Here is a 72,089-nt window from a genome sequence, read left to right on the forward strand (position 1 = left end):
TGTACTGGAAAGTTGCTTCCTCATGGAAATCTTCTTTAGTTTCCTTTGTTCTCTTCTCTCCTTGATGGGCTGGTTGCTGCTTGTCCCTATTAATGGGACATCCCAAATTAATGGGATGGGCTGTAGTGAGTGTTGTGAAGTGAGAGAGGAGACAGACAGAAGTGCTTGTTCGGAGTCATTCATCCAGTTACTTCACTGAAAGTAGGAAATTAATTTCTCATTGAAGAAAAATGTTTGCCTTTTAACTTAATTGCTCTTACACTCACACCATAAAGTACGTGAATGCTACAGGGAACGCAGAGAACTGGGATGAAACACCACAGTTACTGTGAAAGTAATTCTAGAAATTCCTTCTCTATTGCTGTGAGTTGTTAAAAGAAAAAACATTTTGTGTTCTTTGGTCTGTCAAAATATTGGGAAGCCATAAGAACTAAGTTTTGATTCTGCTTGATAACTAGACAGGAGCAGGAGGGAATAGTTTCCATCCTCTTGCCATGAATGACAAGCAACATATGTCCTGTAGAAAAGACTCTGCAGTATTGGATCATCTAAAAGTTAGCATACTATATATCGTCTTGAATACAAAAGGATATATAGTACACTCATAAATTCCAGCTTTTTCAACATGTTGGCATATTAGTTTTTTAGTAACATAAGCAGGTCTGAATTATCTCTATTTACTTTTATTTATAATTCTCATCCTGGAGGAGGAGATTGAGTATACCCTCATTGAGTAAATGCATGGATGACCCCAATTTGCATGAGACAGTCAGTTTCCTGGAGGGCAGGAAGGCTGTGCTGAGGAATCTGGACAGTCTGGAGAGATGGACTGAGACCACTGGTATGAGGTTCAACAAGGCCAAGTACTGGGTCCCACACTTTGACCACAGCAGGTCCATGCAGCACTACTGTGGCAAGAAGTAGGGGGGAAGAGTTTCTGGAACTCTGCCTGGTGGAAAAGGTCTGGGGGATGCTGGTCAGCAGCTGAACGTGAGCCAGCGTGTGCCTGGGTGACCAAGAAAAGCAATGTCAGCCAGGCTTGTATCAAGGATAGCGTGGCCAACAGGACCAGGGCAGTGACTGTGTGCCTGCACTCAGCACTGGTGAGGCCACACCTGGAGTGCTGTGTTCATTTCTGGGCCCCTCACTACAAGAAGGACATTGAGGTCCTGGAGTGAGTCCAGAGAAGGGCAAAGGAGTTGTTGAAGGGTCTGGAGCACAAGTCCTGTGAGGAGCAGCTGAGGAAGGTGAGGAGAAAAGGAGGCTCAAGGACAACCTTACTGCTCTCTACAATTTACTTAAAAGGAGGTTGTAGCCATCTGGGGTTGGTCTCTTCTCTCAGATAAGCTGTGACAGGATGAGAGAACACAGCCTCCTGATGCATCTGGGGAGGTTCAGGCTTGACATCAGGAGAATTGCTTCATGGAAAGGGTTGTTAAACATTGGAATGGGCTGCCTAGGAAGCTAAAGTCACCATCCCTGCAGGTGACTTTAACAGTTCTTTAACACTAAGTGCCATGGTCTAGTTGACATGGTGGTGTTTGCTCAAGGGTTGGAACGCAATGATCTCAGAGGTATTTTCCAACCTAATTGATTTTGTTCTCTAGTTTTCCATTTGCTTTTGGATAAAATTCAAGATATTAACACTATCTGAAGTCCCAGGCCTTCACTGTTTAGTTTTGGAGGGTTTTGTTGTGGTGGGGTTTTTTAGGACTGTGTGCTGTTTCCTGAGGGCATCAAACCACATTCACATACTTCACACAGTGGTGACATCACAAACTGTAATTACAGTCAATTTCCAAACTCTCTACAATTTTATGGTATTTTCCTTGTTACACACTATTTAGGTCCAAGGTAAGAATTCAAAGACTCATTACCTCTCTGATATGCTGTGAATATTTTAGCATAATTAGGAACTAAAAAATCATCTCTCTGCTCTGAGGACTGGTACACCAGCAGAGTCAATACATGATGAAATAGATTTGTAATAGTGCTGCAAAATTTTTTCTGTTTCTGTTAAATATTTAAAATGCTTATGCTGTCAAAATTATATTTAGAAGACAAGCTGCTGGGGTAGTAAATACAGAGCAAATCTTTCAAGGACAAAGGACCATTGTTGCTGGCAGACTGATGGAAGATGGCATTTTGGCTGTGGACACCACTAGATGTGACTAAGTGTTTCTTAACTAATGCCATAGAGAAAGGTTGTCACTACTGCTATGGCACTTGTTGTATCATAACTGTCCTGAGAGTGGAAGATTATTCAATGCATATGTTTGAATATGTATTTGTAAATATATATTTTATATATGTGATGGCACATTGACACCTACTTACCTATCCATCCATCTGTGGATAAAACTCTTAAAATGCAATCATACAAGTCAGGAAAAAGGAAGAAGGGGATAAAACAGGAAGCTGGATTGATTATTATAGTGTCAGAATTTAAGAATGAATAACAAAGTCCTGCCACATTAAAAATGCTTTGGGGAAGATGAATGGCATTAACTTTTAAAGACTGGAGTATTAATAACTGTAAAGGCAAAGGAAAGGTTATCACTGACAGTAATAGTGCTTCTACAGAGTCAAAAGATTAAAGTTATATTTCTCCTACAAAGAAATTAATTCTTCTTTGGGGAAAAAAAAGGGGATAACACAGGGCTATGTTGTTGAGCACAACCAATCATGCTTTATTCAGCCCTGGATGAAGGAAAGTCTGGAAGAGATGAAGCTGGTGTCCAAGAATACAAAGGTGGCACAGAATTTTACTGTGAATTGAAATGTGCTCTTTGACACAGGAATGTGATAGACTCTATAGGTCCTTTGCTTGGAAGTTCTGGGAGGAGCTGGGACACTAATTTTGGGATTTATTTGCTGTCGGAAAATGGGCAAAGCAAGATCTGATTTCACACATTGGATAAGAATGGCTGTCAAGGTTGCTGAGTAGAAGCTATGTAGGAATGTGGGAGGAGACTGTTGGTATGAGATGTGGCATGAGAACAGATATTATTTCAAGGACTTACTAGAAAATGGCTTGGCAGAGAACATAAAGGCAAGATTAGGAGAAAGTTTCGGTAACATAAAAGGTCCCGGTCTGATAGCGTTATGGAAAACAAAGAGAAGGAGGAGATGCGGTGAAAAGTAGGTCTCTGTAGAGGTTGAGGCCTTTGTGTTTGAAGCATAGGAAGTAGAAAATAAATTGTTACAAATTATAGGAATTTGAAAGTAGGCACTTATCTTCAGCAAATAATCTTTAATGTTTTGGCCTTACCCCTTTGGTTGGGCAAGACTATCTTGGTGGCACTTACTTGATTAGATAGTCTTATGAACAGCTGTAAAAACCAAGTGACGTCTGTTTCTGAGAAACCTTTTTTCCCTGATTTACAGGTCGATATTCCCTAATCCTGTGTGTCCTGAGTGGACAATTTCATCCATGGCAGGTGCACTTGCTCCAGCAGGGTCAAGGCCCTCCAGTCAGTGACTTGTGTCTAACCTCAGCCTTGTGATATTTGGCTTCAGCCTTTTAGTACTGACCAGCCCTGGCTGAAGTGACCACATCTGATCACAGATCAGACTCAATGAGGGTATGAATGGACACTCGCCAGAGGGGGTCTGTTGAGTCTGTCCTGCTCAGTGCAAAGGATCTGCAGGGGGTCTGCAGCTGGAGCCTCTCCCCTTGGATGGGATTCCTGCCCAAGGTAACCCCTTGAGCCTGAGATCTCTGCCTGATTGGGTCTATGGTTGCACATTCTGGGTTATCCCTCTAAAACCTCAAGAATTCTTAAGTCACTCAAGTACTACCAATTCCATTTGACACCACAAATTGACATTCAAGTGCAGATAGAGTTTTATTTGCTTTTATTGATTTACCTGGTTTATTGGTTTAACTGGTTTAGAAAGTAAGCCTAATTTGAATATATTCTATCTCTCAATTTTGTAAGCTTCCCTGACATCAACTTGCAAGTCTATGCAGAAAGAACTATATATTTGGAAAGTGTGAACACTTGTAATAAGCAGTGTAGGAAGTGCGTTCTGCATTCAACATCTGAAAATCAACAAATATCATTGTCATCATCCAAGCTTGGATCCAAAGAAAATAAGGGAGAGACATGGATCTGAAGAAAATAAGGGAAAAGTGACTTCACATTACATATTTGCTTACCCATTCGTTCAGCCTTAACACTCGTTAATCAGTAAGGCAAGATAATCAATATGAGAGCAGATATAAAAACATTTATATCCAAACTAACCTCTTTCCTCCACCCTTATAAGTACTGGGGACAATACAATAATCATATTTCTTTGTCTGATGAGACAGACACATGGCCTATTTTGGTTTTGCTGCAAGTACTACTATGTTTTGTCCCTAGCTCTTAGGGACTACAGCTAAAATGTTCCAAAAGTAATTGGCCTTTGCCTCAAGTTTGGATGAGCAGTTTTTTTTGCCCACACAATTTCACTCAGCAAAACCATTGCACAGCTGCAAAAACAATAACAGCATTAAAACTATAACCTCAGATTAGATCTACTGGGGACTGATCATGTTTAACAGTCATGTGAAAAATAAAATGCTGAATAAATACAACAAACTATTTAGAAAATCTCTTAGAAAATATTAACAAAAACCTTTCATATCAGACAAAAGAAAATACCACAAAATACATTTGAAGCTGCAGGAAAATTAGTATGAATTGTTTCCTTATCATTCTAGAGCAGTCAAATTTTATCACAGTAGTGATCTGAAAAGAAAAGTAATAATACACTGCTATGAAAGCATTGAATAAAATTTGTAATGAAACCTTTGCAGGTTTGGGGTTGCTGGCAAAAGGTTTGGCCTTTGCCATACAAATTCATTAGAGTCAGTGAGTAACCAAGGTCAAGAAATGGGTCGGTCTTGATAAGGAGGAGATACTGCAAAAGAAGAAATAGTTAATCTCTTCTTTCTTCTCTAGGAGGCTCACAAATTGGGCTGCTTTATCTGATAACGTTTTCTGGAAAGAAAAAGACAGTAAAACTGTATACACATGAAGAAAGACATCCTTTCATACACTGTTATGTATCTGGCTACATAGATTTTTCTTGTTTTGAAAGAAAATAGCAGCCCAAAGAAATTTTGGAATAGTCACTGGTGATTTGCACTCCCAGTACCTAATTTGGGTGAACTTTGGTTTTGACATCAATTGATTGTAAACAATTCATTGTAGACTTATCTGTTTATGGAGTAGTCCTATCATGAAGCTCTGACATGTCTTTAGCTTTCTTCTACCTATTCAACATTTATGTCTCTGTGTATCAATTCCACTGGACTTTTTTCGTCTAAGATAAAATCCAGTTTTGCCATGTACATCCAACCTAGTCCTACCAAGTTCTTAATTTGATGTGATGCCAAGCAAGGGTTTAAAATCACAATTAAAAATCCCCTAGTATAAAATATCTTGTAGGCACTGCTCTTTTATTTATATTTACAGATGATGTAGATATATTAAAACCAGTTGATTAACTGGTTTCTATTCACTAGAAGGTCAATGTGTAAAGGTAGGTGTTTTTAGTACTTGCATGTTAACTACCTGTGTTATCTAAAGTACTCATCTTTGGGATTCATAATCTTTTGGGACGTCCCCAAAGGGAGGCCTGAAAATGATCCTATGGTATAAAAATAAAATGAGATAAAATGCAAACACAGCATTAGTTTATTTGTCTTCCTGTTTTAAGAGATTTAGAGAACTGAGCAACTACGTAATAAACAAATCTAGACATGAAATGGGCAGAGCCTTTGCCATGTATCAATTTTACCTATGACAAACTTTTTTTGCTTCTTTCATTTGGGACTGATTTGTTTCAATGGAAAGGTCATCATATACAGCCAGCAGACAGGGAGATGCAACATTTACATTACAATTAATAAGGCTCTTAGAGAATGCAGACTTTCTAAACTCAGCTAATATAACTTGATTGTGTCAAATCAACTTCACTATGGAATGGAATGTCATAAAATGCCTTGTTTTAAAGCAATTCCTCAATATATAAATTTTATTGACGTACCAGTTAGAGAAGTCAAACCCACACATTTTACTCTTTAATCTATTGGCCTCATTTTAATGATTTTAGTTTCTTTTTCTTCCCCAGACTTGAGCTGCTGTGACTTGTTTTTTTCTATAACAGTTTGCTGCTCATTTGGTATGCAGTGAATCTGTGTGGATCTGACATAGTAAGTACAGCCCTCTCGAACAGCAGCTGAATTTTGCATTGTCCTTCTCCCTCAGACAGTGGAGTAGCTGCTGTCCCCCTTGGAAATCCTCTTCTACCATCCTCAGCAGGAGTGTAAGGATGTCTTTGATCCAGCATTATCAATGGTGGGTGCCCCTTGCCTTTAAGGGAAGTGCCACTCCTCCCGACTGTTCCATGACCTACTTGCCCGGGAAGTCTCAGCCTTCCTCTGGTCATGTATTCTTTTGACTCCACCTCCTTCCATCCCCTTTGGTAAAATGGCATTCCCATGTACTGGCAGGCGGCTCTCTGGCTGGCTGGCAGGACCAGTGGCCCCTTCCAGTTTACCCTGAAATACAGCAGAACAAATAGTTCCTGACTACCACATACACCAAAGTCATTATCATGGAAAATGTCATAACCTCACAGGCTTTCATGTGGCAGGTTTGCCATTTTTTGAACGTGTCATTGCCTTGTGATCACAAAGCACCTTCTGACTGGCTGCTTGTTTCCTTTGGGCATGGAAGTGCTGTTATATAACATTTACCTTTACATTTTTTTTCCTCTATTTAGAGAAAGGGGAGTACAAATATGAATAAATATTGGTTTTAATTTATGTATATATTAATATATTAATATATCCAAATATAAACATAAAGATTAAAAAAAATCAAATATATATGCACAAGTGTTTAGGTATATAATGTATCAGACACTCTTTATTTAGAGCAAATGAAACTGTTAATTGAGTTTAAATGAAAATATTATCTAATTAAATAAAAATAAAGCAAGCTTGGGTTCCACCACTTTACAAAGCTACTGAATTAGCCCTAGCTTCTTTAGAGTGGAGAGAGTCTACAGAGGTGTGGGACCATGAGCAAGTTACAACAGGCATGTAGTTAGTCTCTTTCTGACTGGATCAGCTGCTGTTCTCAGGAGCCAGGTAGCTGAAGGACAAGTTGACCTGTCTGGCATGATGGGGCTGGCCAGCTCTGACTGCAGGTTTGAGTCTGGAAGGAGAGAAGAGGTCAACAGTATGGCCCCAGAACCCAGGGAAAACCCATCCCGTATGGCTGTGGTGTCCCTCAGGGCAGAGTCGCATCAATGCGTGTCTTTGGCAGCACAAGAGGATCAGCTGTCATGGTCTAGAAAACAAAGAGATTGGTGGCTAATATTGGCAGTGATACCATGCAGGCATTCAGGACAAATGAGCCTTTCCTTGTCCAGGCTGAACAGTGATTATCCTCTTCTCATATCTAAGATGCTTCAGTCCATCATCTCTTTGGCCCTCTGCTGGACTTGCTCCAGTAAGTCCATATTTTTCTTGCACTGGGGTGATGAAGTGAAATTGGAATAAGTTGCAAGACTGATCCAGGACATAGAATTCACAATGATTTTCACCAGTTGGAGAAATGATCTGAAAAATATTGGGATTAAACGCTACAAGTATGAATGAAAGGATCCATGATTAGGGGGAAAAAGTGTGGTAAGACCTACAGAAGACCTGTGAAAGAGAAAATAGTGCTTATAGGAGATGACAAACTGAAAAAAAGTTAACCATGTCACGTGCTTAAAAAAAGAGACAGCTGTCATCCTTGGACATATGAACAAAACCAAGAGATGTATAAAAAGAAGTTTCAATTACACAAAAGATAAAATTATCTTACCATTCTTCTCAATTTTTAGAGGTCAGAGGACAGAATGTGTTTTTTATTCACCACATCTGGAAAACACAAGGACTTAGAGAGACCAGAGAACCTCTAGAAATTGTTGTGAAGAGATTACTCCTGCCAAGGCTGGCATGAATTTCTGGATTGTATTCTGAGTTCACTGACAAGAGAAAAACCAAGCTATCACTTTTTCCTGCCTTCCTCTTGCAAGACCTTCATCCCATCCCAATTTAAAAGCCTATTGGTCTTGAGAAGAGTGGAAATAAACCCAGAAATAATGACCTGTGAACCTGGCTTAAAAGCAACTGGATAGTCTAAGAAATATGATGGAAGAGAGAAATAATGGCAGTCTTCAAGTTTATAAATCTCTCATAGAGAGAGTGGGATCTGTTCTTTGGATTGCTGTTGGGCAGGATGGGGAGATTAAATTGCAGTAGGAAAGTTCAACTTGAATATTATGGAAACTTTCCAGATAAGTACAGGTCTGATTAGCACTGGCTTTCATGATTTGGGGTGTTGGGGAGGTTCTTGTTACCAAAGGTTTTTAAGAGATGTTCTGATACATGTTTGTGAGAGCTTACATGGGACAGAGGATCCTGGTTGTGTCAGAGAAATGTCTTTTCTCTCCAAATTTTTCCTTCCCAATGTCATTTTCTGTAACTCTCTTACAGCATAATAAAACAGAAATGCTTCAAGGATTTTCTTTTGGAAAGGGTAGAGTTTGGGATGGGCAGAGATCAAAAGAATGCCTTAATATTCAAATGAAATTCAAAATAAGAGATACTTTATGCAAGACCGTTCTTTCTTTCTTTCTTTCTTTCTTTCTTTCTTTCTTTCTTTCTTTCTTTCTTTCTTTCTTTCTTTCTTTCTTTTTTTTGTTTTTTGTTTTACTTGAGCAACTAATGACATTTCTTTCGCTTTTGGCTAACACAAAAGAAGAGAAATATGCTCCTACAGACACAATTTCCTATGCCAGCTCCTCTGGATTTTGAGTTTACAAGGATTATATTATGTCAGCAAACTCAGACACATGTTAAGAAGTGACATTAATAATATATAAAAAGATATTTTCACTGAGACCTGCTAACTCAATTAAAAACCTTGCTGAAATATGTATAAGGGCATTCATTTTAGCATAGGAAGCACAGAAAGTACAGTCAACATAGAAAAATTTATTCAAGAATATTTCCTTAGCCAGAGCTTCTGTTTCAAAGGTGAAGTGATCTTTCCTAAACCAGTCTGGAATGGCAGGATGAGAATGCCAGGTCTGCTGGGGAAGATGAAGATCAGTCTTTGGCCTGTTGCATGTCTCCTAAGGTTTACTTTGGACTTCCTGTTGCCACAAAAAAAGGGTAAAACAACACATCTTTTCCTTTCATAAGTAATTCCTGCAGATAAGGGTAAAGGATTTTGTACATTCATGAAAACTGGAGATTTTTCAACCTAATCTACAGCTTCCTGGTGGCAATATTAACTGTTTATCAACCTGGATGAGTTTCGGGGCTTAGGGAGGGATCCCGAGAGGCAACATAGGTGCCTCCAGTTAAGGTTTGCAAGGCAAAAAAATTGGTTTTCTTTGTCTGCATAAAGTGAAACAAATCATACCACTTCCTCACTCTTCTCATGTGGTCAGTGAGAGATATAATTTCCTCCAGAGATGAGCTACAGATTTTAACAAGCAGCATATAAAGCCACTAACAAAAGCAGAGCTTGGGAGTTCTAAGCTTCTTGCTCCCTCTTCGGAGGAAAGTTTGAGTAATGCGTTCCCCTGGGGAGCCAGAATCACTTCTTGCAACTCCCCTGGCCTCTGGGCCCTGGGCTCCTGCATGTGTCCTGGCTGTGCTTCACACCACGCGAGGCTGAGCATCCCTCCTCATGGGCTGGCTCCAGCTGGCAGGGAGCGACTGGGGACTCTGGGCTGGAACTACTGGGCACTTCTAAAGGACCGTGACATCCGAGTAACTTCTCAAAGCCTTCCTGAAAAGATGAGGGAGTAAAAATGCACCTCACATTCCTTTCCCACAGACAAATGCAACAAATGAGCAACAACAGCCACAACAAAATTCTCAAAGAGCTTGTTTTTGTTGTAGCAGTATGTGAATTTGCTTAATGAACACTTAAGCAGAGAGAATGGAAAGATCTTGATGTGTCTGCTGTTAGGGGCTGTTTTTCCAGGTATTTAGTGACAGAACAGATGACTCTCTAATCCCACGTGAGGTATTGTTTATGCTTATACTTGGAACCTGACCCTTCGATTAAAACTGGAATTAGGTAACTCATATGACTGTATCTCACACTGATTATATTTTACTGACTGGAAGGGTATCTAGATACTGCAGCTTTGTTACTTAGGCTTACTGCAATTCAAGCCATTAAAGACAAGTGCTAAAAATGTAAACTAGTTTCCATGTTTTAAAGAAATATTTTTATAAATATTGTGAAATAAAAGCCAGAGTTAATGGTATTTTTTCAATAGTTGATGTTTAATTGTTTATCAACCACAGAAAGTGCCATCCTTTCTTTCATGTCTCAAAAGTTAAAAGATTTTATAACCGACCTTCCATTAATCTACTTATGTTGTACTGTCTTACAGAAGCAAGCTGTTTTGTCTATATTTGTCTTATTCCAGCAGATGATAATGTAAGATAAGACAGTTAGTTATACAAGAATCCCGTTTTTAAAAATTCTGCTAAATAGAGCCAAATGTTTTTGGGTTGGCTTGTTTTTGAGGTCAAGATGGAAGGAGAATCTATTTGTACTTTTTTATTTATCAGTCTCACACCTATTTCCACAAGCAATAATGTATACTAATAGGACGTGAAAAATAAATGCAAGATAATTAAGATTGCATAATAATGTTTTCTATGCTAAATTATAAACCAAACAATTCCTTAATTTTTTCTGTTCCCTGCAGAGGTTTCCACTGACTTAAATATGATAGCTGGAAGCATAGAAGACATCATGAAGCAAACAAGTAAACTAGTCTAGTGCTAACCTAACTAGTTCTTGGTCCAGTTTTGGAGGTGACAAGGTCCATAGGAAGACCACATGCCGCAGATGTTCTCCAGAGCTGTAGATCTGGAGTTACAGGAAGTACAGGCAGTTCAGATGCCCCATGGTTGTTGTGTAGCCATGGTCAGGATTTTCTCCTATATTTTACAGTTTCCTTAAAGACATTTATTTATTTATCAGAATTGCCTTGAAAACTTTAGAGTGCCGGTTGATCACTCCATGATCAGAACGAAACAAGGCTGTTCCAACAGGCTGTTTCAGCTATTATTTAAATACTTTGGGAGGGCTAAGAAAAGCCTTAGGAATCAAAATTACCAACTTGTGAGCAGAAAAAAAAAAAAACCAAAGAAAATACAGGGGAAAAGGAATTGAAGCCACAAATAGCTGAGGACGAAAGAGAGCACAACCAACTGAGCTGACCTTAAGAACACATAGCAGTAGATATGCAAAGGGTTAACTGGAAAGTCATGTAGTGATAATGAAATATCTACAACATTTGCCTAAAAGAAAATTTAAGCTACAGGCATATCATTTCTCAATTAAAGAGTTGAAGAAGTTAATCCCTTTGCAGTTCTGTTTTTAAAGGAGAAATATCCTAAGAGAAGCTTTGCATAAAAGTAGGGTTTAGAAGCCTGTCTGATATACCAACTTAAGGCACCTCTGGAATCAATAATTTCCAGATAGAAGAAGGTTATTAGAACTTCTAAGGACCTAACATGGATAAAATCCCATCTCATCTCAGCAGGGAATACTTATGGATGAGTAATGGCATTCCCATGCAGCCATGACCTGGCTGTGCAAATAGGGAGGGAATTCCTGAATTTTTGTGTACTAGGTACAGGGAAATTTACCCACTTTCCCATTAACTGTTGGTCAGATTCCTTAGTGCAAGAAGTTTTAAGTTTTCTTTCTGTTTTGTTCTGCTGGGGCACGCAAAGTTGTAAGCACTCCAGAGAGGTCATTATATAAAAATCCTTCATCAGTATTGACCTCATTATCAGATAAAAATAATAGAGAGGTTGAAATTGAAGTGTGGGGGATTTCCTGCCATTTTCTCTACTTTGTTGAGGTGGGTTCCATTCCAGCTGCTCTCGGCAGCCACAATAAGCATGTGTTCATATCTGTTACCTTTGACTTTCTTGGCTGGGCTATGTAATTCTGTAATTAATTCTCTGTTCTGCTTTATATTTCCAGACAGATTCAGCGTTCAGGATGAATTTCCAGATTTCACTGCTATTAATGTCCTTTCTGGCCATTGCAGATGTTCCTGTACCTGACACACGTAGATTGGTTTCCTTAGGCAGAATTCACTGAGACAAGAAACAGATTTTCATGGATCCCAAGAGGTTGGCAACATGCATATAAATCTTCACACTTAATTACTGCATTGTGCTGTGATGATAGAATTAAGTCTTCTTTACAAAAGATTTTTCCCCCCCCTGGTTTTAATTAGCACCTAGATTATCTAAAGGAAAAATATTAAACAAGAAGAGGCCTTATGGTATACTGTATAATTTTACTGAGAACTGAATTAATTTAAGCATAATTAGTGACAGCTGAAAACCATGCAAAATATTGAATCTCATTGTGGGAAAAATAAGTTTATTGTGGGAGATTTCCTTTTCCTAGAGCCTGTAAGGACTGGAATACTAGTAATTTTTTTTCAATAATACTACAGTACTTTGGAATTTGCTTTCAAAAAGCTGTAGATTGATGGCAAATTTGTATAGTTTTCCACCATTCCAAATGCTCCCTGGTTTTGATAGCAATTTGGAAGATTAAACTAGTTTCATTGCATGAGACAATAGCTAACTAATATGAAATTTCTACATACCTATGCTTACAGCTCGTCAGTCTTCCTTAAATTATCTTGATTTATCTTTGAAACTTAGCAATGCAGATGACAGTGATACAAGCAGATGTTAGCTCATTCAGTGGAAGCTAAATGTACAGAAGTTTAAATTTATCTTACAGGTGCAATTTGTTTAAACTTTTGCAACTTTTCTAATAAACTGAATGTTTAAGATTCATGTTTTTGGAATCTAGACTAATTCACTCAGCCATGTTGTGTGGGAAGAGAATTCTCTCCAACAACACATTGTGGAGGAATAACCTGTTATTGTATTACTCTATTCAATAATGGTTTGTGAAAATTACCTGGTATAATAAAATGGGAAAAAAATGAGAATAGAGGAGAAAGTTCAGCAAAGGCATTTCAGCAAAGGCATTTCCACTGAAAAGTTTTCAGCTTTTGGTGTCCAGTCAGAGCAATGCAGAACTGGAGTTGGGTCTTAAGCTCCCCTTGCATTTTATCTGACAGAGTGATCCTCAGAAACCTCCTCTCCAATAAATTTCTAGGCTATGTTGAGGTGAAATGCAGAGGTAAAGAGTGACTTTTGGCCACCTCACATTGAGCCACACAAGAGAGCTGGATGGGGACTGGACACAGATCTTCTGTCTGAATCCTCAGCTCTGAACCTTCATTTGGAATGCAATGCCAAAGGAAAGGGATGATTATATTGAATGTCACTCAGGTCTGTGTTATGAAAAGTTAAGGTCTAATTCCCTGCTTGAAGGACAGTTTTGAAGTTGTGTCTGTCATATTGGAGGCGAGCAGACACACTGAACTTTGGGTCTTGTTTGCTAACTTCATTGTTTTCAGAGACTGGTAATTTTGCTTTGTAGTATCTTGGGATGTGGATCAAATATGAGCTCCTGCCAGCTGAAAAACCCTTCTCTTCCCAATATCTGTGTAACTTCCATGCATTTCTTTACAGAAATTCAGGCATTTAAAGGTTTTAGCAATTAGGCAGCTGGTCTGGAACTGTCAATGACACTGAACTGAAAGATTTGGACAGACTTGGCCTAGGTCAGAGGTGGTTTGTTTGAACTCTTTTCTTACTTAATTTTCAAAGTTTCTCTCACAGTTCATTGCAAAAGAAGAAGCTTTTTGTAAAAAACCAACCCAAACCAAAGCAAACAAACCTCAAACAAAAAGTCAGGCTTGATTAGCTTTCCACTTCAAGATCATTCTATAAACCTGACACATTATTATGTGCTTTTTTCCCCCCCCTCTGGCTCAAAAAGACATGTCAAAAACTTAGGAAATAACAAGCTCACAGAGATTTTGTTGTTGTCAAGGAACACATAAAACTCAGAGTGAGATAAGAATTGAACAAACAGCTGTCATTTCCTAGAGAACCTTTTGTCACAATTATTCAAACAGAGAAAATGGAAGACTGAAATACAAGATTAAAGAAAATATTTGAACAGTTCTAGTACATGTCAAAGTTACTGTTACAATTAAATAGAAAAATAAAACAACATAACAGTTTAATCAAAACAAAAACATCAGCAAATCTATAGGTTGTAGTGTTGTGGGGCTGTTTCTGTTAGAATCATAGAATATGCTGTGTTGGAAGGGACCGACAAAGATCATCAAGTCCAGCTCCTGGCCCTGCACAGGACTGCACATCCCCAAGAGTCACACCATCTGCCTGAGAGCATTGTCCAAATGCTTCTTGAACTCTGTCAGGCTTGGTGCTGGGAGCCCTTCCCTGGGGAGCCTGTTCCAGTGCCAAATCACCCTCTGGGTGAAGAACCTTTCTCTAATATCAAACCCAAACCTCCCCTGACAGGGCTTCAGGCCATTCCCTTGGTCCTGTCTCTGGTCACCACAGAGCAGAGATCAGAGCCTGCCCTTTCTTGTCCCCTCACGAGGAAGCTGTAACTGCAGTGAGGTCTCCCCTCAGTCTCCTCCAGGCTGAACAGACCCAGTGCCCTCAGCCCCTCCTCACACAACTTCCCTTCAAGGCCCTTCACCATCTTTTTTGCCCTCCTTGGACACTCTTTAATAGTTTAATGTCTTTCTTACATTGTGTCACCCAGAACTGCCCCCAGCACTCGAGGTGAGGCTGCCCCAGTGCAGAGCAGAGCAGGACAATCCTCTCCCTTGCCCGGCTGGAGATGCTGTGCCTGATGCCCCCAGGACAGGGTTGGCCCTCCTGGCTGTCAGGGCACTGCTGGCTCATGTTCAAATTGCCATTGACCAGATCCCTTTCCCTGGCACTGCTTTCCAATATCTCATTCCCTGTTCTGTCTGTACAACCAGGGTTGCCCATGCCAGGGGCAGAATCCAGCACTTTCCCTTGTTGAAATTCATATGGCTGGTGGTTGCCCAGCCTTTCATTTGTCAAGGTCTCTGCAGTGTCTCCCTGCCCTGGAGGCTGTCAGCAGCTCCTCCCAGTTTTGTATCATCTGTGAACTTGCTCAGTATCTCTTCCAGTCCTGCCTCCAAGTCATTTATGAAGATGTTGAAGAGAACAGGGCTGAGGAGCACTGTGGAACAACCCCAGTAAATGACAGGTCACCAGTCTGATGTCACCCCCTTCCCTATCACCCTTTGTGTCCAACTTATGGGTCAGTTGCTCACCCATCCCATGATGTGTTTATACATCTGTGTGCTGGACATTTTGTCTAGAAGGATCCTGTGAGAAGTGGTATCAAAAACTGTGCTGAAATCCAAAAAGATTTTGTTAACTGGCTTCCCTTGGTCAGCTAGGTGGGTTACCTTGTCATCAAAGGAAATTGGGTTTGATAAGCAGGACTTTCCCTCATGAAACCATCCTGGCTGTGAGTAATGACTGCATTGTCTGTCAGGTGTTTTTCAACACATCCCAGAATAATCTTCTTCACAACTTTACCAGGCACAGAAGTGACACTGACACACCTGTAGTTTCCAGGGTTCTCCTTCTTGTCCTTCTTGAAAACTGGGACAATGTTCATCAGTAGCTGGGACCTCTCTGAATTTCCAGGACTGCTCAAAAATCGTCAAGGGAGGCTTTGGGATCACATCAGCCAGCTCTTTGAGGATTCTCAGATGAATCCCACCAGGCCCCTTAGCTTTGTAGGGATCCAGCTGGAGCAGCAGATCCTGCACAGTTTCAGGGTTGGCTGGGAGTGGATCATTCTCACAGTCATGGTCCTCCAGCTTGGGGCACTGAGACCCCTTTGTTGAAGACAGAGGCAAAGAATGTGTTAAACACCTGTGCCTTTTCTTTGTTCCTGTTTGTGAAGTGACCATCCTCACCCTGTGTTAAATCTACACTTCCTATTGCCATTAATATAATTGAAAAAAAAATTTATTGTCCCCCATGTTTCTGGCCAGCTTCAACTCCAGCTTTGGCCACATAAATTTTCTCCCTTCAGAGGCAAGCAGCATCTCTGTATTCTTCCCATGTCGCCTGACATTACTTGCACTGGGTATACACCTTCCTTTTTTTCTTTTGTTTCCAAGAGAAGATTCCTGTTCCGCTAAGCCAGCCTTTTTCCTCATCTGATTGACTTCCAGTAGCTGGGAATTCTCTGTTCCTGTGCCCATAAAGGGTAATGTTTGAAAAGTGACCAGCACTGCAAAACATTTTCTCACGGGCCTTTACTTGCTAACTCCCTGAGAAACCTGAAGCCTGCTTTCTTCTTGTTCAGAGTTGAAGTTTTGCTCTCAGTTTTTCTCCTGTCAACAGAGATTTTGAACTTGATTGCTTTGTGGTCACTGTGCCCAGGATGGCCACCATTCTCCACTTTGCTCATGAGATGCCCTCTTGACAAGCAGCAGATCAAGTTAAGATTAAGCAGGTCAAGTCAAGATACTCTTATTTGTGTGCAAATTCACAAAGCCAAATTGTGTCTAATACTACTCAGTACAGGACTGATTTAATTTCTGCCTAATCTGAGAGCAATTCTCCCATTAGACATTTTCAGATATCCAGATTGAGGTACTTTTGTATGGGTTTCAGCGTAGTAAAAGTCAAGGGAACTATTTCTGTCAAACAAGTTTTGGATCTGTGTCCTCCTGGCAGAATACTTGTTATGCAAGACAGTGCTGTTGTTTCTGCTGTATTTAATGTGGCAGACTTTCTCTTGAACACATGAAAAGGCCCAGAAATTAAAAAATTTACTTATATAAATGCAGTTGAAATTGGTACAAAAATCTTGTGCTATGACTGGCAAATGCCTGATAAAAAAAAATCCATCATGCAAAACCAAAAATAGATCTCAACTGGTGTCTTTCTGGTGACAGCAATATCTTGGTGCTCTATTGTAGCCAGCATTGTCCTTGGAGTTTGAAAATGGCTTTGTGAAATTATGGGATTTATGTTTAAAATGGTTTCATTACTGATATTTGAACTTTGAGTAACACAAGTAAACACAAACATTGCCTATTTAATAAGAAATAGTCTGTGTGTCTGTGTGTAAAGTTCAAGATAAATCAATAATGCACCTTCATAAGTTAATTCACCTTACATCTAAATAAACATGGATACACTTATTTGACTAGAGTAAAAGCTGGGGAGTATTTTAGCCTTTTAAAAACCTAACTTTTACAGAACTGTCATTACTGTAGGCATTTTTAAATACATAAGCTGCAGAAAAGAACTGGGCAAAACCACTAGCTCTGAGAGATTTATGTCAAGGGGTTTTTTTTCCTTTTTTTTTTGTTTGTTTGTTTGTTTATTCTTCCTATTTCTTCCTAGTGGGATTTTCCTAGGAAAAAAGAAGAATCAGAAAACTTGAAAAGAGTTCTTTGCACTCATTTAGGCAGAATTAATCAACATTCACATTCACAGGTATACAGCTGATATTGTGATCACAGAACTTTGGTATTTTTACTTAGTTTTCATAAGCTGTACCCTAAACCAGACACAAATATAAAACCATTCACAGATATTATACTTTAGCCCATGTTATTGTCTCATAAATCTGTGGATAACAAATATTTTGCTCATTCTTTTTTTTTGGGTTTCAAAATATTTTTGTTTTTCTACTCACCCTAGGTTTGGATTGTAATCCATGTAATCCATGTAAGGACTGCATTTTCTGTCTATGCTGATGTCAAAAGCCAGAAATTCAAATAAAACCTTCAGTCAAAATCACCAAATTTCACCTAATCTTGTGAAAAATCCAGAGATTTTGCATGGTGTCCATTCAAAACCACAAATCAGGACAGCTTTCCTCAGTACTATGTTTCATAATACAAGAATGCTTGTGAAGTTCAGGAAAACTTTCGAAGAACTTGGGCTAAGTTTTGAATTTTAACAGAATTAAAAACCAGATGTTACATACAATTTGGAGTTTGACACTGAAAGCTTTGCCCAGCTCTTATTCACAGCTAAATGAGACAACATTCACTAAGACAACAGTATTTTATAAAGACTTTTTTCCCATTTCTCTTAATAAGGTGGACATTGAAGAATCGTTATGAGAAAGTTGATTTTTCTGAGCCCCTAAAATGAAGAAAAAATTACAGAGGCTGACTGGTCTCATGTACTCTCAGTTTTATGACACTCTGAATGCACAGTATGTTGAAAGAGAAACAGAAGATTGCTGTGGAGATACGTCCTGGCATTCAGTAGTTTGCAGAAGACTTTCTAGCCTCCTACCTAACTCCAGACTGACCACATTCCATTGCACCTTCTTCTTTTTTTATTATCTGAGTTGCTCATTGTCTCTCCTTTCAAATGTGTGATTTACAAATACTATTGCCACATTCAGCTTATGTAACTCTGCATGTGGCTGCCTAAATAGAACAAAAGACAATTTTTATGTAGCTGGCACATAGTCTTTGAGCATTCACATCACAGACAACTGTTGGCACTACTAACTCATAACACCTCCCACAATACAAACTGCAACATGGTGAGTTCCTTAATATATCCTGTGGATTGTGTTGTGTTAAGGGAAACACTCCAGAAAATATTTTTCCAAAGGCATGTATCACATTGTTGAAGCAGAGCTCACAATTTATTTTAATGTTTGTAGGGTGGAATGGGTTGAGAGTGTCTCTATTTTATATGTGGGCTAAGGTACTCTAGATAGAAAAAGGCAAACCTCACTTACTTTATAGTTACTTTGAAGTTCAGTTTTCACATGTTGCCATTTATTTTTGTCCAGTCTCCCCAGGAATTTGCCATCTAGGCCCTGAAAATTTGATTCCTACAATCCAAACAATCCAAAGAACAAAATTAGGGGAAAAAGAAAGATCTGTAGAGGCAGCAATGTTTCAGTGATAGAACAAGGGACTTTTAGGTCACATTCTTGATGCTGGGCATGGTAGTTGTAGATATACACCAGAATGTTCACAGAGCTTTTAAAATATAATAGGCAGACTACAAGGGGAAGAGGTGTGGGGAGAAAATGGAAAATTCTCTGAGAGTTTTAGAGAAAGTATAACTTGAATCCCTGAAACTGAGACTTAGATAAGACTATCTCCAAAATTATTCTGACACCTTGAGACTCTAGATAACTGAAATAAATTTTAAAAAGAATTAAAGAACAATATGAAGCTCAAAGAGACTACAGCAACCTGGTAATCCATACCTTTTAAGACACCAGAAACAAGCGTATACCTAAGAGGAAAAATACAGGTTTGGCTGGAAACAGAAGACAGAGGAACTTAGAAAAGCTTTTCAGGTGGCACATAGCTATTGTTTTCAGCACAGCATATGAAATTTAAATGACACAATAAGCAATAAGAGTTAAAGGAACATTAATCCTGAAACACTACATCAGTTCCTTTAGCATTTAACATTTGTGGACTTAAATGCCAGAAAACATTTAGGTAAGTCCCATTTTGAATATACTGATCCTTTCACTGCAAGGACAGATAAAAATAAGAAGCTGTCCCATGGAAAAAGTAAAGGCAAAAAGATATTTTTCAGCATTGCCCAAGTAAATTTAATAGTTATGAAAGGTACACAGAACATCCATGATCTCATAGTAAAAATATATGTTTTTTGCACTGAGCAATGGAGTTACATAAAAAACATCTGCCAGCCAAGAGCTCTCTACCAGACACTTATGCCAGCCCTTTTCAGGAGAGAAAGTGTGAAAAAAACCTGAAACCCCACCCCAAAAAATCAAAAAGAAAACAAAATTATGCAGTTAATACAAGGGGTTCAAGATAGAAGCCCTTCACAGAAAATCTCTACTCAACAAATACATAAGCTCATCTGACCAGCTTTGCTCAAAAAGAGGTTTTTTTTTTCACCTGATCTGAAAGGAAAATAACTACTTGGCAACCTTTTAACATATGGCTTATGGTTAAATGTCCTCACATAAAGGCAAACAGAAAGAAGCTTTTGGTAACAGCTGCAGCTCTATTTTTTAATGATGTGACCGACTCTTCTAAAGTACTTTGTTTGTCATTTTCTAAAGCTACATTTTAAAAATATAATCTTGGAAATTCTGTGATTTCAATACTGGTCTTAAACTATAGACAATATATGTATTTTGTCTTTAGGGCAATGCCCACAGGATGAAAGTATTTTTCCAAAATAAAAGTTGTGGAGGGAGTTGTTTGATCTTTTTGTTTTGGGTTTTTTTTGTTTGTTTGTTTTGCTTTGTTGTCTGTTTTTGTTTATTTGTTTCTTTGTTTCCAGAAAGCAAGTTTTTCTCTGTGAAGGAAGAAATGGGAAAAACAAGTATTGCTTTAGAAAACATAATTTTGTGTTTTGTGTACTTTGTGTGATATTGTACTGTCTGCTTTTCTGTTCATATGGCTTCTCCTCATTTTTTTTCATAACAAATTAGTTTGATTTATGGTTTTGAGTCTTTTTCCTTAAAGTGCTTAGGGATGTGCTTTCCTAAGTGTTTAGGGATGCCTAAGCTTTAAAGGCAAGTTACCAACAACTAGGCTTTACAAGCAAGACACCAACATGAAAAAAATGAATGCCATCATTATGAAAATGTTGCTATTGTTGAAAAATCTATTTTATACAAATTTATCTCCAAAAAATAGAGTATTATTAAGATTTATTGTTTAGTGATCATAAGGATGATGTGAGTTACTATTGTCTCTATGGGTTCTGTTGAGTTTTAATGAACTTTGGCACTGGAGATGCAGATTTTGTAATTTTAAATCCATTAGCAAATTTGTGTAGGAATTTTCCAAACACTCTTTGAAGGGAGTTTCTGTGCAGGCTCAGAGAGATTCTGAACAAGAATTTATTGTTTCTTATTCTAACAGTTCAGTTGTTGCAACAGCTATTTAAAATACAAACTCAGCTACTAGAGCTTAATGATGGCAATTATAGGGTTAATTTGTTATGGGTAAGAGTTTGGGGAAAGCCAACAAGGCAGATGTCATGGAGCAAATCTGTACTAGATCTCCTAACCAGGATTAAGAGGCAGATTCTACAAGCAGCTGGGAGAAGTCTCACAATTGTGATGACACTCGATCCTCTACTCCATAACCTTCCCCAGCACCAAGGTCACACTGACTGATCTTGCTTTTAGAGACTAGTCTTGCTACTAAAGACTTCTCCCAGAACACTAAAGGGATTAGGCCCAGCCAGCATGGGTATGTGAAAGGCAGATCTTGCTTGACCAACTTGATCTTCTACTTAGACAAGTTAAAGGGTTAGTGGATGAAGAAAAAGCTGTGGATGTTGCCTACTTGGACTTTAATAAAGCCTTTGACACCATTTCTCATAGCATTCTGCTGGAAAAACTGTATTCTTGTGGTTTGGATAGGTGGTGGGTGGACTTGGCAGTGCTGGGTTAATAGTTGGAATTCATTATATTAAAGGTCTTTTCCAATAGAAAATGATTCTATGATTCCATTCTTTTTGCCTGAGTAGATCTGACCTCTTAGTCAGAGTATGGCTCAGAATCAAGCCAGACTAAAAGTCTGTACCTGCTGTCTTCACTTTGTGTAATTAAGGAAGTGCTTTCTGGATCAGGGATTGGAAGCCAGGAGTCACACCTCCCTGGCAATGTCCCAGCCTTTAGGGTAACAGCCAGATTGGGTTTATGGACTGAAAGTGGATCAATTCCAGGTAGAAAATTTCATGTAAGGACATTTACCCATGAAAATGAGAATCTTGGGTTCATTCTCCTAAAAACCATGAATTTGACTTAAATGTGCCCTCCATTCCTTCATGTAAATCATTGTATTTTGCGTAAATTTCTGAGTATTTTGTGTAAAAAAAGAAAAATCTGTATTTTGTGTAAAATTGAATAAATGACCTGAATAAAGATTTGGCAAGCTCAGTGCTGAAGAGATGGGATACCTGAGCTCAGACACAAGGCAGGTTGATAGCAATGGCAAATAACAAAAGAACCACAGTCCAGAATTTTAAGGAGTTTTAAGGGTTTTACATCAGTAGGTATTCATTTCAGGGGGTGGGGAGGAGGGGGAAATCAAAGCATTTAAAACAGAAGACTAGAAACAAAGAACTTCAGAGAGGTTCTTTTCAGCTGTTCAAACTACAAGCCTGCCATACTTCCTCTTTTATAAATACCAATATCACAGTTCTCTCAATTAGGAGAGTGAAAAGTGTGTTGTATAACTAATCATTTCACAATCCATTCCTGGTATCAATTGACCCTCCTGACCACGGAAACATCTTGGCACCTTTCACAGATGTGGTGTTTGTGTGAGACCAAGAACTTATTGTTGCACCTGGTCTGAGCTCAGTGACTGAAAGCACTTGGAGCAAGCTCCTCTCGGCTGTGGCTCTGGCCAGGTTATGTGCTGCAGCTAATGTTGCTGACATGGCTGTGCAAGCAACCTTTATCACCTGGTGTTTTGTTAGAAGAAGAAAATGCTGTTTCTGTTATATACGTATCTTTCTGTAACTAGACAAGGTTTCATTATGAGTCTAATAATTTTTAATTGGTTTTTTTTTTTCCCCTCTTCTAGCCTGTCTCAATGATTACTTTTGTGAGTAAACAGAAGTCCTACCAGCTAATGCACTGGCCACAGATATAAATATTTCTAGGTATTTAACAAGAGATTGGGTAAGAATCGGCTAAAAATATGATGATTGTACTACAGGACTGCTTCCAGCCTTCTTCAACAAATCTGCATTGCAAACAACTAGTTTTAGATTGGATCAGGAGGATTTCAGGGAAATACAAGGTGATAGTTTGCTAAAGTTGAAGGGTTGTACTCTTACTGTTCATTAATGTTCAGTAATATAGGAAAGGCTTTTAGGGAGCTCTTCTTGATTGCTCTCCTTGCTCCCCCAGCTCCCAGGCTGCCAAAGAAACAATGACTCCGGACCCCAGCACTACTTGAGAGGTCAGTCATTTAGGGATCTGCTTCCAAGGGTACACCAAACTCATAACTTCAAATGAAGTTATGGGAAACTCAAGGTGTTTGAGTATCAGGCTCAAAGTAGAATAGCCCATCTTGAAAATTGCTTTGATTTGCTCAGAATCCCATTAATTTTTAGCAGCGCTGAAACAAGTGTAAGATAGGATGTGGAATAAGTACTTATCATGTATTTGGAAAACTGTTCCACACAGCTTTTGCATTTAAGAAATACTTCAGCAAGTCTTTTGGGATACACTGGAGAATCAATCAGTGGAAGGTTCAAGTGGTGTGATCACCTTTTCATGCAGGTATTAGAAAGAAATCCTGACTAAACGACTGACATATTCCCCGGAAAGACACTTTTTACAAGGCATGTGGAAATTGGCTCACCCTAGAATGTGGTAGCTGTTAAAATTAGGTAATTATCCAAGAAGTTTTAACAATTGCTCTTACACAATGAGTCACTTAACTGTGTCTTGTGAGCCCCCAAAGACTCAAAAGTGACCACAGGGATTTAATGTCTTTGCTAGCAGTCAGCAGCTCAGCTCTTCTGGCAGGGAAGGCCTCAAAAACAGCTGAAGGGATCCCATTAGGAAGAGAAAATCTGCTGTTAAGTGCTTGTAATGGCTCGCAGCAGCTCGGTCCCTCCAGGGCTGGAAGTGACTGCTTGCACCTGCGGCCAGAATGTGCAGCTGCTCCTCCCTCACCCAGCCTGGGGAACTGAGCTGCTGCTGGATGAGCTCTGGATGAAGACAGATGTGTCTAAACAGCGCTGGTTTTGACACGGTTCAAAAATGCTAAAGGTCCTAATATGGACCTTCGGTAGCTCTGGCTGTGGGTTCCTAAATTCTCTGTCCAGTCTGGAAATCAGTAATTCCCAAAGTAAATAGTTGTGAGTGGGCTTTGCAGCTAGCTGGAAATGCAGCTTCAGTAGGGCAACCTTTTAGTGGGACTGGTCTGAAAGTGAGATTGCCAGAAGCTTGCAGCTTGACTCCTTAGCTAGGAGCAGCAGTCCTTGAAGGAACTGAGAGCTCACACAGTTGGGAGTTTTTTCTGATATCTTTTAATGATTAGGGTTAAATACTTTTGTTTGGGTGGTGGTTTTTTTTTTTTTATTTTTTTTTTTATTTTTTTTTTTTAACCCCATCCAAATTACTACTATTTCAAAAAGCTTAACTTCCTTCTCAGCAGTTCTCAGGAAAGTCTTCAGCCTGGATGCCCTTCGCATAAAATGACACAGCCCTGTAGATGCTTGAGGTGAAATTTTCTGAATATGTTTATCTGTGCACAAACACTCCCTCCCTGCCCCCAGCCCCTGACTTCAGTAAGTATTAACTTTAATTTTAGCCTGAGAGAAAAAGGCAGTCTAGTGCTTCCCCAGAGAGCACGTGTCTGTTTTTCTGCTTTCCAACAGTTTGCAGTGAAGAGTATCTGGATATCTTCATTTCTGTTCTAGTTCTTTTTCCCAGCTGCTTGTGTTTGATGACAACAGTACTTTCAGAAGTAGAGGTGCAATTCACAGAAAACTAAAACACAGCAGTTTTGTAGATACACATATAAACACAGTATTTTTTTGATGGACTAAAAAAAGAAATGAGACCGTTTTCATCATCTGAGCTAAAAACCAAAGTAAATGGTCCTGTGAGGACGTAAAATAATTGAAAAACTCTATCTGTTTCTTAAGTTCTATTTTTGCTAGAAAGATAAGTTGAAGTAAATGAAGTAAATATCAAGGGATTTTTTTGGCTGAATTACTTCTCATTCATTTACTGCCTCAAATTAGCTAATTTAAATAGGATTGGCAAGAGTGGAGATTTCATTCTGCTTCAATTCTCAAGGTCCTCATGCAGTACTTGCATTAATTTGTGGTGGACCCTGTAGAAAAGAAATACTGCCAAGAGGGCAGAAACTAAAGGGTTGAACTCACTTGTCAGGAAAAGTGTTTTTCCTTCAGACAGAGTGGTTTCTCCTGCTTGAGCAGAAGAGTCCATACCAAAGAGCTATGAAAATTGTTATAAATGAAAATTGCGAGTCAGCCAATTTTAATAAAAATATGAAAAATAAAATTTATTTCGCGACCGTAATAACAGTCCGACAGCCACCACCAAAAACGGACAGCGTATCACTCCCAGACAGTGATGAGGGTGAACGTGGGAAATGGCCTCGGTAGTACCAGATCCACCCCATCCACATGAACTGCTTCGAAGACGCAGTTCTTATACTGTTTAATTTGCCCGCGGCTAGTAGTCCTTTGTTTCTTTCAAAGTTCCCCATATTCAACTCGGTTTCTTTTCTGTCTCGGGCTGCACAAAAACCTCTTGTCCGAGAGTAGGATGGTCGTCTTCCTGGGTTCCCGTAACCTGGCATTCAGGTCCGAGGTGCCAATGGTCCCCAGATAGGCATCATCCTGGTTTCCGGGACTTGAGTATTCAGAGTCAGGGTGTCAATGGTCCCCAGATAGGCATCTTATCTGGTGCCATCACTTGGGCGTAGGGTCGTTGGCCACTTCCACCTTTTGCATCTGCAGCTCCCTTCTGATGTAAATGTCCATCTGCCTCCGTTTCGACGTGTGTCTCCAGGCTGGATTTTCTAACCTGAAGGAAATGAGAGGAATTCCCTCCCTCCCCTCTTTTCTTCCCTGGTTTATTTTGTCTATATCCATTTAATACACCATATATTCCCATGAATTACTACCCGTATTCCTAACAAAAATGATGGCCAGTGCAGAAAGAGAAAAACAGCTCTTGGTACAGGAGTTGCAACTTGGAAATTGAATTATGGGATTTTGTCTTCTGAAGTCCAGGGGACTGAGTCTGAATATATTCATGGTGAAGTTGTGTCACTAAGTCACGGCTTCCATTAGAACTTGCAGGGCCCTCTGAAGTCAGCTGGACATTCAGAATAACATGAAATGTTAAGATAGAACATTGCATGGAGTCAACAACCACCAAGGCAACAAAGAGACACTTAGAGGTAAGGAATGCCAGAGGAGGGCACACCTGGTGGAATGAAGCTGGAGCTGTGACAGCCCAACCAGAGAGGTCTTAAACCGAGCTCCTGGCACACCCCAGGGAGCTGACCCAGCCCTGCTAGTGGAGATACTGCTTCCTTCAGGCCCTGGGAACATCAGTAACCACTGAACAGAATTCAGAAAGGTCTCTCACTCAGTGAGTCTGGCTTTTGGATAAAGTCCAGTTCTCTTTAAAGATAAGGACAGCTTTGTAATCTACTTTACAGAGGCTTTCAATTGTATGTGATAAGTAAAAGATAAACTTTAAACAATAAGCACGATTTGAGTGCGTTATCCTATCGTGATTTTGTGCAGGAAGGGAACAGATATTTAGGAGTCATGTTGTGTGGTCTTCATGTCTTCTGGAAGCATCAAACTCTTTATTGCCTCTTTGTCTTTGCTTCTGGTTCAGTGATCCCCAATATGCTTCATTTTACAAATTAAATCCTCTGTTGTGTGCATTATTGCAAGAAAACCATTTATTCCAAGGTGTCATTTTTGAACTTTTAAGTTTCCAAATAATAATAATCCCAGCACAGTCTGTAGTCACAAATTGAGAAATCATTTTCATTGACACATCTTGGCTTCACAATAAGGCTGTTCAGCTTTTCAAAGGGAGCTGTTTCTGGCACTGACTATTGTTTAAGGAAGTGAAAAGTTACTCTTTGTGGAGATTGTTGATGTGACTTGGCTGGTTTTCTATGAATTCAAAGCCGACTTGTTTAACAGATATTTTATTTCTGAATACTGGATTTTGAATGTCAATATAGTACCAAATGAACTATTTTTAAAAAGATCCATGGTAGGTGCTATCCCACTTGAAATTATTTTTATTATTTGCATGTTAATACCTGCTGTATGTGAAACTACAGTTACTGATAAACCACAGGACTGCATGGTAAACGTGACATCAATTTTTTAGTGGCACTACGCCCTTCTTAATTCTCCAAACTAACTTCACAATGTGCACACTAAGGTGCTGTGAAGAGGTCTGATGGCACATACACAAGGGAACGATCCCAATTTTATACAGTGGTTGTCACCAATGCCCATCTGTAGGCAGGTGGAGATATTATATCTCTAACTGTGGACTGCTGCTTATACAGTGTTTTTGAACAACCATATTCACAGGAAAAAGGGGAGCCATTCATGGTCAGGAACCAAGCATAGTCACTTCAGTACTTACATGGGCAGTGTGCTGTGGTAACTTACTGTCTAGGAAGTGAGTGGTGGATGGGTATGCATGTCCCATCATGAAAGCATATGGCGGTCACTAACAAGCTATAAAGAAACCAGCTCTGGGCATGTCTGCTGAAAGGGAAGTCACAATGTTCTTTTGATGGTTTTCTGGTTTTCAGGATTGCTTTAGTCACCTGCAGAGCAGAAAAATCTGTGAAAAAGATCATAGAAATGTATATTTGTATATTATCACGTTTACTGATATTTCTGTTCTGGAGCTAAAGCATGTGTCAAGGAAAGGAAACACCGATCCAGCCTAAGATATTCAGTGTCAGTGAACAACTGAAAGGCTAAGTGGACAAGAAGAAATTGACCACTTCTTGCTGGGACACAGGCTTGATATGGAGCAGCAGCTGTCATTTTCTTACAAAGTTAGTTTTGGATATTTCTTGCACTCCTACTGGTATATTTGCTGAAGTGCTTTATTAATGAACAATGTGGGAAGTTTGTCTAAGGTTTTATCTGAGTGTTGTTAAATGTGCAATGAAACCCACCCTGAGAAATAATCAATCAGAACATTTGTGTACTGAATAAATACTCTTTCAAAAGGTGCAGGGAAAACTGTGGTGATTTTTCCTCATTAGCAATAGCCTTGCATCAGAGAGCCTGGTCAAACATCCAGCCCAAAAAAACTGCAGGCTCCTTTTGTGTTAGGCAGAGAGTAAAGACTTCTGGATTCAAAACCAGCCTACTCCTTGGTCTGAGTGGAGCAAAACCATCCCATTATCAAGTCCCTGTTCCTGAGCTCATGTGAGAAGAAAATGTCCAGGTCTAACCAGTTGCATCCCATCCCTTGTTTCATAATCCATAAGGGCAATGCTGGATATATAGAGAGCGCTGATCCCTGCTCTGCAGGTGGGCTGTAGGAAATGAATCATTCTCAGATGTGGAAAGACTAAATGTCAGTTACAGCCATAAGAATCTGAAAGGGAAAATGAGTATGCTGAAACTATTGGTATGATGCTATTAAGAAATGAAAAGCAGGAATAAAGGTAAACCTACTATGATGCTGCATGCCATGTCTGTGGATAAGCTGTTGTATTAGATGGTGGTGTGACAGTTCTGACTTTTTGGACAAAGATAAAATATTTGCCACTCTTTGCAGACTGGTACAGGAGCAAAATCTCCATTTCCATGACATTGACAAGAGAAGAACTAAAGAGTGAACTGCCACAAGTCTGTGTGCACTGCTCAGCACACAGTGGAACACTGGTGACATCAGTGAGAAGGCTGGCCAGGAGCAGTGGGAAGGCTGGTGGGCTCAACAAGGAGAGCTGAAGAGGTGCACAAATGTCAGCTGCACCCTTGTACCTGCTTAGCAACCCAGCACGGCCCCGTGAGGAGTGGGTCAATCCTTTTAGAAAGGCAAACTAGCTTTCCTCCATGCAAGTATTTCTTACTCCAATCTGTGCTGAGCCAGTGAGAACATTTTCTTCTTTATGTGATTAAAAACATTATTTTTCCTGTGTAAACACAAGAACAGCAAACCATGGGGTAAGAAATCTCTTTAGACAACAAAGCTGAGATTCCTGCATTGAGCATTCTGAATTGTCTTCCTTACGTGGCAACATAGAAAAAATGCTCCTGACAGGAAGAAATGAGATCAAAACATGAACATTTTTCTAGTTTAATATTTATACATATTTTTTTTAAGCTTTCTCATATTTAGTTTTAATTTTCTGCAAGAAAAAGGCCCTGCCTTGCAGGATCCTCTATGTTGCAGTAAATAAATTCAGTTAAAATATCTTTTCATATTTGTAACTATGATTTTAGTGAGGTGCTGCTGGAAGACATTCATCCAGTTTAGACCTGCTCAAGTATTTTTGCCTGACACTTTCTATTTCAACCTAGCAATTATCTTTTTCTACATTATTGTACCTTTCCACTGTAATGTTTTAATACCTGTGCTATCTTTTGGCACATGCATGAGCTGGGTACTCTTGTGTAAAACACTGTATAGAAATTATGTTAGCTACTAGAAATATTTGCATCACTTCAAGTTTCCTCACGTGAACCAAACTGAACTGCTTCATTTGAGCTTTCCAACCTCAGGCTTCAAGCCTGAGTCTGGTGCTGGTCTTGTCTGGTTGTTTCTGTTTTCTGCCTCCTTCATCAGGAACTCCAAGCATAGCTAATACTCAACCACAGTGTTATAAAAGACATCTGAACAAGCTGCCATGCCAGAAACACACAAGTTGTTGAGAACATGGAGCTCAGCATGGGCTAGTTAACCTTTTAAAGTAACAACAGACACATTTCTCTGATTGTTACATATTTCCTCTTTGCCTGCTGAAGGGGAATTCAGTATGGAACAACTTAATTCTTTGGAACCAATTCTAATAAAATGTAGATTGTTTGTAAGATAGTTTTCAAAGTGAATAGAAGACTAATCACAAATGAAAATAAGGCATGTGTGGTCAGGGTTGTCAAAATAAATCCAGACCACTGCTAAAACTTTAACACAACCAAGTATGGTAAAAAAGAGCATGTGGCACAGAAGGAGGCACAATTGCTTAGGGCAGAATTTTTCCACCCTAACTTAAGCGTCTTAAGAGATGGATGCCTGAGTCTAAGTAGGATGTGTGAGAAAATACTGAACTAACAGAAAAAACCAGGTGCTTCCTGGTGGTAATTCAGATAATCCTGAGCTCAAGATGGTATGATGACTTGCCCTCTGGAAATGCCTGTTTTCCCCTTGAACACAGGGGTTGATTTAGCTATGAAATCTTTAGGCAGTAAAAGTGGGAAAGGTGAGAAAAAGAGATGCTATGAACAAGGGATATTTGATAGTGTGTAACCTGGACATCCTGACAATACAAGAGAAAGTGTGCTACAAGTGTGGCAACTCTCCTACCTTTTTAAAATGTGTATTACTGCTGTGAAAATGTGCAGCAGAAAGAATATTAACACACTGAAACCAGAGTGCTGATTTCAGAGCACCTAGCATTTCAGCATTTCAGCAATTGCTGTTGTAATCTGAAGCTGGATGAACTATGCCCCATCAAGATCTCTCCCTGTAATGCAGAAGTTGCCTTCATAGAAATGGGTGACTTTAACAACAGGCAAAACTGGAAAAAAAAGTCTGTGAGGTCAACCAACTTTGTGGAGCTTTAGGAGGACTTCAGGGTATTTACATACTTGATGCCCTTTGATTTAAATGTCGCATAATGTCTCTGGCTTTACAAAACCAAGTCTTGACTTTCAGTGAAAGTCAAACATCAAGGTCCTTTTTAAAATAGCTCGGGTATCTTTAATTTAGGTGGTATTTACATTTTAAACTATCAATTTAAATTGCTCTGATCAAAGAAAAGGTTACAGATACCCACTCTGGATATGACCACCTGCAAGGATGAGATGGAAAAGGGACATAGGATGTGAATCTCTGGATTGTGTTGTTTGGAGCACCTGCTTCTCCATTTCTCCAGCCTGACACATAGCACATCACATCTGCTCAGGATGAAATTAGGTGTGCAGATCCTGGTGGTATAAGTCAGGTCTTCACCTGACTTGGAGCAAGGCTGATACTTCTATGGCATGCTTTAGGACCTTGATGATAGCATTCTGGGGGAGGAGAAGAGCAAAAAATCACAGGGTGTGTTTTATGTCTCTCTTTATTTAAAATTTTTCAAACCTTAAAAAGGAATTAACTTAGGAAATGCCAGATCTGGAGTATAATAGTATTTCTTTAAACTCTTATGATTAAAAAAAATACTTCAGTCTTTATTAAAAAATTCATTACAATAGACAGCTACACAAGGGTAGAAGTTTCTCTGTTAATCCCTTGATTACTCCACTCAGCAAATATGCAAATACCTCTTCTGTTCATTTCTATCTGGTACATTTTGTGTCTAAAGGAGAAAAGAAAATAATCCTGGGCAGTTGAAGAAAACATCTCAGTGATTTTTGGTTATCATATGGAGGACTCATAACTTCTCCCTGAGTCATTTTAATGTAATTGCCTAGATGTGATGAATCTTCACCACCACTTGTCAATTGTGCTCTGCACAGGCTGGCTGTAATCACTTTTATTCTTTACAGGTACTTTTTCTTCCCTCAGGAAATATGTGCCCTTACAGTTCCAAAATAAAAGATACTGCATCTGTTATACATAGTTATCTTTTATCACCTGTTACTTCTATGGAAAATGTCAACACTGGCACCTTTTCAGCAAGGAAGCAATTTCATGCTAACAAGCCTTGCTTGCTTCAACAGCTATCTTTAATATGTCAATTAGTCTCAGAAATGATGTAAGCATAGGTGGTTGCAAAGGTATTTATTTTATCTTTTTTTTTTTGGGGGCAAATTCATCATCATTAAATTACGTTCTATTTCAGAACTCAGTTTGTTTTCCTGAATACATACCGATAAAAGATATATGATTTTAGATACTCTTTAATACAGGTGGTAGAAATGCTGATCTTGTGGGTAGTGTAGGGCAGTTGCAGAAACTTTAAATACTTCCCTCATAGAGTCCCTGATGCAATACTAAAAATCACTGAGCTGTGCTAATTTACACTACATTATGATCTTGACAGTGTGTGCACTACTATCTAATCCTGAATAATAATGTAAAAACCTTCAATCTAGGGTTTCTTTTTTCAAAACATGTAAGACACTTTATCAGTAACTAGAATTACTGCGTGATTGACCAGGGCACAGTAACACTGACCAGTCTGAGTAGCCAGAACCTGACTGTAGCCATCTCTTGAATGCTACCAGGGATCTGGGAGAATTTTGTGTCTGGCTCTCCACTCAGCAATCCAGGACCTAATTCTGCCAAGCCTCACATCTCTTCATCCATCTGGCAGAAGAACCTGAAAGAGGAAGCAAGAGCAAGGGGTTATGTAGGAGACAGCCCTACCATTTTCAAGTCTAAGAACCAACTAGTAGATCTCATGTTAATTTTATTTGGAAAAATAAAATGATAAATTATAAAACCCCCCAGATTTAGAAAGAAACTAATAATTTGAAATTGTAGGTTTTGTAAAATAAAAGAGGCTTTTCTGTCACCATTAAACAAGAAATATTCCTTTTCTTTTACAAATGGTGTCATTGTGTGCTAATACATTTTTAAGCATTTCTGATTCATCCTTTCTCAGAGCATATCCTGGTAATATATCACACTCAGAGAGAGATTAATCTAACTGGCAAACAGTTACTGCATTCACTCTTCCTGTGGGCCATCCCTTTTCCTGGGGATAATAATTTTTGTCAAACCATTCTGCCTTGGTAACACAGAGGTTTTTAGTTCTCATTCCCAAGATAGATTTTCCAAGATAATTTAATATGCATTCTATAAAGTCAAAGGTCATATATTTAGTTGTTGGAAATACTTCAGTTGAACATTGCTAACCAGTAGAAAAAATCTCATCTCAAAAGGATATTAATTCCCCAAACTATGCATTTCTCAAAAGGATGTTATGATTGTTGTTGTTTACAGAGTTAAAATAGGTCCAAATATTTTTAAATCTATTTTACTTTTAATCTTTTGGAGTTCCCAAAATAGTTGCATTTTACAGATTCTCCACCAGATTCCACTCATTGGTCTACCTTGAAATGTGTTTGCAGTCTCTGAGAGATTTCTTTTTGTTGCCATACATCGAGAACAAATTCTTTGTTGGAAGTGGATGACAGATAAGGACAATGAAGGAAGGAATCTCAGGGAGATTTTTCCATTCTTCACCTACCTGTATAAAGTAAGATACTTTTATCCCTTCAACAAAGGAAAATAGCACAGTTGCACCTAACTCATCCTTTTAATACCTACTGATGTCAGTGGGATGGACCACACTGCACTTGGAAAATAAATTAATTCCAGCAGTTAAGGGGGGGTTAAAGCACACATGCTGCCTCAAACTAGCTATTTCTACTATCTTTTGGTGGCCAGTTTCCACATATTCAAATGAACATTGAACAGGAGAGTATAATGAATAATTAGTTTCTAATGTAATTTCTGTCTTGCTTGAGTTCTAGTTGAGAGAGAAGATCTGTGGGAGGCTTCAAATATCCATGTCAGTGTAGTCAGCATATTTCCAAGATGCAAGCTTCAAAAAGCCCCTACGAAAAGCTACCTAGTTATTGATGCAGGTGAGATTCCAATGTCTCAGTGGCCACTGTTCAAATTCTTGAGACATTTGGAGAGTTTTGGGTAAGCTTTTTAAAATGCCTTAACTGCAGATAAAGTTAGGCTCATCTCAGCCCTAACTCATTTTCAGTTTCAAAGAAGGATTTCTCCATCTCTTTTTGTCTGTTTTCTGTAGTGAACATACAAGTTTTCACCGTTTCAAATGGTGGCTGGATTTCTGGTGTTTTATTTCTTCCTGTAGTAAAGTATTCTTTTTCATGTAAGTATGCAGTCTTTCTAGATGACAACTTTGAAGCCTGTGGCCCTGTGAAGGAAATATAAAACTGACCTGAAAATAACTGTGGGGAATACGTGCTAGAAATCAATTTGATCCTGGCAAAAAGAGCAGATCAGATAATTTAGCATCTTTTCAACTCTGCGTTCTGTTATCCAGTACTGACTCAGTTGGTCTGCTGTCAGATTCCTCTGCCATGTGTATGTTGGAGAGAAAAAAGAATAAAGAAAATGGATGTTTGCTTTGTATCAAGTTTTCACAAGATGACTGTCAGTGTTGAATAAAGTTTGACATTTCCATCTGATAGACAAACAGCTTCTAAAAAAATTGAGCGAGGTTTTTTTAATGTTAGTGACTTCAGAAAGTTTCTAGATCTATTCTTTCACATTAAAACAGCAAAAAATTAAATGAAAAGAGAGGAAGATATTGATTTTTGAAAAAGAGATTGTTTTGGTTGTGGTTTTTTTGTTTGTTTTGATTTCGTTTTTAATGTTAATGCTGCTTTTAAGTCAGTGTACAAGCCCCACAGCATCCTTCATCACACCAGAAATATACTTGCCTTGAAATGTTCATTCAGCAATTTCCTCCACATTCAGACTTTGTGAAGCCACACATCAAAATATATTGTTTCATTACTTCAACCTTTGCATCACCATTTCTCTGTTTTGTTCTTTCTTCATTATTTTCCAAAGAAAGTGAAAAGAGAAGTAACATAAAGACACAACTTTGAAAAAACTGTCTTCAAGAAATCATTGTAAATGAGTTCCCGTACTCTAAGCACTAGGCAGAAAATCTGAGGGAGGTCACACTGGATTGTTATCAGCCCTGTCATCCTCTTTCAAAGCTTCCATGCACTGCCAGAAAAGGCACTGTAATATTTGGTATTCTAGGATTAAATTAGAAACCAATTATATCAATTAGAAACCAATCCTTAAAAACATATTTTTCAATCTGTTCTGTACTATTCAGCTTTAATTCTCTTTGTTTGATCATAGATTTCTTAATTTCTTTTTACAAAAGTCCTAGTTATTAATTGAGCATATTACAATAATCCACTATTTCAATATCAATGTGTTAGCAACACACAGTACCCCAGGAGAATTCGAAACACTGCTGGAAACCAGGTGCCAGCTAGCGCTCACCTCTACGTCAGCAATGTTACAATTTTTGGGGTAGAATTCAGAATAGTTTGGAAGTTCTCGAAACCTGAAAACCTTACCCAAATGCTATGGCAGCACGTACAGGATGGAGGTGCCTGTGAGGGGAGATACTACTGGATTTAGGTTTGTGTTAGGTCCTTAATGCCTTTAATAGATCTACTCCAGTGCCCCCACTGGCTCCAGTCTGCAGCTACTACCAAAGCAAAGACGAAAAGGTGCTGCAAAGTTACTTTAAAGTTAGCACTTATTTGTGAGGCAATACTGGTCACGAATTATTACAAACAACAATCTAGTTAATAGTTTCCTTAGGCTATTTTAGTGGATCTTTTCCTGTTGCCATTGCATTGCATGTGCAGTGATGTGGTTTCATCTTTGTTACAGAAAGCATGAGCCAGAGTTGTCAACTAAACATTATAGAGGTTTAATAGGAGCAATATGTCAAAAACATCTTTCTGCAACATGGTAAACTTTGTAACCTTCGTTTTTTCATACAACTTTTCATTTTATTTCTGGTTTCAAGATTTTTTAAAATTACCAGCATATGTTCATTATTCTCGATAAGTGTATAAAACTCACAAAGCCATATGTTTTTCTCTAGAAAGTTGGCAGAACCCTATGCTATCTATACACAGGCCAAAAAAAGACAGGCTACTGTTATTGACTGTCCTATATATTTTTCTCTCTAATTATGCCATTTCTGACAGAGAAATTTTGAAAAAATTATCATCTAGTATAGACTCTTGCCCACTCTTGTTTTTTACACAAAGTTGATAAACCTAAGAGGAAGACAAAGTGCCTACATGATGGACTTGTGAAAAAGATTAGTATACTGCCAAAAGATGACATTGTAATGTCATCATCATAAACAGATAAAATAAACAGTTATCTTCCGAATTCATACAGATCTTTTTGTGGTGCTTAAAAGTAACAAGATGTGGAGATAGGGGTGTAGGTGGAAGATGAAAAGATGGCCTCACAGAAAATGAAGCATTCAAATATGCCATATAGTTCTTGTCACAAATCGTTCCTGAAGAATATCAGGGATTGTGAAAAGTGGCTGCATCTGAGCAAACATAATTCAATCCAGTACTTCATAACTCCTTGTTCATTTCTTACTTTCCCTAGTTCTTTGAAAATATTCCAAACTATTGATGTAAAGGAGGTATTTTTCAAAGTTGCTCTCCCTCTAAAGCTTCAGCTCAGTGAAGTATCTGGTAAAACTCAGTCTTTCTTTTTCTCTGTGACCAATCAGCTGGAACCCAGCAGTCTGGCTGTATTAGCAGTCTATGACAACATTGTTCCTTATTTTAGTAATTCAGCATGATAAAGGGAGATGCTTTGACTGAGTTTTCAAATATATAAAAAATTACTTGTTAAATCAAAATTTTGCTGAACTGTGACTGTGGAAGGTATGGCTGCTACCCCAGAATCACAGGGGTTGTGCTAATTCTGTAGAAGCAGTGATGTACACAGGTCTGGGTTCCCCTTGAAACAAAATGGCAAAAGGGGATTCACATTTTCATGTATGGACAACCTACGTTAGATGTACAGTCACGCATCTTGTATTCTGTAATCCTGGGTTGTCTGGGTGTTTGGTTGCTTATTTCTGTGGGTTCTCTCATTATTCTCTATATCCCTGCTGCTGTTTCAGACAGGTGTCAGCAATGTGCATGCAGTACTAGGTAGAAAATCTCAGTGACCCTGTACTCAGCCCCACCCTCATCTCTGAGGGCAGTATTTTATGGAGGAGAAAAGGAACTGCCAGGATACCACCACCCATGGATGCAAACTGGTACTGTCACCGTGTCCCTTTCTAGGCAGCAGGGACCATGTACTTTCCCTAGATCACCTGGTCCCCACGTACATGGAGCCTGTTTCAGCAGTTTGAAGTCAAAATGATGGTAGGGACTTACTGAGTCTTCACTGACACTGTGGAAGGGTATGTTATCTCTGCATGCATGTATCTGACTATTAGGAACCAAATCCTATTTTTAAAAGCCTTTGTTCCCTGCAAAAAGCAGTGCAGTGAATGTTTCCTGAAAACATTTGTTCCATAGAATCCTGGTCAGACTTGAGTCACCATGTTTACTGTCCACATGCTGTGCACTACCTCTGGATCTTCCTGTGTCAGGACCCTCTTCTTTCCATATAAACATGGAGACAGAGATTAACTTTACTTTTGTGAAAGAGGTATTGAATGATACAGCTTAAATAGCATTAATGACTGACTCAGTACTGAGTTTAGCCATTCACTGGGTTTGGTTAGTGATGATGGCTGTAGTTCTCTGTGAATCCCAGATATCCCAGATCATGCCATCATATTTCCCCTCTTTTCGTGGCTCAGGAGCAATCTGTCCAAGAGTGTCAGCAAGTAGGGAAACAAGACATTTTTGTCTTCAGCATTACATCAAGCAAAATGGTGCTCATGGCCTATGCTGTTACTAGAAAATAAGGACTTGAAAAGAAAGAAATGCTTCAAATAGACACAAAGAACTTCAGAAAGCTGCTTAGTTCCAAAAATTGACCAAAAATAGTCATTGTGATACCATGAATAACACTACAGAACTGAGTTCTAAAAGTGAAGAATTTACAAAACAAGAATTTACAAAAATAGTGAATTTCAACTAATTTTGTTAAGAGTTAGTCTACATTCAAGAGAACTTGTCATTGATGAGTGACAGGGGTAATAACTTTTTAAATGTATTTTCTTAGTTTGCTTGTGTATTTTTTATAAACACTTCATTTCATGGACTTTATTCTAGGCCTTGCACAGTTCCATGGAAATTATTGACTCATAAATCAAACTTGGCTCAGAAACAGCTATGCTAAAATAACTCATCATTTGAATCTCAGCACAGTAATTTATTTAAGCTCATGCTTTACTTGAAGTGAGGCAGCACAGTATTTAGATGCTACAATGTTGTAAGGGAGCTTGCTGTTCACAGTGCTGACAGGAAGGAAAAGGTCATTGGTCTCTCACTGTACTCAGGCAGGCAAACTAAAATATGAATTTTAAAAAGCCCTTGCAGAATGAAATGCTCCTGTCATTTCACCATGTAGAAGTTGAGTTTGGGGAAAATAAAGTAAAAAAAATGCAACTAAATCTTTTAACGTACATTTATTTTCAGAAAGAATATGAGTGTGTGGCAGACATTGAATTGAAGAATATATGTGTGGCAGACATTGAATTTTGCTGATTTGAATCTGCACATGGCTTGCAGTGCTGGGTTATGAGAGCTGCTTGTCATGGCACATCATAGCAGGACAAGTAGAAAATACACTCCAAAATAAAACCATGAATAAAAAATGGAAAACAAACTAGATTTAGATTCCTAAGGTATTTCAGTGGCCAGAGTTTCAGAGCATCCATTCATCAGGAGCTGAACTCTAGAAAATTCCAGAATATGCTTTATTATCTCAGCCTTGGAGTTGTTTTAGCATCTAAGCTTCTCCTGCTTGGCACAGAAGGAGTCAGTGCCTAAACCTCTGTTGATGTGACAGCTATGATGAGACAAGATACCTCACTCATGTGCCTCTTGCTTGCACCCCTGAATCCAATTTAGCAGGTCAAGTCTTGCATGCAGCTGGACCATGAAAAACCAGGAGAATTTCTTGGGCTATCAGCCTATTCCTTTTCAAGACCTCTAAACTACATTGGTGCTGACAGCTTATTTCAAAGGTACACCAGTAGTCTCTAGACATAATGTAACTCATCTCTCGAATTTCTCATGAGAGCTATCATAAGTAGAGAATATACTCATAATAATGGAGTTCTATTTATTCATTACACTAAAAGCATAATTTTTCCAATAAGAAAAATTATCTAAACATAACTGGCTTTAATGAAAGATTTTTTCCCCCTAGTAGAAACTTACCCTCAGACCATTTTCAGTCAATATTTTCTTTTGGCATTCTTCTATTGGCCCAAAGCTTGCTGAAAAGAGCCAAGAGATATTTTAGATAGAGAGAAAATACGGTAAGTCTAAACTTTTATATAAATCAGTTATTGATGTTTACTTGATACAGTGAAAAATGTATGCTTGTTGAAAGTAGGAAAGAAAATGAAAATCACCAGACATCAAACCCTCAATGTTCTCTCATTGTTGAGGAAGTTAAAATACAACTATAAGTTCTAACTGAGAGATGGGAAGGAAAAATATGAAAAGGCATTGCCAAGTATTTTGATTTACTTTCTATTTTCAAGACCAGCAAGGGTTTTTTTTTCCTTGAAATTCCAAAGGTAAATTTCTCATTGCACTCCAGATGGCAGATTTTTAGTCCAATATTCTTTCTTCACCCACACAGAATTCTTCACAGCTTTTCTTCTTTCTAAAGTTAGCATATTGAGATCAAAATTTATCAAGTATTTGTAAAATGTGACACCCCTCAAGCTGAAAACATGGTGTCTGTCCTTTTTCAGTGGCATCAATTCAATGGTAACAAACTTCAAATTAATCAGAACAAAGAAGAAAAAATGCAGACCATTTTACATACCAAGGTATAAGTACAATTAACAAGGACAATTTGAGGTTTGTCCAGTTGTTGATTTGTGCTATCTGCATGACTGAAGTCTCAGGCGCTGAGGTTTGAAGGCCAGTCTTTTATTTTTCCTTGGTACCTCTTCCTCTCCTATTTCAATTTCAGCTAGAAAATTTTCTTCGTGAAAAAATTGCTTTTTTTTTGTTTTATGGCAGCTCTAAACTATGAACTCTGAATTGTCAGAGTTACAACAGTGATGTTATATCATGGCATCTGAATAATATGAACATAGATATATGCAGACTTCATAAAATGTGGAGTATTTCTATAAGCACATAGAAATCTGTACATAAAAGACAGAGATACTTTCTCTTTTATCAAAACTCATCCACCTACTTAGCAGTTCTCTACTAACCAGGGACCTAGCATTTCAATGTTATTAATATTTACAATATCTCTGTAAATGACTAATTGCTCATTAGACACTGAAAAACCACAATTCCCAAAGACCTAGAATCAGGATGAATTTATTTTTTTGCTTGTTTCCACAGTTCCCAATTCTTTTTTTCAAGAAGCCAGTAATAAGGCAGAGAGCAGCCAGCTCAGACAAAAAGCTTAGACAATTTTATCTTGTCACCCACAAATAAAGCCCAATCTCCTTTCAAAGTACTTCACATGGATACAAAGTGTTTTTTCTGCCATACTCTCACTAGTCCCCAGCTAAGGTGGATAAGTAACAACAGTATGAGGGAATTGTAGCTGTGTACTGATGGATAACGCTATCTTATAAAACTTTCCTGTGCCATGGGGGAGATTATACCACATAAGGTTTTTGCAACTGGTTATTTTGCACCTAAAAGTCTGATCAATGTAAAAGTAAAAAAAAAATCCTGACAGGCACAGAAGAAAATCCAGAAACTGAGGTGGCATAAACATGCACTGCATAATGATTAAAAATAAAAAAGTTAAAAAAAGAGAAAAACAAAGAAAATAGAAGACCACCATTGGGTTTGACAGGCACTATCAACTTTTGAACAAATATTGTAATAATTTACCAAGACAACAATTTCCTCTTGGTAGTTTCTGTTGTACATTATAGATTGGAGCCTATATACTTTCTTTCTTTTTCTTTGTTCTATCTGCTCTGTGGATGTTCAGTCTCTTAGGAGGATAAGATTTCATAATGCATTAGCTGGCATTTGAAAGAAGCTGAATAGCACAGAAGCAGACAAGAATTGTAGTGAACCAGAAACAGAACAGCAGATGAAATTATTTATATGTTGCCTCCATTTATGATTAATATTTTTCTTACTTAAACTGATCAGATAGACTTATTTTCTGTAGTAACAGAAAACTAGGAACAAATGTGGGGTTTATTTATTTACTAATCATTCGAGAAATTGTGTATTTGATGATTCAGTTTTTTTTCTATGATCTTGTTAATACAATAAAAAGAACTTTAGAATTAACAATAACTGCAATTACTGACTGTTTATGTAAAATCAGAATTAATTTCACACAGATGTCTGAAAATATGCATATATTTCAAGCATCTATTTGTTTTGGTTTACATATTGGCCTGTTTCACCATGACCTGCTAAGATGATCCTTATGAGAAACAAATTATTATCTTCAAGTATTTTCCATACTTTTAGAACAGATTTTACCACTTAAGATTTTCAAGAAGGCTCTGTATGGAACCATGTGCTGCACAGTGCACACATATATATACATACACACGGAGTTTTGGTAAGACCTAAGCTAAGTAAGATCTCCCAACAGAGAGATCAGATCCCCTTTTGAGAGCCTGAGTTTCACAGACTGTTATTAAGCAGAGTTAAAAGAGTGTGAAGCTGGTCCAGAAGCATGAGCTCTTTCCCTTCCCTGGGGTATGAGTCCCTTCCACGAACTAAAAATTAAACCTGCCCATCCATTTGGGGTCCAGAAGATTTAGCTGATTTCTGAGGACTCATGCCTGGGGAAATGTCTCTTTGTCAAATAACTTTGGCTATTTGGATGCTCACTAGGCAGGATCCTTGAAGATGTGCAGCTTCAGATTTTCTACTGCTGCAGACACCAGGGTGGGGCAGTCTCAGAGACTCTCTGCTTCCTTCCTACTGAACAGCAATGGTGTTGCAAGGGATACCTGAATCCTGGTGCTAAGAAGGTCCTTAATTTTATCCTCATGGTTTGGGCATGAAGGTGGGAGAGTTTATTCTAGAAAATCTTATGGTTTTTTAGATTAGTCATAAGGAACAGACTCCCAACGACTTTGAGGCAAGTACTCTCTTTTGTTTGTATCTTTTTAAACAATCATGGTAAAACAAAGATCTTGCTTCAATAGAAAATGGGAGAATGTGCCCATCCAGAATATCTGACTACGTAATGTTTAAAGAACATTTGGGCCCTGGTTGTCCAGTGCTGGGATGGACAGAGCATCCATTGAGAGCCCAGGGTTACAATGTCCTGGGTAGGACCTCTGGCAAAAGGTGCTTGTTCCCTGCCATGCAGGGTTTTTTTTTAATATCACTGTCACCAACTGCAAATGAACTCAGCCCTCATCCTGGAAGATGGGGACAATCATCTTCCTGTACTGGGGGCTTTTAAACTGTTTCATAATGAAGTTTAGACATTTACAGCAATTTTAACAGCAACCTGAAAAAATTTTAAATTACCAAATATTTGGCCAGTGTTGAAGAGTAAACAGGCTGGCTGATAGGAGAGGACTTTGGCATCAAAGGAGTGGCTGAATATGAGATAATATGGTTGCTTTCCCTAATTACTGCAGGATTATGATTTAGTTTGTTTCATCATTTTCATCACAACATCTTCTCTGTATGCATTGTAATCACCATAGGTTTGAGGCATTGTTTTTTCATGTTTATCAAAGGCCAGAGTAATATGTCTTCTAAAGACCTCTACAGACATTTTTCTTCTGTTAAGTTGTAGTTTTAATTCAATACACCATCCACAATCTCCCACTGAAATTTTTGTCAGCATTTGAAAATGTAAAAAGATCTCTTCTGGCATTCACAGATACTGTTTTGTCAGCCCTGACTGATTCCTGGAGCAATGTTTTGCTGATATTATCAACAGTTGAAGAAATGTAACCTCAGAGGATGCTTCAGAAGTTTGTTCATAGTAGTCATAGAAGGTGATCTGAACTGATTTGTAAAGCAGTACGAAAAACAGAAGATACAATATCACTGACAACAAGCTGGCCACTTCAGCATCTCCTTCAGTGTCAAGATAAGGTAGTAGTAAAATACTTATTGTAGTAGATCTTTAAATGTATACTTTAGCTCCTGAGTAGAATCTGTAAAAGAAAGACTGGTGGGAGATTGCTAGGTGATGTTCAAACATGATTTTGTAAAGTATCCTTTATGGCTGGTACCATATTTAGGAACTAAAATAAAAAATTGTATCCCTATCCAGAACATATCACACAGACTTTCTTAGTCACTAGGAGTTTGCATTTCTTTCCCACAGGCTGTTGGAGCCATCTATGTCCACAGCAAGAGGCTGATCTCTAAACTTCCCTACAGTCTTCAGATTTACAGGTCTGAATTTGTGGTTAATATGGGTTTAGTAAAGTGGAATGAGCCCTCATAGTGCTTGAACTCCATCCTACATGCTTCTTTTCAGCACCCTGAAGTTCCCTGCTTCTCAGAGAAGAAAAAGAAAAGTCTGGCAAGGTAATGTTTGACAGATGAATAAAAAGAACTCACTGAGGAACTCGATTACTTTTCCAGTAATTATCAGACTAAAACTATAGTTAAAATTTATCTTTCTGTCTTTAGTCAACTGCTGAATGTTTGGCTTAGGTTTGATTGTTTTGCCTGAAGATAAAAACATCAGGTAATAAGCATGATGCAATCCAAAGAACTTTCTGAGGAGTGATGTTAGGAAAGAAAAGTGATTACCAAACCACAGGAAATCAGTACAAATGGTGAGCTATTGCCTAAACTGTAATACTAATCTGTAAAATCTGACTGATAGGGAACTGATAGAAATGTTATCAAAATACAAGAGTGGGAAAGAAAGAGGCTTACATTGTTATTGCATTATATTCCTATATTAAAAATTATAAGGAATTAATCATACAAAATACAGTTTTATTAAACGGAGATAAGGTGTTTTCTTAGTACCTTATCATTCAACCATTCCCATCAAATTATTCTTTTAGGCACTCAAAAAAATCAGTGCAGCTGTAGCTCGTTTTCCCTATACCTACCCGTGTGCTAACAGCTTCCTGCACCACAATCTGTCAGATTCAATCAGGTTTTAATATATGTCTAAAGCATACATGAAAATAAGTGGAAACATCATTAAGTTGCTTTTGTTTCAGCATTCCTTATTATTTCCACTGGTCATTACTTGGGTGATATTTATTCCCAAATCTTTGGAAGCCTTTGATATTACTGTTTTTGCAACTCTTCGTCCTCAGTGGCCCAGCGTCCAGTAGAGTTTTTAACCTTGAATCAAACATTTAGTTTGTCATTAGTGGGGAGAACACTTTAGCAATAGACCACCTGGGCAGGAATCACCTAAACCATCTTGCAATGAAATCACCAGGAAGGACATGAAAGCAAGCAGTGCAGCTTAGACAGCTGTGCTTAGAGCCCTGATGCCTGTGGAGTGTGCAGAACCTTTCCTCCTTGCTTCCAAATTCATCCTGTTTACTCATTAACTGCAGATCAGAAGGGAGGGACAGATACCACTCTTATCATGTCATTAATTCAGACAAACTAAAAGTGGATCTGAACCTTTTTTCTTTTTCATCTGTAAGAGAGATTGTGATTGAAGGTGAGTCATCTCATGCTTAACAATCAAAGTAAAGCACAAATTCATTTCTATGACAATTTTCAATGCAATACCAGGGTGATTCTTTTGCAGTATGTAGTTGCTGAGTCCTTGGAGGATTAACACCCCGTATCTGAAGAATACCTTTTCTTAGCGTATGATAAGCAGCTCATGTGCTAAGCTTGCAGATTGACACTTTGTCTTTCTTTCCTTCCCCTTTTTCTGCTGAGAGATCCATACTGAGAAATGGTTCTTTTGCCATTGATGTGCTAATGCAACTCTAGATATAAATTTTAAGTGGCACTGTATCGGACTAGAACAATTATAACTGAGAAACCATAGGAATTCCTTTTTATTGCTTTGGCCTTGCCTGCTGTCCTGGTTAATTTTTGGAGTAGCAGTGAGGGGGCAGGGCCAAGACCCAAGTGATATTGATGCCATCTTGTGCCATTGTCAGGACTGGGGAAAAGGGACTCTTTCTCCCTTCTGAGAAGGAGCAATGTTCCGTTCTGGTCCTGGGAAATCATGGTAGGCAGAGGATGGATTCATCATTGTTTTTCATTGTCCCAGGCATGGTAGCATTTCACATGTAAATCACCCCCTCTGGGTGACACTTCGGTGATTGGTATTTTTGCTATTTGTTTTCTATCTCATTGCTGTTTCCAGTAAATTCTTCTTGTCTCAACCCATGATCTCTGCCTTTTGTCTCCCTCAGAGTTTTTTTTTTTTAAGGGGGAATACTAAATTGAGGAATACCCATGAAAGCACCACACCCACCAAGAGGTCATCTGTGCCAAATTTTCCACTTGTGTTTTGAGATGAGGCAACTTAAAAGTCAGCAGTTTGCTTTTATCTGGTGCCTGTCACTGATTCCTAGGAAGAAATGAGATTTCAATAAACCAGATTGTGCAAACACTTTGATTATCCCTGAAAATGCTAGATGCTGTCCCATCTAGCTTCTTCCAGTCTAGTGAAGAAATAATATTTATTAAGAAATCAAAGAGAATGCACAAACCCAAATTTTTGGACTTTGTAAACAGATTATAAACTCTCCCTAAGTTTATTAACATTAAAATATGAAACTTCTTTCCAAATAACTGGCTCCTGAAAAATAAGCAAAAGTGGTTCACTGAAGAATATAAATAACCTAAATCTCAGCCTATTAAACAGTTACAAGGGTTGTGAATCTGTCTCTTAAAGAGGAGCAATCCTCAGAATCCACTGATCATGTCTATTTGATAACATTTTTATTCTGTCTGTGTGGTAGAATATTTTTTTGAGCTTCCTATTTCAATGAACTTTCCCACCTGCAAAATTGTTTGCTATAGTATTTACAGGACTTCAAAAGAGGTTGTCCAGAAAAAGTGAACCCAAGTTATATTTCTCTTAGTAAAAAAGCAGGACAAAGGCTTTCCCCTGGCATGTGTTCACTCGGCTGAGATGTCTTAGCCCCCAGCACTGCATGTTGAATCTGAGCTAGTTATTGATCAACAGTATTTAACACATGTTCCTGACCAAGCACTGTCTCTGCTCCTGCTATATCTCTTGGACCAAAACCATGCCAGGCAGTATGGGAGCAGTTAAGGTACAGGTGCCAGACCTCAGCCTGGCTCCTTCTGCTTAGTTTGCTAGCATAGGCACAGTCTATATCTTTATTTAACTTGGTTTTATTGCAAATTTTACCAAATAACAACAGGGAGTGTAATTTTTTTTTTCTCTTAAATCAAATTTGCATTACATTTTAATATTAGGTTTCCTCCGAAGCCTTGCACTTTTTATGTAAAGAAAAGTTTTTCCCATAATATTAAAAACACATTTCTTTTTCTGTGTTTCTCAGCTACACTGTACTGATGTTAGTAATGATAGTGTCAGGAACAGTAGTAATGAAGCAATTACTGTGGTGCTTAAAAAAGAATTTGCTTTTAATAAAATGGATTAGTTTTCACATAAACGTTACAAGTGGAATTAATTCAGATAAATTTAACCTATCATTGATAGTTTAACTGTGACAGAGAGTTATATAGATTATAAGTATAGTTCACATATAAGTGCATTTGGCAATAATGGGAAAAACAGGAGCTGTGCAGCAGAGAATTAAAGAATAAGAGGTGTTCAAGAGGAACATGGTGAATTGAAAAGAGAAGGTCAATTCTAATGCTAAAAGAATTTAATTTCAGATAGCTTTGCTGAAGTTTGGATGAGGTAGAGGACAATAAAGGAATCATGGCTGCATTTCCCTTTTTAGAAAAAAATTAAAGGAACATTGCATTTATTTTTCCTAGTACAGTTTAAGAAGTAGAGTCTATGCTATTCTGACCCTCTAAAAAAGATAAATTTCTAAAGCTTTTCAATTTTTTACCCTGCTTTTTAATTTTTTTTTTCCTTTTATTCCTTTGGACAATGAACATTGTGAAAAGCTATTTTATATGTTAGAGTCTCCAGTCACCATGACAACACCTATACTGTGGGACTCAGGAATTCTCCCAGTTTCTGGTACCATGTGTCTCAGCTGTATTTTATTCCTTTGTCAAGGTGAAAAATGGGCATATGTGTCTGCCCAAGGCCAGAGATTACTTGGCTTAAGAACAGAGAAAACCCAGACAACATGGGCCAAAAAAGCAGACAAGTCTGAAAGGCACATCACTGCAGGTCAGCTCTCCTGAGGCACACACAAAACTCTTCACTGAAGGAGAGAAAGATTCCAAAGAAAGATAATTATGTTGGTATCGGTCTGGTAAAAAAAAATTAAAGTCCGTGGTATTATTTACATTTCATTTTATTGCAAACAAAACTGTAGGTAGGATTCCCAGTATTTCATAGTTCACAAGGGTCTTTTGTCTATTAAATATTGCAATTTACAAAAATACAATAAATAATTTAATTTTCATCTCAAAAGACTACCAAATAGTTGTGATTTTAGACACAAACAGAAAATTTAGATTTTTTTTTTTTTTCTGAAGACAAAAGAACACCTACATTCTTACCATGTTTACAGGAAGGTTTTAGTTTTTAAAAAAGAAATTCAGCAGAAGGTGTTACATATTACAATTAGCTTTACCTTTTATTCTGACACTCTCACAATACGATTTCCAAGTGGGTACTTCAGAATATCTTAGAGTGGCATTTGTGTAGCACTTTAGCATTCTTGTTAGGAAAAGAAAAGGAAGAATGTGAAAGAAGCAAGTTTTCCACTCATTCAAAACTCCTATTTCGCACAGCTGGCTTTGCTCACTTCATTTTCCCTGCACAAGGGCAAGACCTAGATGCCTACACAAACTGTGCCTAGATGCCAGTGGAACACCAAGAAACATTGACTGAACAAATCACTGAAGGTGCAAGGTCAGAGGTCCTGTGTATAACATTCAGAAAGTTTCTGTCATGGAATTTGTATGTCACCTGTTCACACAGCACTACTTTTCGTAAAAGTTAATCCTTTCATAAATGTCTCTGAGTAGTTTTTAAGGTAAAATTGTCCCTTTTTAATTCACTTTACTTTTACTTTTTCTGTTGCATCTCCACACAGAACAGCTTTTTTATTTTTTTGGCTGTTTATTTTCTAAGATATTTTTATGTTGATTTCTGGTTTTGTCTTTCTTGGTCATTTGGGGTTTTAGAAGGTTATTTCAATAACTCTAGAACAATTGGAAAGCATTTACAATTCATGAAATGGTCAAGCAACACATCATCATGAATTGCAAGTTTTATCCAAAATCATAAAATGCTTTCTAATGTCTAAGCTGTCCTCATCCAAGAAGAAGTGAAATGCTTTCTCTAAATCCTGGACATCTTTTCAAACTGCTACTTATACTGATCCCTGATGCATTCTAAGTAGTTAGATAGATAGACGGATATACATCCCAGTGTTTTCCATTCTGTCTTCTCTTGTGAATCTATTAATGTCATATAAGATCAAAAATTTGGGGGGAAAATTTGGTTTGTTGCTTAACATGAGTGACTGAAGTAACACTGTGGAGAGCGACAGATGCACTCACTCACAAGTAATTCTGATTGTCTCTCCTCTGTGTACAGCTCCAGCTGCAGGCAGGTTCTGCTGGCACTATGAAACATTTTGGTTTAAGAAGCTAGATCTGCAATCAGAGTGGGATTAACCCAGAGGTAGAGGCAGGTGTTCTGGAGAGCTTGAGTCACGATTTATGACTGTCGTTGAAAGGCTTATGGGTGCAGACATTTTCCATTACCTCAATGAAAACTGATCGTGGAGCTAACAGAACTTGACAGATGTGGCAGTCCATAGACTTGTGGAGCCACCAGCAACAGGTGCAGGGAACACACTCAAAATAAATGAAGCAACTAACTGTAGGGCAGAAAGCAGTGTAGCTCTTGGGTAAGGTATGGAGGACAATGTGGTATGGGTACAAGGAGAGATGCATGAAGTCGAGTAAAAACCAACAAAACCAGTTAGTTTAATAAGTATCTACTGTCTGTCTTATAAAAAGGATGTATTTCCAGAGCTTATGAAAGATTTAAATGCCACTCCTTCTTACAAGAGTTGGACCCCTAAGGACACAGACACATTTATGTGTGCCTAGTACTAGCGGCTGTATGAAAGTCACCAAGATCTCTTCAGCGCTTTAATGAAGCCCTCCGCCAAGTAATGGTTTGCAGAGGCTTCAATCACAATTTGAATTATGAAAATTGCAAATATTTTGTAACATGGATTTTTTTTCTATAAACTTATAACTTGTGGAATGATTTCTCTTTTCTTTAATTCATGTAGGTCTGAAGTTGCAGTTCTTAGGCAAGGGAGTCTCTCAAATGTGTCTCTCAAGTTTAATGTGTGTCTTTCTACAATAAAAATATTGGCTGTGACATGAAATTTGTTTGTCTTGGTGTTAACATACCGCCCTGATCAAGTCTTCAACTCAGATGGTCAGAGAACATGGGCTTAGAAAGGACTGCAGTGTCCACTCTGGCTTTTATTGTGACCAGAATTTAAGGACTTCAGCTGTCTGACCTGGATATCTTTCATCACTAGCATTAATTCCTTGAACTTTAAATGTCTTACCATTTTTATATATGCCTGAACAGCATCCTAAGCATGCACTTTTCCACATATTTTTTCTTTGTTGCTATTTAAGACATAGATGTGCTGGATGATCCCAGTCACAGAAAAGACTGAAATTTCTTCTTTTGCACATTAAATATACGTAAGTCTCTGACAGTCCACCATTACTGCCTAGAGGCAACTATCCTTCCTATTTCTATTCCTAAATTCTGTCCTACTTGTGACTTATGACAACATTCAGCTAAATCCTTTTTATACCTGTAATGGAAGCACGATCCTTTATGTAGCTTACACTATTTATGCAGAACATAATAAGGGAAGAAGAATTTATATTTCAAAGGTGTGTTCTTGATCTAATAACTAGGAAGGTTTGGGCTGTTACTTTGTGTACTTTCTGGTCAGCAAAGAAGGCAGGGTTGGCCCCACCTGGGTTTTTCCCCGGCATGGTGGCTCAGGGAAATCACGAGGCAAACCCAGGATGCATATGATATTTTATTATTGTTTGGTTGCCATATGACTTGGGCTAGAAAAACAATGCACCAGCTAGTTTGTTTTTGTTTTTTTTTTCTAATCTATTGGCCTTAAACTTAAGCAGCAGTGAGCTAACTGGGAGCACAGTTGAGAAAGACAGTGACAAGGGTGACAGGCACAGAAGCAGGATAAGGTGAGAAGGGCAGAAGCACTGGGGTTGCTATGAAGTGTCTGCTAAGGGAGAAGCAATAGGAGGAATGAAGGGCTTGCTAGCACGAGGGAACTTAGACTGCAGCCAGCAATACAATGACACATCAGTATTGTTTTGTCCTTGCTGCTGAAACTGCTGATATCACTTTCAGCTCCTGCTGTTCGAAAACGTATCATCAAAACCCAGCGGAAAAAAAAATCAGAATTTTGACCAAAATTATTATTTTTTCCAGATACATTTTTTTTTTTTTTTTTAAGAAAACATTGCATAGTCACTGAGAGTCTCCCTGCTGTTAGCTCCCATGTCTTTGGGCCACCCTCACGGCTTCCTACGCTCTTGCTCTTCCATGGACCACACAGTTAGTTAATGGGAGATTGGGGCTAAAGAACTCTGCCTGAGGAGGCTGGTCCTTCCACAGTGTACTCGTCCCTCATTTCGACAGTAAAGTAACAACTCAGAGAGTTCTTGAAATCTGGTGATTGAGAAAAATAAAAAAAAACCAAAAAGGCCTGACTGTTCAGATTTTTAACGTGAATTGTGATAAGAGTATGGATGTTAAAAATGCTGTCCACATGGCACAACATCGTCCTGTCTTTTGGTCAGAAACGGGAAAGTTAAAAGCTCCTTCAAAGTGGGAGATTGGTATTAGGGCTGCTGAACTACTGTCCACAAATTGCTGTTTTAATTAATGATCAAAGATGAACAAAAGCCAAAAGAAAACAGCAACAAATATTTTCAGCATATATTGAGGATAGGGTTTTTTAAACCTTTAGTTGCATATGTGTATAATGAATATTTAAGCTGAGCTGTGTTTTGAAACTGCTCTGTTTCAAGCACTCATGTGCAGAAGGCATTTCTCTGCCTCTAAATAGTTAATTCTCCATATGAACTATGGATTAATATGTCAAAACTATAACATAAATTATGGGTTTTTTGCATGGAGAGTCTCTTTGTCAATCCAGAAGTGACACATGTGATAACTAGATAATGCTGACGATGCACTGATCCTTTGGCACAGCACTGTGCACAGGAATATCCTCAGGAACTTAACTAAGTTGCAGTTGCTGAGTTTAATTTGATTGATGCAATTTTGTGGCAGAAGAAAATGTCCAAACCTGGGGTCAAGGACCTGACCCTGCATCTTTTGAGAGAGTTTGCACAGCACCACTGGCAAATGTAGCCTTAGACCCAGGCAGGGCAGGTAGAGCACCCATTCTTTAGCACATTTCTAATACAAAAATACAGAGCCATATCATGAAATTGTGTCAGAACACAAACCTCCAGCAGTCACTTTGCCCATGGTAAATCATGTCCCAAGGTTCTGAACGCTTCAAAGACTGAACAGCACCAACTCCCTTGTGTGGCTGTATATCCAAATTTTTTTAGTATCTAACTGTTTTAAGTAAGACTATAAAATATCCCCTTCAACTAATTTACTTTAGTGGAATTACTCTAAGCTTATAGTTGTATGATAAGTCAAAATCAGGTTCTACATAAGCAGCTATTCAGACCATAAGACTTGGAAATATACTGTCAGAAGAAGAACTTGCCAGAATGCTGCAGCAGTCCCTAATGAAATGCATCTCCTTTACAGATGTGACAGTTGCAGCCAATGGGCCTGCTGTCATGTTTGAAACCCTCCAAATATTTCCAGAAGATTGAAAAGCAAAAAAAGAAAAAAATTATTGAATATAAAAACAAAAGATCATGTAAATTTTTATTTACAGAGACAGATGAGCTTATGCAAAGTTAAAATTGTATCTTGGGTTTGCATTGCCAGATTTTGATAGCAGGGGGGATACAGGGGTGGCTTCTGTGAGAAGCTGCCAAAATATTTCCCCTTGTCCAACACAGCCAGTGCCACACGGCTCCAGCATGGACCCACGCCTGGCCAAGGCTAAGTCCATCAGCAACTGTGGTAGCACCTCTGGGATAACAGATCTGGGAAGAAAGAGAAAAAACTCTGCACAACTTCAGTCAAAGAGAGGAGTGAGAATATGTGAGGTACAGCCCTGAGGACCCCCAAGTCACTGGAGAAGGAGAGGGAGGAGGTGTTCCCAGCCCCAGAGCAGAGATTCCTGCAGCCCATGGAGGGCCATAGTGGGGCAGAGATCCACCTGGAGGAACCCACACCAGAGCGGGTGGGTGCAGCCAGAGGAGGCTGTGATCCCATGGGAACACCATGCTGGAGGAGACTCCTTGTGGACCTGTGGCACTGTGGAGAGAAATCCCACCCTGAAGCAGGTTTGCTGGCAGGACTTGTGACCCTGTGGGGGCCTGTGGGAAGGACCCAAGTTGTAGAAGTTCAGAAATGACCCCACTCTGGAGCAGGTGAAGAGTGGGAGTAGCTCTCCCTGTTAGGAGTCAGGAGCAGTTAGGAGGCAGGGAAATTGGGAATACTGTTGAGTCTAGGAAGAAGGGATGGGTAAGACAGAAGGTGCTTTAAAGGTTTCATTTTCTTTTTCATATACCCCACTCTGATTAGATTGGTTGTAAATTCAAACTAATTTCCCCAAGTTGAGTCTGTTCTGCCAATGACAGAAACTGATGAGTGATCTCTTCCTGCCCTTATCTCACCAACGCATGACCCTTTTGTTATATATAATCTCCTCTGCCCAGCTGAAGAGGGAGGGATAGAGAAGCTTTGGTGAGAACCTGGCATCCAGCCAGGATCAACCCATCATAAATGTGCACAGTTTTCTACCTTAATATTTAACATCTTCACTACGCTCAGATTTAGATTTAACCACTATTATAAGATAAATTTTCAACAATCAGGTAAAACCAGTCTACTTCCACCCTGTATGTGTGCAGCTCAGAGGTCTCGTACATACTTACTTATTTTTTCCTAATCATAGTATGAAAGCAAGCAGAAGAAATATGATCTTTCAGGAGCTGAGACTTGGGTGAAAATTGGCCAGTAATAATAAACAAGTTTTCAGCTGTAATGATGATACATTTCCTCAGGACTGAAACACAGTGATATTATGATATTAAGGAAAATTGTTCTAGAAAATCGTGTTTCAAACTATATATGGATTAATTGCAGGTTTAAGTTATTGTTGCTGACATTGGAGAATTTAGGATGAAAACACTGCTGTTTTAAAACCTGAATGAAACAAAGGATATGTTATACCTAAACAGACTAATTTCCACCTAATAAAAGAAATGCGTAGCTACTCACTTCACTGAATTTACATTTTATTTGCACTTCAGAGGCTTTGAACTCCCTGTGGAGCAGCACATCTGGGAAGTGTCTTGCATAGAAGGTTAGACAAATGAAGAGGCTTTAATGTTTTATGGCAGTCATGTTAAGGAAAATACTTTCATTAGCTCTACAGACAGATTATGTATTTCAGAGTTGTTTTGTTTTATATTTTTAAGTATCATAGTTCATGACTTCCTCGAGAAAAGTTCTGAAAATACAGATTAAATGCCTCAGATGAAACAATACAAATGAGAACACTTTGTATCAGTGGAGAAGATGATGAGTATGTCCTCAGGTAAAATGCCATGTGAATTTATATTTCCCATGGAATTCCTTTCACTGTTCCAGGATAATATTGCTCCATTTGCATTACAGTCTGTGCTGCATGTGGAAAGTATGAAATAGTTGTTCTTTCCACCTGCACCACAAACTAGACATTTTGCTGCTTCTGTTCCCTACATCATGAGCACCCCCTCACACCTTTTTTAAAAAATTCAATTAGTTGTGACACAAAAATGCTATTGAGTACATTAGCCTTTAATAAAGTTGATCTCTCGAGTAATCCCTCTTGCAAAAGTGTATTTTCAACCATTTTAATCTTCTGTTTATTTAGAAAACCAGACATTTTGAACAGCCACTGCACATTCTTGAGTCTTGCTGTGCTAAATATGTGGATAAGAGAATTAACATGCATGGCTGTTAAGAAAATGAAAACTGTTTAGGAATTTCTTCAAAAGATGGCAGTATGTCATTTCAAGCATAGAAGTTTGGAGGTTTGGACTCCTCTCAACATTTACAGCAACAGGCAGCACTTAAGGCAAAGGTTAACAAAGATCAGAGGAAAATGACCATAAGGGTGTCATCAGGTTGTAGAAGACAGGAGGAAGGTGTCAGATCTTTATCATGATATTGAAATGTAGGTGTCTGTATGAAGATCTTTATGTTCTCATTAGTCAGTGAAGCTCTACTCAGTACAGGCTGGTGTTAGCCAGGCAGCCAGTCACCAGATACCAGCTTCAGAACAAGTAACAAGTTGATTCTCTTTCAGGCACTTAAGAAAAAAAACAAACAAGAACAAAACAAAACAAACAAAAAAAAAAAAAAAAAAAACATTAATCCCCCAAGATTTTTTTTTTTTTTTTTTTTGAGAGTCTGTTATATGCAGGTCACAAGCTGACATGGGAAAGCTCCATCTGTATTAGAAAACTGCATTTATCTTTGATTTTTCTCTGATACTGAAGCATGAAATGATCTTGTTTGTCTTGTATTGAACAGTCCTACCCTGCCTAATACAATGGATACATCTAGACTGATGTTGTGAGTGGCTTCTGGTGTCTGCTAGCTGACAAACTATGCCCAGGAATTACTTGTGAAGGTGCTAATTAGATTAAGCCAAAACTGTACGAGGACAGCTGAATAAGTACAAACTTCAGATCCAGTGATGGGGAACACTCCCTGGTGCTTTTTAATTTCCTAGCATGAACAGGACTATTAAGTGTGAGCATTCAGAAAAGCACTAATTTCCAATCTGAGCTATCTTCCTGTTTGTTTTAGGAACCAATGACCACTCTGCAATACTGTTATCACAGTTTTTATCCTTTCTGTACATTCAGTGGTCTTCTCTGGTCCATGTTTCTTAGTGAGCAGAAAAAAAAGTCAGCCTTTGAATGTCATCAATATGTAGTGCAAACAAAGTTTTTGGTTGCATCTCCAGCTGACTGGGAACAGTTGAACCCACTGAGGCTGAAGGTTAATGCCTGTATGGCTGTTCATTAGTCATGCTCTGCAAATGGTCTGGCCATGAATCTGTTACTGGACTCTGACCAGTAGCCTCCTAGGGTGACACAGATGTTTTTTGTCCTCTGTGATCAAACCAGGCTATAGACAAGACTCGCCACATCACGTCCTTCTTGTCAGTGGCAGAAGGAAAGATTGTGGTAGCCAAGTTTGAGACCTTTGATTTCCCTTCCCCCTTGCCCACCCCCCAAAGATTTTAAAACTATAGAGGTGGAAAGCCAACAAGGCATTGCAAATCAATTTGGCCATAAACATATTCCAAAACCGAAAATAATTTTAGAAAGTGGGAATTCTTGTTTAAATAAAAATCATCTAAGGCACAATTTAAAATATTGCTTTCTTAGCTTAAAATAATCCTCATCATACCAAAGCTGCAGTGACTGTTGAGTACTGAGATTTGTCAAGCTGATTTTCTTCAAGCTCATCACAATCCCACAAGAAGAGAACATCAAACACTTTGTTCACATTACAAGAACCTAACCTTTGTGGCACTAATGCAAGATGCATTTGCTTTATGTGCATTCAGTTGTTCCCAGGCTTTGTTGCACCTCAAGGAACAAACCCATTTATGCACCTTATAAATGCCTTAAATATTTGGGACATGCATACTAAGATAACGAAATGGTTTTTAAATTGTGGAACTTGTTTCCAAAAGGTTCTGTGACTGTAAAAACTGACAATGTATTAAAAAAAGATTAAATATAATCTCAACAGATAGCCATTGAGGGATAGTAAACATGATGCTCTAGATAAAGTTTTGGCTCATAAGGTTCTGAACCCGATTTAGTATCTGGATTTTTGTACATGCGCCAGTGAAAAGGTCATAAGGTGTTTTGGTGTTCCCAGCAAAAACTACTGGCCTCTGTTGAAGTCAGCCTTTAGACTGTTGATATATGACCATGCTTACCTTATTCCCTAAGCAAAACAGTATTGCCTTTATCCACAGACCCCCTTTCCTCACACTTTTAACAGTTGAGTAGTCCCACTAGCCTATAACAAAATTCTATTACATCAGTATGTATTTGTACATTACAGTATATCAGAACATATTCTTTCATAGTATAGAGATAGGAGGAAAATGTTATTGGAAGAATTCTGAGTCACATCTGAGTGTTTCAAGTTGCTTAACTTGGAAGAGAGTAAGTAGAAGTTTTTTAAAATAGTTTTGATGACTTGACAGCTCAGGAAGTTAATACTGTTCAGCTAACTCCACCTGGGACCAAAGCTTCCGTGGTGTACCTCTAAGTCATGCACACACCATTTGCTCTTGCTGCCATCATCCCAATGAATGTTTCTAAAGTACAGCATGTTCTAGGAATAACAGTAACTGCTTCTGGGGGAGCTCCGTAAGGTCTCTGTGTGAGCCACACATGATCTCTCTGCCAGAGCCCTGAGGAAGAGCTGGTAATTTCTTTATTTTTTGTAGTCTTCTAGCAAGGCTAAGGAAATGTCCATTTTTCAAAAATATATCCATAGTTCTTGAAAACATCATGACAAAGTCTGTTGTAATTTCACATAATGTGATCAGCTGGAGACTTCAAGAGCTCTTCTGGCTTAACCCCAGGGTTATGTTATTCCACTGCTGATTATGGAAAGCCAAAACAAATATGTAAACTGAACAGCTTTTGTCATTGATTTCATTATTGTAATCCCTACTCCAGTTGCTCTGGTAAAATAATGAATCATCACCATCTTACTGTAAAAGAATATGTTCTTTCAGCACCAACATGATTTTCATGGCAAGGGCCCTATTCATTCTGAATTGTGAGTATAATCTTCTGCACATTTTTATGATTACATGCTTTTTTTCAGAAGGTTTTATGCTGAATCTTAACAGCAGTCAAGAAGTAATGTAATGAAGAAAGGCTAGAGATGTAATGAAGAAAGGCTAGAGATGTTATGAAGAAAGGTTAGAGATGTTTTCAAACCCCAGATTTTTATAGTATGTTTGTGACTAATGCCACTGTTTTTGTGGGGTAAACATATGGATTTACCCACTGCTGCTTTTGTCATCAATGGGGAAGTGGGAGATTGAAATTGCTGGTGAGACATCTCATAGATGGAAGTGTCACATGTAAAAGTAACTCTTGCATGTTTTGTATAGCTTGTATAATTTATCTCAATATAAACCAATGCATGAGAACGTCTCACAGGTTTTTGTGCAAAGTCCCAATCTTTTTTACATGACTTCCTCATTTTCTCCAGTGTTATCAACTTATATTCTAGAATATATTTGAACTATTTAGGCATTTAAGGCATAATAACTCTCAAGGAGCCATAAGAGCAAAGCAGGCAGAAGTCACTGCTGAGAGAGACAAACTGGGTTGATAAAGCCCTTAGAATATTTTGAAAATGCAAGTTTTACCTCTGTGGTTTACTGTTATTCTAATCATTTGTCACTTGTTTTAAAACCTGAGGTGAAATAGATCTGCATGTCACTGCAGTCACCTATATCTAAATGGTCAGAAAAATAGGTGCTATTCAGGTACTTTTTATTTAGTTTTGATCTCTACTATAAGATTTCATTAATTAGGTCTTACAAAACATACAAACCTTTTCTAAATTAGAAGGAGAAATAAGAGCGACTAGGTCAGATATAGTTGACTAAAACTTTCACCCTTACATTCCACCACACTTTTGAACTGTGCAATCATATTTAACAGCCCTTTGAGAATTTCATCAGACAAATATTATGAAAACATCCCATAATTCAGAAGTAAAGGACCAGGCCAAGATTAGAAGGAAAGTCACTAACATGAATGAAAAGGAAAGGTCAAACGAAGTTTCCTGTGCAATGAATCTGCTGACAATCCCACCACTCTGAAATGGGATTCTGAGGTATTCTGCTCAAACCAAGATATCCCAAACAACTGAGGTCTAGGCACTGCAGTAAGTGCAAATTAAAGAATGTGAGAAGCTGTTTCATCTAACATCCAGCTCCAAAACCATGAGGTTAACATTGGGTTGATCAAGCACTTGAATTTTCATTTCATAGGGACATGGTGACTTTTCAGTGGTGGGAAAGGGAGGTATGAAAAATAATTAAAAATATATTCCATTCATATACAGAGCTTTCAGAGAAGAAATTTGTTCAAAGGTTTTCAGTAGTATTTTATCACCTGACACAGGATATTATTTTCAAAAATATAGTCCTTGTGATTTTTGGTCCTCAACCTTCAAAACAATTACAACATAAAACTTTGGCAAGTGAGTTTAAATCCTAAAATGTCTATAGCTACAAAATCTGCTGAATGGAATAGAAAAGAATCTGCAGTTCGGGTACAGCTAACTCGGTTCTCTTACAGACATTGGGTCATGCTTGACCATGGAAATATTGACACTACACAGAAAATATTATGAATGCACAGGTCATGGCAAATTACAACACATACACACAAATGTGCCATCCTATGATGCACAGATTACAGGAGAAGTCTTCATCTACAGGAATGTACTGCAGCTCTTTCATGAACTCCATTTCCTCCCATGGAGGAAAACCACGTTATTGCAGCACCTGCTTGTAGTGTGCCACAGTTGCATACATCCTCCCGTCATTAGCAAGGATTTTACATTTTAGGTTGCTTACAATAATTTTCTCTTATTTCAGCCAGATTTGTTCCAACACAGGAAAAGAACTGTCTACAAGTCCTATCTAATTTGCCAGGTTTGTGCATAGTTATTTGGGAAAATCCTGTTTTTGTGGAAAACTACAATAGAATCCTTTGGCAATTTAGGGAAAGAAGGGTCCTGGATTGTCATCAAAAGATTTAGATTAAGTGTAAGACAGCAGCAAGCTGACTCAGATTTTGTAGATGTATCAAGGCCTCAGCCTAAATGGCTTTACCAGAACACGAGATCAATTCTTGGAGACGTACCTGCATTGATGTGAAATCCAAGACCCCTGATATTTGCTATTTTGAAATACACTGCCTCCCTCTCCTCCTATGCCCATAAACCCTTATGACACTTAAACCAGGTGAAAGTCTGTAGTCAGGCAGCTACAAGAATTAGGCACTGTAACATAGAGCAGATTGATCCCCAAGGGCTTTTACTATCCTTGACTACATCTGAGCTACCATTGTTGGCACCAACAGATAATGCCAAAACCTTGAGACAAACCAATAAACCATCAAATGTGTTTCCTGTTTGCTTGTTTCCCCCCCCCCCCAACTGCTATTGTCTTTTTGAGGTCCAAACCATACCTGCTTTTCATCAAATTTTTAAAGTCATATTAAAATTTGATCATATTTAACAGGCAGAAAACCATTTGTATGCAGAATAGCACAGTGAAAATCTGACATAGCTGCACTAATTTCCCACTGTTCCCACCTGCTGACCTTTTTGTTGCCTGGAGAAGAAGCCCAGAAAAAGCTCCTTGGATTAGCTCTTATTGGAATCCAAAAGAAAAAACATAATCACAATTTGTATTACTTTTTCTGTATCATTAAGATAATTAGATAAAAAATCCCACCGGAGGATAAGGAAACAGCATTTCTGTACTGAAGAATTAGGAACTATAAAAATTAATTGCATACTTTACAAATATAGATGCTGTTTTTTAAATTTTCTTTCCCACACAAGCTGTAGCCACAGAACCAGAGAATTAAAACTTGTGAAAGGATGGGGCATGTCCAGGGAGGACATCTGAATCTAGGAACTTAGAAGCCTTCATTATACTCATAATTCATATAGGTCAAAGGCTGCACCCAGTGTGCACATGAGCCCAAGTGGTAGAACTCCACAATAAAAACAAAATTGAGGTATTCCATTTGGAGACTTCCTGAAGCTCCTATAAGTGGGGATAGTCAGGGATAGAAAAGACACTTCTAGGACATGGAATGAGGAAGAGTTGAGGAATTACATGAAGTCAAATGTGGAAGGAATGAGGAGCAGCAGAGAGTCCCTAGACACCTGTGAAAAAGTCAGGTAACTTGAGGCTGCTGCTCTGTTTCTCCCATATTTTCTCCTAGAATCTGACTCTGCAATACATATGCCAACTAGATAGCAGTGCCTATTAAAGCCACGGTAACATAATAATTTATGTTAGAAGAGATGCCTGGAAATCATCTGATCCAAAGCCCATTCAAAGCAGGGCCTACTTCTGAGTTAGGCACAGAGGCAATCTTAAACCAGGCTGCTCAGAGACAAATCCACATCACTTTTTTGGAGATTCCCCAATCCATTCTCACAACCATTTCTGCAGACGACACTAGAAGCTCAGCTGTCTCCTCAACTCTGGCCCATCCAGCTATGAGTGCTTTTCTTATACACACACATCTCCTTCTGCTTCATTCTTCAGAGCTGCCTAACTTTCTGCTAATTGGTGTTGCTGTTGCAGAGCTGAATATTCTGTGTGACCACTGCCCAACTCTTCACATAATAGAATCATAGAATGGTTTGTGTTGGAAGGGATGTTGAAGATCAACCCCTCTGCCATGGGCAAGGACACCTTCCACGAAATCAGGTTGTTCAAAACTCCATCCAGTCCAGCCTTGAACAATTCCAGGAATGGAGCATCTACATATTTTTGGGCATCCTGTTTCTGTCCCTTAGCACCCTTGGAGTATAGAATTTCTTTCTTATAGCTGACATAAAACTAACCTCTTTCAGCCTGGACCTATTGCCCTTTGTCCTACCACTGCATGTCCTTGGTGAAAAATTCTGTAATTGTCTAAAAATATCTAGGTAAAAAAAAAAAAAAAAAAGAAGAAAAAAAAAAAGTAGAATAAAACTATTCATTGCTTGTATCAGTATTGAAAAATTCAGAGAAGCAGAAGGTGCAAGTTTAAAACAGACATGTTTGAGGGAACACGGTCTGATTTCTACAAATGCTACTACCTATTTATGCTAATTAACATCTGCACTTGTAATGAAAATTATATTCTAAGGAATAACAGTTTTTCATACAATATTACAAAACTGAACTGACAGCTCAAGATAAGTAGTTACTGTGCCATGGGGAAAACACATTTTTATTAATGGATTGGGACTAGAATGACACCAGGCCGAAAATTTTAATGACTTATATATAATTCTTTATTTATTTGAGTGAAAATATTGAAAAATTATCTTACTGTAGTACATGGTAAACAGGGAAGGTAGAGTCTTTGCTTGTGTCTGAATACATACCTAATGCTAAAGGAGACTTTTGTTTTAGATGTTTTTCTACTTTCCAAAAATAAGAGAAGTCTTCAAATCCAATAAAAACCATTCTGCAGTAAACAGGTTTAGTAAAAATATTGCTTTTTTAAATTTATTTTTAAAAATAAGTATTTGAAACTAGACACCTAATAATCTCCCTAGACTGAATATGTTTACTGAATCAGTAGCCTGAACACTTCCAGGCCAAAGTGCACTCATTGCTTACTCAATACAGAATTAAACTGCTCTGACCCAGATGTCAAAAAGAGAAATCAGTAAAACTTGCACTACTTGAAACAGACAAATCATGAACAGGAGAACCATTCTCTGCCTGTTTAAGAATAAGTCTCTTAAATATCTGAAAAGAAGGAAATACTGCATGAGTAATAGAAGTTTAAAAGAATTTCCTGGCTGCTGTTTATACAACAAATATAAAAATAATAGGTTATATTTTAACAAGCAAAATGTGAGACAGTCTGACACATGGTGATGATGTTAAAGCCTGGATCTCCAATCCCTGAGTTGTGGTAGGGAAACCCTGAAACTGGAGTGTCTTTTTTATTCTTCCAACTGCAATAATTTGATTCTAAAGTTCATGTAGTCCAGTGATTGTTTGCATGAGTAGAAGTCTCCAAAGGCCTTACTTTCTATGCTCCAGTCTCACAATGTCTTTTGCAGGCTTGGTGTGGAAATTTGCAACACCCTGTTCTTCCATGGTTTCATTGCTAACAATGTGGTTTACTGATGAACAGCTGTAAGTGTCTGACAATTTGGAGAAGGGTTGTGCGTGCCACTTGCTCTGAATAAAGGCTATCTCTGTGCTACCTGCTTCTCTGCTGACTGTATATCTTTGTAAAATAAACTGTTGACAACTTTAGAGAGTGGTGCTTCTGGAAAGTCTGTAGCAGTTGACAGGTTGGATGGGTAGTGTTGCATTTCTTTTTCAGAAAGTGTAATTTGCAGGAAATGGCCTAAAATTTCCAAAGTGACTAGAGAGATTTTGAGTGGTGCTTTCTTTCTTTTATTAATGTATTTTTCTTCTGCTTTCTTTTTTTCTGGTTCTTTCTCTCTCTCTCTCTCTCTTTTTTTTTTTTTTCTCTGGACTATGAAATTTAAAACTTTCTTTGTTCTTAGAAAGGAACAACTTAGCCAGTGCTGGGACAAAAATCTGTTCATCTTTCAAATTAGGTGCTCACAAATTCGTGCTGCCCAAAACACATTTTACTTTTTTTTACACAAGGTCACAACATCTCATTGACTTATTGAAGTGCTCACAACATCAATTCATTGGAGCAAAGTGACTCCATCTCATGAGCAGCAGTCCTCCCCAAACTGCTGCAGTGTGGGTCACTCTCCCACAGGCTGCAGTCCTTCAAGGACAGGCTGCTCCTATGGGTGCTGCCTTCTCCATGGGCCTCCCATGGGGTCACAGCCTGTTCTCAGGCACCCACGTACTCCATCGAGGGTCTCCTCCCCAGGCTGCAGGGGGATCTCTGCATCCCCATGGCCCTCCCTGGGCTGCAGGGGCTCAGCTGCCTCTGCCCCACCATGGGCTGCACCAGGGGCTGCAGGGGAATCCCAGCTCCTGCCCCTCCTTCTCCACTGCCCTTGGGATCTGCAGAGTTGCTCCTCTCACATGTTCCCACTCCTCTCTTCTCTGGCCACAATTACAAATGTGCACTAACTTTTTTTTCTTTCTTCTTAAATCTGTTATCACAGGGGTCTTACCACCATTTATAACTGGCCCAGCCTTGACCAGTGGCACGTCCATCTTTGGAACTGCCAGGGATTGGCTCTGCTGGACATGCAGGAAGCTTCCAGCAGCTTCTCACAGAAGCTGCCCCTACCAAAACTTGGCCATGCAAACCCAATGCACCTCTTTATTCTCATGTGATTATAACCTAACAAATGTGACACAATATTTTATAATAGTTTTATAATATTGCATTTTATAATGTACTGTAGTAAGAAAAATAAATTAATCTGAAAGATATAATTATATATAATTGTATAAGCCTAATACAATAAAAATAGAATAATATTAGAACCTAATGTTTTATCATGTAGTTTGATGCATATATATATATATATAAAACAAATGTGTGTTGTGTATATATATATGACTATGTAATACCTTTGAAACCCTTAGCATTATTGGACACACAGGCTATAATGGTAAGCTAAACATTTCAAGCATTGTCAGGCCAGCAGTGCAGCTTAATGTAATTTATATTATTAAACTGTCCCAGAGCAGGGTGGTCATTCTCAGGCTGCTTTTTAGATATGGTCCTTGGCACATGCTTGCTTCTGAGTCATGCCTAGGAGTAGTTTGGGAGATCCTTGATTGCCCAACATAACCATACCAGGGACCATTGTTATTACTTCCAGATGTGCCAATAAAGTTGAAAAATCAGACAACTTCTCTCCCTCACTCCATGATTTAGACAAGATTTAACCAATTCTTCTGGCAGATTTACAGAGTAATGCCACCCTGCTTTAGCTATTGCACCTCATATAGTTTCCATTTTAAAGAGCAGACCAGTACTCCTACTCATGATTAAATAACATGCTGAATGAATATGTCATAAAACAGCCCAGAGTGTAGCTGATTTTAACCTTTTTCTTTAATGTACTTTTAAAAGACTGCTCTTACTCAAATGTTGATTCTAGGAGAAAGAAGCTTCTCCTGGAATGCCATGTTTTATATCCACATTACCATCCTCATCACCATCTTGATTATGATATTTGTACACTCATCATGACCTACAATTATTTACATTTTGTGCTGCCATGCTGATTAAAGAATCATGTCATTGATCACATTATAGTTTTGTTTAGGTAGCATACCTGAAATTTCAGGTCTCAAAGAGTCCTCTTCTAAAGCTGTGGGAAGAAATAACAGTCAGAGATAAAGAAAATGGCAGTAGAAAGAATAAAATTGTGATAAACAGTTTTAACGAATGTCTGTCACAGCACACCAGCTGCTAGAGTTTTGAGTGTTTAGCCAAAGGACTGATACTTCAACTACTTATTTTCCTGTATAAACTTAATGAACTGAGCATCCACAGGGTCAGGACCCCTGCTTGCATTTTGTTACAGCTGTCTGGGGAGCTATGAATTCCATGGTGTTCATGTTCTTTGCAAATTTCCGTGACTTTCAACATGTTGAGGTATTTGTGGATGGCTGGACGTGAAAGTAATCAGCTGTGCTAAATTCACTGAGAGCTGTTGAGTGCTGCCAATTTAAACTTTAGGCTGAACAGACAGTTGATAGAAGTAATTCAGCCAAAAAAATTCTGTGGTAATATTGTTCAGACTGTAGTTCTCTTCATTTGTTAAGTATTGACCTCCTTTGTTTCTGGTGCCAGAGAGAACACTAAACCTAACTTTCCTTCAAAGTGCAGGAAGAATGAAGGTAGTTAAGAACTGTGAAATTCATTTGGATTTCTTAATTCTTTCTTCAGTAAGATAACTATCATGCTACTCTTCTTGCTGGCATGTTTGTTGTAAGATAAGATTATAAGGCTCTCTTTACAGGGTAGATAGACAAAACAATTCCTTTTCCAACTTGAGACCAAGGACAACCACTACAAGCTTCAGGCCTAGAGGTATAAACAGGAAACTGAAGAAGAGCAAACAAGGAGGATGGGAACTTCATAACCTGAAGTTATAATTGGACAATTAACTCCAATATGCAAATGGACCAAAAGTTATAAAAGTGTGAGACCTCATGACAGGTTCATCCATTTGGTGACCACTCTGGTTCCAGCCTGGGTGTATCCCTGGCCAGGCTCTTGTCCTGCCCAAGGTGTATCCTTTAAGGCCTTTCAATAAATACCTACTTTATTCCTTTAGGTCTGCTTAGTGTCTGTTCTGGATCAGCCACTCAAGACATCAAATCATCCTAAGGATTAGCAAAAAGCAGTAGTTTTGTTGTTTTCTGTTTGTCTTTATGCCTGGAAGAATGATTTGCATGTGATCCTCTGTTGCAGCCCTTCAGTATTTCTTAGGCTCAGGCTAGACTCAATTTGGCAACTGTCAGCAAAAAGTCCTGTATTTTGGCACTGAGAAAAGACCCCTGATCATTTTTTAATACTCTGCTAACTCTAAAGATACAGTGAGAAAGGGAAGCACGTAGGGTAAGATTTAAGTCAGCTACTTTTAGGTGTTTTAAAATTTAACCCTAAAAGCTTAAGCAGTGGCTCCCTTTACAGTGATCAACAGGCACTTTCAAAGGACATTTATTCTGGCATGTATCAGGTATTTATTTTTAGAATAAATTGATCTGCTTTGATATACAGAGGTACCTATTTCATTATAGGACTATAAAGGGACCTAAAGCACATTTAACACTCATCTGGGATTTAGAACAAACTTTTTATTCATGCTTGGGCAGATGTATCCTTCTGTTAACACCAGTCAGAATGCTTTTGTATCTCATGGATCAATATCTGAGCAACAAATCAATGGAAACCATAGGAAAGGTTTCTTATTCTTGTGAAAAAATAGGAATAATGGTTCTAGAAAATATCCTTGCCATCTTACAGATGTGTTTTCACTCTCCTGAGTTTGACTTGTTATATACAGTCAGATGAAGCCATAAGCATCAAAAGCTCTTTTTTTTTTACGACCAAACCTCATTCAATATGGGTTTTTAAAATACTTTCCTTCTCAAAATATATCATTCTCAACATTAAGTGAGAGCTGCAATTTTTTTTCTAGCTCTTCAAAGATACCTAAAGCTTAAGTGAACTTCTGGACTATAGATCATCAGGACACAAAACACCAAAGCAGAAAGTGATGTTATGGCTCTCTCCCCAGAGGTCACTTGGTTCCCACCAATTTTGTCCATTTAACCTGCAAATCAGTCTGTAGATCAGCAATCTAAAGCACTGCTTTTAAATGCTGTGCTCCAGTTTACTCTGGAGAAATGGCATGGATATGAAGTTACTCTTAGCCTGCTGCAAAGCTGGGGCCCTCACTCCTTGGCACATTGCAGTTCTTCACTCTGACAGCCAGGGCAAGTCTTCATTTAGTGGTGTCTGTGCTCAGTATGATATTTTGTGATATAAAAATTGTGCTGCTGTGTCACCCAGCCAACAAACCAGAAATTGTATAGCCAGATTATTTTTCACTCATTATTTTCACATAGCTAATAGGATTAAAAATGTGCTGCTGTACTCAAAACAAATTCTTCTAAGATGCAGATAATGTTAGAGACACACAACAATAATCTAATTTATCATGCTGGATGCTCAAAACTGACGTGATATAGATTTTGGTTTCTACAGATTTCTGAACATTAGGAAAAAAACAACATTATGTGTGTAAGTTGGAATTCTACCATTATATTTTCAATTATTTTTGTTCTTCTTTAGTCCACTTTCTCTCCTAGCTCTCCTTAAAACAATTTACCAAAAGCATATTTTAGAGATTAGTTTTACAGCTTCCTGCAGGCGTTATTGGCAAGGATTGAAAACAACAAGTAGATAAGCTGGAAGGTGTTCAGAGGTGCTGCAAAGAACCCTGTGCCTTGTGTTTATGTCCTAATAACTCTGTTTTGATGAAGTGGTAAGAATCATACGGGCCTTTAAAGCTGGGATTAGGAGGGAAGGTCAGGTTGTCAGGGGAGCTTTGGTCCTTTCACCCTCCTCAAGCACAGAGTATTTTTCATGGCCCGGAGTTATTGAAGCCTGTTCTCTGCAAAGGTGAGCATAGACTGATTCTAGTGTCTTCTGGTTTGGGTTTGTGATTCACAGTTTAAGCCCATAACATTTCAAGTTTCTTGTTTACAGTCAGAGAGTTTGGTACTTTTGACCTTCCCTATGTGGAACTGAAAACAGCTTTACAGCTAAAACAAGCCTGTAGTGATGGACAAAAAAAAAAAAAAATGTCAACAGTGCAGTGAATTTACTTGCAAGGGAATGTGAACCACATTCCACAGGGGCTCTGTAAAATTTTTAACTAGTTGTATCCTTACCTTGTAAGTGGACAGTAAACAGTTGCAGTGTAAATAAAACTTGGGATAGGTTTCCTTCCAGTCTATGCATTGCCAGAGGTGATATTTGTGCTTTCATATCCTGACAAGTGGATAACTGGTTTTAGAGACTGGACTTCCATAAAGGAGCAGACATCGCTGTGAGCTGTGAAACACTGTGATCATGTTAATGGAATCACAACTTAATGGGGAGAAGCCTTAACATTAGCAATGATGTACAAGAAAGAAAGTAGGTCGAGTACTACAAGACTGCAAGTCTGGAAAGAGGCAGAAGTAGGCTTTTAACATAAGCACATTTGATGCATAAACTACGGAAAAAAGTAAAATGTTGCTAAGGAGAGAAGTAAGGAAGCTGACTGAATGTAAAACATCCAAACCTTTTCAAAGCGAATAACATCTATAAGAAAGTGAAAAATGTGTATGAAACTGAAATTTTTTAATAATAATGCTTTTAAGAACTGTAGTCATCCTGTTTTAGTGTTCGTTATGATTAGTGAATTACATTAATAATAGGTAAATACATCTACTTTGTACATGCAACAGTTACATATATATCAGATATATATGCAATATATAATGTACTCAAGTTTTTTTTGAGAATGAATTGCATTTACCATCGCAGATCACATACCGAAACAAGATATTGGTATCAGAAAACACACCAAAGGCACTTGTGGAGCAGAAGGCTGAGAGCATCCACTGTATGCATTCCATGCCCTCCTTGTGGTTCAATGCTGCTGAGCAGCCCCTTCATACAGAGTTGGTTGGTGGTGGTTGTAAGGTTGGTTGCTGTGGGGAGTGGTTTCCACCTCTCTGATCTGTTATAGATAAAGCAGGATCAGCAAAAGGAAGGTTTTCCCAGGGACACCTTGTTGTTAGGGCAGCCAACCTTGTGGGAAATAGCTATCTTTGGTAGTTTATTATTTCTCAGGATTTGGCTGGATATGTGAGTTGGGCTTGCATTATACAATGCTACAGTCAGCCTTAAAGAATGGACTGTTCAATGAATTTCTCTTGGCAACTTCATGTTTTTAGTTCCCCCACACAGTATCACCAAGAGGGATGATGCACTAGCCTTGTTAATATCTGTCTGAGTAAACTTATTGGCTGCTCAGGAGCTGGCTGTTCTTCTAAGTGAGAACAAGCAATTGAAGAAGCAGTAAAAAAAGAGTAAGGAAAGAGCTAAAAATACATAATGGGTGAAGCAAGAAGGAAATTACAGTAGAAAATAACCCTGAACAAGAAGACTTTCTTGTAAAACCTGTTTTTTTAACTCATATTTTAATGACAATGCGAGGTTCACTACATGGAATTCTTTGATATAGGACAGATGCTCAGGTCAAAAGTATTCTTACTTTGTAAAAGAACTTGCAACTATCTGTTCACTGTAGATACACAAAGAATGAATCTTCTCTTGCTGAGCTGGAGCCAAACTTGAATATCTGGGGTGGAATTTATATCTAATCTCCCTGGGTCTGTCTGGCTCACATACTGAGCTACTGGCCCAGGTAATTTAACATTCTGAAGGGGAAGCTCACATGACACAAGTACAGAAGACTTTGTTCTGATTTAACCTCAGGTTATAATGCTATCATTACACAGATCTGTAAAGATATCATGCTTGGAAAACTGCATATATTCAGGAGGGTTCTGGGTTTTTTTAAAACCTCCTGTCAACAAGCTTCCTATTTTCCTAAGAACGCTCTGATTTCCTAAATTGTATAATTTTCCACTGCAGTTTTTAATTCATGTACTATATCTTATTTTTGCCCAAATCTGGGAAATATTAGAAAATTATGATAAAATAATTTTTGATGATCATGATTATTTTGCAGCAGCTGTTTTCTTGGGCTTTTGTCCTTAGTTACTTTATCTGTTTTGGCCTTCCTTGTTAAAGGTAATTCCTCTCTTCTGAGAGTAAAATTGTCAGGAAAATAAAAATGAATAGTGATTTTATATATTATCTTGGCTTATTGATTTTTATTTGATGAAAATTTGTACTGCTTTGATGAAAATGTTTTTTGCATATAATTTTCAGTTGCACCAGTACAGCTGCATTATTTTTTCTTTTTTTTACCACCATATTTTGAACACAGGATATTTGTCTCTTGGCTCTATTTTCATGTGTTATGTAAATAAGAAGGTTTTATTTTCTTTTGAAAAACACAAGGACTGAGCTCATCCCTGCAAAACCAGCAAGAATGTATTTCACCATCTAAGTACTCCCACTGAAATATGAATACACTTTTAAAGTCTGGTCTTTCACTGAGAATTCATGTTGAAGTGAGAGCATGAAATGTCTTCTTAAGTCTGTTAAAAGACATTGGATGCATTACCTCAGAAATATAGTAAGCAGCTCATGTTGCATTTTAGTTTAGTCAGAGTTTATTTGACCTTAAAACCACTGGACAGTCAAAGTTTTTCTCCCATCTGTGTTTTAGGAAGTTTCACAATATCTAGCCCTATGTAAAAAAAATCTCATGGACTCATATGGAGTCTATCAATAGATTATACCAAATTTACTATGGATTATATGTCAGCAGAAGGAATTAAAGCTGATGAGAAGTAGTGTATATATTTATGGGATTTATGTGAGTTTTGTGCAAGTTTGTCACAAAAGGTTATGACAGGAACTCTTAACTAACTTTATGTCGATTGGAAGGTATTAGATAAATTAAACCATCTAGCAGTCATATTTATAAAAGTTATTTTCTGACTGACAGTCACAATGCTGTTACAAGATTTATATACACAGTAAGCAAAACTGGTAGCATTAACATGTGGCTATAAAATCGTCTTGGCATCCATAATTGTAAAAAAACTTGGGCAACTCAGCTGAAGTGACTAAAAAATGCACTGGTGTATTGTAACAACTGAAAACCAGACACTGCATTTTAAAAAGAGGAGCTTTGAGTAAAAAGTTGCTATTGCAAAATACTTAGAGCTGTTTATAATTCCCTGACCTATAAAGTGACAATAATAAATGACACACAAAGGATTTTTCTCTTATTCCTATAGTTTCTGGCAAACAAATAACTATAATGACTTTTCCAGGACTATGTCTTTAAAAAAAATCTTGTTAAATAGTATTTACACTACGGCTGGAGTTCCTCTGTGTAAATGTCTTACTGTTTAAACAGCCTAATGCTCAATTCAGTTGTGAATCATACTGAGAATTAGAAGAAGGAAAGAAAATTTTAATGAAATCCTGATATTTAAAGGATTAGAAACAAGCCCTTGCTGGGATTGTAAGAGAGTACAGAGCTTCAGCATATAAATTTACAAACCTTTTCTCATATGCTTCCTGCTGACAGAAGACAACTGCATATTGTAATTAGACCAACAAAAGAAGGGGAAGAAAACTCAACAAAACCAAACCGGGAAGAAAAAGGAAATATACTTAGCTCTGTCACTTCTGAAGCTAAAGGGCAGGGGACCAGGGCAGTACAGTAAAAATATCCTTTTGTACATCTGCAGGGTTATTTAAGAAAAAAACCAAATCAAAAACATCTGACAGAAAGGTTCCTAGCCTCCATCTATATCGTGGAAAACCTCTCCCAGTATCTGAGAATCTACAAAATTATTTCAGTTATCCAGAAGCTATCTGTGATGGATACACTTGACTCCAGGCTGCACTTTGGTTCAGGCTGACTAAGAAGCAGCAAAGGCCTCACACCCTGTGATGAACCTGCAAGCTGAAATGCCCCTTACCTGAGACCGAGATCCTTCCTTGCTCAGGGTGGAGACACCCATTACTCGTGACAGATCCTCAGTGACTGATAATACGCTGAATTAATACTGAAAACCCATTATTAACCCATGTAACTACTCAAAATTATTATAAACATTGTATAGCTAATCCATTAGGCATAAACCATTGTCTAAATCAGAGATTAAGATTGGATCTAGCCACACCTAGGCTCCATCCAGCGTTTTGGGCTGAAGCGTGTCCTCTCTGAACCTCATGAACCAATGAGAGGGTCTTCCTTACCCCTTTTGCCTCCAGGCTTTGTGTGGATCATTCCAAAATGTGTCACATTCCATCAAATTTATTCAACTCTCTTTAAATTACTGTTTCACTTGAATAAAACATGTTACTGCTTCTCTCTTTTGAGTGAGGTGCATTCCACCCATCCATGACACCAGCTGAACAGAGTAGCTACACCACAAACCAGAGGAAGCTATGAGATCCCTTCCCAAGACTATGAGAGATTCAATTTGGCTAGTTGGAGACTCTGAAGGTAGAAAGAAGTCTCTCAAGAAAACTAGCTGGATCAGCTTAAACAGCAGCAGTAAACATTTGATATTGCAAAAAGCCCCCAAATACTTTCTTTTATTTCTGTCATGTCCAACTTTTCATCCTCAGCTACACTTTCCCAAAGGATTTCAAGAAAAATTCTCTGCTTTGCTCTACTTTCTATAAAAGGAAGCAATTATGTCTTGCACATCATCTCTGAGGATTTCCTGTGGAGGCATGGTGGGTGACCAGGATCAGCACAACTGACTCCTATTCCTGTTTGTGCAGCCTCTCATGCACTAGTAGATCCAAGGGGTTCAGAGGAATGGCTGGAAAATGATGTTCTCTGTTTATCCCCAGATGGCATCTGGTTCCAATGGACCCATTGCCAGCTGTCACAAAGTTAATTTGAAGCATATTTCATTTTAATTTGGATAAATAAATCTGTAATTATGTTGAAAAAGCATAATTTATTTAGGAGAACTCAGTGAACTTGCACATAAAATTAAGTATTATGATTGTTAGCAATTTCTGAATTAAAGATGCTATTACAAAATTATGTTAGCCTGATTCAAGTGGGGGAAAAGATGAAGAACATGTTTTTTAAGACATGGGTTTATAATCTGTTCTTTCAAACTGCAACTTTTTTTTTCATTATGATTGTTAGTAATTTCTGAATTAAAGATACTATTACAAAATTATGTCAGCCTGTGTACCTTCTAGATTCAAGTGGGGGAAAAGACAAAGAACATAATTTTTTAGGACATGAGTTTATATTTTATCATTCACTAGATTTTTCATCTTGGTTTTCTTGCTGTCCTATACCACCCTTCCTGCTGAAGTTCTAGCACAGACTTTTTGCCAGTCTAAAACAGGAGAGTTTCAAAAATTCCCTGAAAAAAATTTGGACATCCAAACTAAATTTTTCCCCTTTATCTATTGGGTGGAGGGCTGCCTTGTTGAT

The sequence above is a fragment of the Pyrgilauda ruficollis genome, unplaced genomic scaffold, assembly GCF_017590135.1.
Source record: "Pyrgilauda ruficollis isolate IOZ18807 unplaced genomic scaffold, ASM1759013v1 scaffold51, whole genome shotgun sequence".
Taxonomy (NCBI): domain Eukaryota; kingdom Metazoa; phylum Chordata; class Aves; order Passeriformes; family Passeridae; genus Pyrgilauda; species Pyrgilauda ruficollis.